We start from the raw sequence: 72,089 nt of genomic DNA, 5'->3' as shown, positions 1-72,089 counted from the left end.
CTCTCCTTATTCACTTTAAGTGTTCCAGCAAATCAATACACAGTTTGTATTACATTTTGCAGACTATAATATTTTATAGATTTTTCAGTAAAATTGTGAGTATACTTAACAAGCATTGTGACGGTTAGATTCAGAAAATAGCATGTGGCATTTCAGTATTAACACTCAGGATACAAAACATATTCCCTGCTCTGAAAATGGCTCTGACTCCAATTTTTCTTCTACTGCATTTGGTGTTGAAATGTATTTTTTTGTCTACATGAGTTTTAGATATTTTTCTGGATCGATTCAGGAGCTTTGAGGAAATAAACTCTTTATTTCAAATCTCATTTCTTCATTAATGTTGCATTTACTGTACACAAAAATGGCATCTCTGAATGGAAAAAGTACTGTTCACTTCATGGAGGTTTACAAACCATTTTTCTGAGTTTGAGGCAGTCTTGTCCAAAGTTGTCAAGCATATGGTTTTGCCTTGGGCATGTTCTCTTTTTCCATAAGAAATGTTTTTCCAGGGAAAATTTTCAGGACTTTTTTTGTCTTTTTTTAGAATTTTAAGATGCACTTCAATGTATTCAAGATGCAGTCAGCTCTGGATATTTCTGAAGTACATGGGCTTCTTAGAAACATCAGATGTAGTATGATCAGGGCTAATTCATACCTGTGAACTATGTCAGCACGTTAGAAAATTTCTGGATATGTAGATGTAGGAGCCTACCATCTGCAGGTAATTCAGTGCTCTTCGGAACCTCCGGCTTTATAACTTCTGAGCTTCTTCGTGCATGCTCCTAAGAAGTAACATATCTGTCCAGGAAATCCTCTGCTCAAGCGCTCCTACTCTTCCCCAGATAAGGGTCAACATTTAGGTTTTGACATTCCTAACACCTACCAGCAACTTCCAAACCCAAAGGCCAAGAGTGCATAACCACAAAGATTAGCAACTCTCTCCTCACATTTGGTTTCTAAATTATTTACTATAACCAGTTTGCTTACTATTTCTGAGTTTTGCCATCAAAATGCAAGTGGCCAATATACACACTGACAGTTTACAAAGTTTTCACACTGCTGTCAGTCAGGCCCAAACTGCAGCCCTTCCACTGGCCACTGAGGAGCCAGGCTGGTACCCCACGAGTGTACGGGAACCACCTGGGTTCCTCCCACCCCTGCTGAGAGCGCACTGAAGGCCACATTCCCATCTTAATGTTAGACATAACAAAATCTGATCAAATGCGTGTTACCGGCCCTCAGGATGTCATTTTAGTTCGTTTCCACCCACGCTACCCTTCTCTATACTCCCACGGTTTCATTATATTGCTTCACCTGAAATTCCCTGACTAGATACCCTGCTCCCCACCCACGCATACAAATGCTGCGCCTCAACATGCCATTTGGTTTGCACACTCTTGTGAAGGAACTTGAAGGGAAAGTATTCCCCCCCAAAAAAAATCTTCCTTTTCCATAGTTTAACCTCACCGCAAAATAAATCCTTATACCTTAACAGCTATCATGGGAAGCTGAAGAGTAGTAACAGCAAATGGCAGAAACTGGTAAGTCACTGTTAATAGTGCTTAATAAATTTCTTCTCTGTAATGAATATATCCATTCTTTGTGTCCAATCCTTCATTCAGCATCAACAGCAAAATCTCCTAAGCCTTTAGAGATGAACCAGACCTTCTAGCCTGTAATATTACATGGAGTCTGCTGTGATAGGCCGTTCTAGAGCACCCTCTAAGAGCCAAAGCTTCTTAGACCACTTTGCCTCTTTCTCCAGAATTTTTGATTGCCTCAACAGTCATGCTGAAGTAGGAAAAAGGAAATATTACTGGCATTTTAGTTATTATCTTTTTTGTTATAGGAAGTTTTTCTATGCTTCCCTACTTTACTTACTGGTTACTTCCTCTTTAGTCAATATGACTAATTTATAAACTGATAACAACCTAGTTCTTGTTAGAAACTCCCAGGAGGTGCTGTTGCAGCAGATGCTGGAGTTTAACTGCTGAGTCATTGTGTCATCTGATCATACCAAAAACGACTTCTAAATTTACAGGTTTATATCAAAATTAAATCAAAATCACTAGATGGTAGTAAAATTCTTTGTTCTGGATCTGTATTTATAGATAACTACTGTAAAGCACTCAGGATTAAGAAAATTTACTGCAGACCTTTACAGTGGAGTGGCATGTTCAGTAGGACGGAGTGTCTGAGCTTCCTATCACAGTCACAGAGTCACAGAATGGTTTGGGTTGGAAAGGACCTTAAAAATCATCTAGTCCAACCCCCCCTGCCATGGGCAGGGACATCTTCCACTAGATCAGGTTGCTCAAAGCCCCGTCCAACCTGACCTTGAAGGGGAACATAACTTATTTCCTCTGTTCTTGACCATTATCAAAACCACAGAGGATTCGTGCCAGGTCCCTGGTGACTCACCCAGCTGGAGGGGGGTGACAGGGTGGGGTCAGAGAGCAGGAGCTGCTCAGGGGTCTGCAGGCAGCCCTTGGCCAGGAGCCGAGGCAGAAAGCCCCGGGTGGGGGCAATAGCCCCTCTGCAGAAGGATGCCAGGATCAAGAAGGGGCCAGTGAACATCCATGAGCCCCAGAGCTCCGGTTCCTGCTCCAGGAAGGTCAAACCCCGTCTGCTGCCTGGCCCCAGCCAGTTCTTTGAGCTGCTCTCCTCCTTGCACCGGAGAGGACTGACCTATCCACCACTCAGTGGGACTGCATGTCCCTGTCACCCTGGAAGAGTTCTTATGCTAGAAAATAGTGTTTCTTAAACATAAGAAGAAAGAAAACTCTAGACATACAGCCTCAACTGATAGTCCTCAATGTAGACAACCAACATAGGTGATGTAACATTTTTTGACACTGATTTCATTAGCAGTCTATGGAGAGAGAGATTCATTTATTTTTAAAAGCTAAATCAAATGCATGATAATGACAGCAAACAGGAAGATGGAAATAAAAGAAAAAGAATATGATTACCAAGACAAGGAGACAACCAAGGTATTGATGGCCTCTGTCCCTCCCAAAATATCTGTAGGAACACAGAAATTCAATACAGATATTGCAGGCTGGGTACCGCCACAGGTTGTGTCCTCAGGAAGGAGACAGGCAGAGGGGAACTCGGGGAGGGGGGCACTCCCCCAGCACTTCCTAGTGATTCTCTAGCTAGGGAATAAAGAGAGGCAGGAATATAACCCACGATAGCTGGGCATTGCCAGCAGTACTTACCAGTCCACACTGATTATATGCTTGCCTTAGGCAAACTAGTTGTCCCACTTTTTCCCTCAAAGATGAAAACCTAATTTCAGCAATGAAATTCTAAGTTTGATGCCCTGTATAGGTTCACTTGACTAATATTTGCCCCATATGTACCTCTTCTTAAAAAAGATGGGTATGTACTCTCCATTGATTGCCTGCTATCTGAATGCACAAATTATCCAAGTCTAGGAGAAGAAGGAACCAAGCTATAAGGGAAGAATTAGTCATTTTGTACTCAGGCAATTCTATCTTTGGTCATGTATTAACAAGGAAATGTTTAATGACAAATGACAAATTATGTCACAAATAAAAAGTTTTTTCTTTGTGGTAAATAACTGCATGTCTTGCTAGAACAGGAACAATAATTATTTCTTTAAAGTCAAAAGGAGATATCGTTGGAGTGAGAGCTATACAGTGACATACATGTTGTCCTATTCTAGCTTGCAATTTTATTCATGAGGCTTATCACATGACATACATACTTTTAAACTCCCTGAAAATAAATCCTGATTCCTGCAATTCATACAAGTGTATACAAACCACACCCCCCACTGCACCTTCCTTTAAATGAGTAGCCAGGTAAAGACAGGGAAGAGCATTAGATAGAAGAATATATTTCTACAGCTAGCGTGAGGTCCATGATCCTTTCACCTCTCTGGGTGTATTTAATACGGGCCTTTACTCAGTGAGAGTTTGGCAGCTTTGCCCCAGAGACAGCAACCTCCACTGCCCCCTAACACCACTGTCCTCAACAGGCACAACCTGCTGCAATGAAGAAGACAGTAAAAATGATGAGTGAAAAGGCTTAGGGTTCTGGCTTCAGTGGGGGGAAGGGAGTAAGGTGTTAGGTACCGAAACATATTTCGGAAGAAATCGCTGCTGCAGTGTGCATTGGTCCAAGCACCATCAGTAGCCATCCCTAACCCGCAGTCAGCCACTAGAGGGAACACATACATGCTAGAATTATTAACACAGGAAAACCAGATGTTTGCATTTTCTTAATTGTTTATATTCCTTTCAGAATTCTTTTATCAAAATTGTCACCTACATAATAGTTCTGAAATCTGCTCTACTGACCATTTCAAGTCAGAGAAAGTACAGCATTAAGGTTTAAATGAGTGAAAGTGAAATTTTTTGAAGTGAAAAATTGTTACCTGCAATTCAACTTTTTGCAATCCAATCTGCCCCATTTTCTTTCAGCTTTGCAGAAAAGCCCAACAATATCACTGAGCTGTTTGTGAGTAAATCTGAGTGAGAACTTTTCAAGGAAAACAGCTTAACAGAAAATGCTGACTCACTAAAGAATCCTTTTTTGGAGAAATGAAAACAATATTTAAATTCAGTAAGTTCCCAATTTCAACTTCCATGGAATTTCTGGGCAGAGCTAAAGTGTGAATTGCAATACCGGAGAAGCAGTTCTGCCCTCCTTTCCGGCTTTCTTGCATCCCACATGAGAGACACAACCACGAAGCTCTTGGATAACACTGACTTGGTCTATTTTTCAGAAGCTGTTTTAGTTTGCATAAACAAATGAGAAAACTTATTGAAGCAGGATTTCTTTCCTTTCCTTATGAGGTGAATGCACTAACTAGAGGCATATTTACTATTCTGGAACCTCTTTCTCTAGGAAATTTGTAAAGTTTCTAGTTTATTCTAAGAAAACACAAGACTTGTTAAGGTCAGAAACTTTTGTATATCAGAAAAACTTTGCCCCAATTCAGATCCACACTTCCTCATAGCTGTCCCAAACAATACCATGTTTTGTTTTGTTTTTTTTTCTTTGATGGCAAGCACACTTTCAGAAATACAAGAATTCAAGTTCTGCTTGTAGTTGATCTTTCTTCCCTTGTACTTAAAAAGTCCACAGTTTTAAGTCTGAGCTTGTCTGACTCACGATTTCATCTGGACCAGTTACTTATATGTTAAAAGGCATGGAAAACCATTATTATTTAATATGAGTATTTGCTTTTAAGAGAAAAAAAGTTTTACAAAGGCTTGACCCCTGGCCAGAGAGAAGGGCATTCCCTATGTATGGCACTCCAGAGTACATGGCAAGACCAGTATATCTTCAGTAGATATACAAGGAAACTCCTTCAGCCATCAACAGGCAAGCCTACCAATGTAAAGCAGCATAGCATGTAGACAGTTAAATGTCTGTCATCCAGGCTGTTAACAGGGTTTTAAAAGCAGTAATTTAAGATCTTAAAAGAATTTCCACAAGAAAATTAATAGACAACATAATAGACAAAAAATATACACAAGCTGCAATTAATAAAATATAAAAATGTGTATTTGGGGTGGGGTGTAATATCTACTGAGAAGATTGACCTTTAAAGCACCAAATGAGACAGTTAAATAAGGCAAAAATATGGCAGGGGTTTTTTATTAAAATGCAATTAAAAATTAAAATAAAAAAATATAGACTAGGGACAGGATAGGCTCTCACAAGATCATCTATACATTAAGGAAAAGAATTTTAAAAACTATTCATAATAGTGTTGCATTACTTTCAGGAGAAAAATACTTCACAAACCCATAAGGTGGCAGCAAACCCCTTTTTAGTTGAGAACGGTAACTTTCTGTCCTCTGTTTTGCACAAAGTTGATGTTTTTGATGTGTTTCAACACCGCCCCCCCATCGTCCAATTAACACAAAAAAAATCAGTACACCGGTAGCATATGTATTCCTCTAATTTAAAAAGTATTATTTCTCACCAGGAACATCAGATGCTTTCAAAAGTAAAACCAAATGCCATTTAGATTCTCAGGAAAAAAACCCAAACCTCCCACAATGAAAGGACAGAACGTGCCGCGCTGTGAACTGACTGGTAACTTTTTTTCATGACAAATCAGCTGACCTCAGTGCTCTGGCTATTGAATGAGCATAACTAACAACATGGCTGATGCAACGGTTCACTGTGATAAAATCCCCTTCTCTAAGTTTTCATGTTACTGAGCCCCATGCCGTTTTAATACTCAGTATCTCCGGAAAGCATGTATTTGCAAGCAGCGTGGAAAATATGTTACTTTTCACAGTCATGTTTACAGCTAAGGAATCTCTCCATCTGTGCACTAGAGAGGTTCACTGTCAGAAATGAACAAGCTGTATTGTATATGAAATATTCTTATTGCTTCTACAACTCTACGGCTGTAACATAGTATCTGCGGTGCTGACAAGTCTGTAAGACCCTCCTCTACAGCCCTGTCCTGCTTTTCAAATCTGCTTGATGCTGGAAACAAGTTACCATATGTTTGGGTTTCCCCAGATATATTTAATCTTTTCGCACTGAAAATGTGTCCAGGCAGAGTGAGTGGTACTGTACATCTGTCGGGGATTGCAAGGCACAGAGTTATGGCTAGACTCCTGACCACGCAGAAATCCCAGACATGGATACTCTGCACATGCTTGCCTAACCTTGGTACACATACAGTTAGCCTGGTACTTCTGCAACGCGTTTGATGCACTGAATCTATATTGCACAAATAGTCCCACAATTTCATCATACTTCCTGTACAAATGCTAGCCTATAGCACCCCCTGTACATAGGCCACACTAACAAACTCACACACAAAAAAATCACAATTAAGTGTACATAGCAACCATTTTAATTTTCGTCATAATATACACAAGCCTAACCACATTACTGGAGTCTATATTTAACAGCGAGAGCTTGTTTCTTCAGTTTTCAAATAAAGATGATTTTTATGCCTGCTACCCTGGCAATCTTAGGCTGGAGTTTTGCAAATCAAACTATGTTAAAAGCTGTTCAGCTTGTAAAACATAGCAAGAATTAAGACTTGCATTTCTGAGCTGTCAGAGCCTTCCTTGGCTTCATCATCAAACTAATGAATGAGCAACTTGTGGAGATCAAGTAACATAACAGAAAGACACAGCAGCCTGTGGAACTAGACCTGAAGTAGATCACACTGCCTCACAGTTTGCAGGATTTACAGCTACCACTTTAACAACTGTCACCTTTCCCTTGCCTCTGAAGGAGCGAGGAGGATTGACTTTGCTGTTTCCTGACTCTCACAGGTGTTTCCTATTCCTAGGCCTCTCCTAACTTAGTTCTTGTACCGTTCAGCAGACATTGGTTTCCCTGTTTCTGCTTCCATAAACAATCACCGAATGTTGCATTTTGTCAGCTGAGACAAAAGAGGTCAGTGCACACTACGCTGATATAGAAATACCCAGTGTCAGGATATTCCTCTGACCTTCAAAAATGACATCCTTTTTTATCTGTGTTTCATGCATTACTGAGAGCCATCTGTTTTTAGGCTTTCCTGATTCCATAAGATCATATATTACTTTGCCATAATTAATGCACCAATATTAATGACTATACATTACTTTAAATCAAAAGAAGGAAAAGGGAAAAGAATCAAACAAGTCCCACATCTGCTCATTCAATTAATGTGATACCAGCTGTGAGATAAACTTGTCAGAAAATTGAGCTGTTTTAGTCAAGAAGATTTATCAATGGAGCTTTTACATGGAAGAACCGTGAGCTTTAGTTAGCACTATACTTTCGTCTTTGGACTTTGTTCAAAAGCTAAACTAACTTTGACTCTTGGGACAAAGCAAAATAAGTAATAAAATGTCTTCTCTATGTAACAAAGAATAACTCTTCAGGCGGCTGGAAGACTTTCCTGCTTTAACACATATTTTGGGAATGGTTTAATGAAACCATAAAAAATACAGTGGTCTAATTCTGAAATGTTTTATATATTGAATACACAAATATTTATACATGGAATAAAATCATGGCATGGGAAAGACATCTTTATTCAGCACTTACTTAAAGATATATGAATCAATGACAGGAATAAATTCTCTGATGTCATACAGTTACTCGGTTCCTTCGGAGCTAGAAACAGCTCTTAGGATTGCCATCTTGGGCAGTGGAAAACATGGGCTATTCATACCGCTACTTCTTATATCAGTGGTTCCCTCATACCTCTCCTTTTTCTCCATGTGAGCTGTAACAATCTCAAGTTCATTTACATAAGCTGAACCCTTAGGAAAATGGAGCTTTTTAAGCAAGACACATCTTGGAGTTTTTATTTGTATGTAATTTCAACTGAAATGGTTAGTATGCTTTTCGAATAGAGAACAGCACTGCCAGAGCTGGATTTCTTACCACTGTAAGAAGTTATCACCCTTTTGTTCCATTTTGCTTTCTGAGATGCCTGCTGAGTTGTGCCAATTAAATTGTTTTCAGAGCCACATAATAAATGAGGCTGCTGTGATCCATCCACACCAATGTGGGCACAGAAATCTGCACATGGGCACAGCTAAGAAGGAAGGGGACTGCTTTGGTGGAGTCAGTGGTGATTTAGATGTATCACAAACTACAGCCTGAGGATGCTGTTTTGACAGCTTCGGCCTATCTAAATCAAAGGTGTCACAGTTCTCTCCGGTCACTTGTTTCCTCCCATCCTTTGATGCCAACACTGGCAGAGTGAACTAATTCGAACAGGTAAACTGGCAGAATACTACCCTTGTCTAGGTTTCCTGCAGGCTTAGGAAGATGAGAAAGTTCACTGCAGGATCAGACCAGCAGAAGAGAGGTGGTAAAACCCTGAAACTAGGAGCCAGAAGGTGTTGGGCAGCTTCCTGCCAACACCAAGTTTGATCAGCTCAAACTAATGTGGAAAGGGAAGTGCAAAGGGGCAGTGTTTCACTGGAAACAAGTCTGTGGCTTTCAAAAGGAAGAAGACAGCTGGGGGTGAGAGCAACCATAAGTTGTTACCTTACAAAACTTAGACTGATGAGCTGGGAAGCTTTGGAGACCAACAGTTAATTGTAAGTGACTAACTGATGCCTATGATGTTATTCGTTTGGTTTTCTGCTTCACATAGAAGTAATTAAATCTTAATTTTGCTCCATTACTTTGTCAAAGTCAAATGCAACTTCAATCCCTTAGTATTATAAAAGGGCAAAAGACAGTAGTATTGCCATCATTAACTGATTCAAGCATTGATTAAAATTTAGCAGGGAGAAGGGGTTAAGCAGGATGGATTGGAGGAAGAAGAGGGAAAGAAACCAAAGTCATCCACGTAAGATGAAACCCTCTGGCTAAACTCCTTTGCATTATGCCCACAGCTAGATAAATCAAAATACTACTGACTCAGCACACAGATTATCTTTGGGTCCCATGAGTAATTTGGTTGAACTATTTGGTTGGGTTTCTACAACCCAAAGGAGCTTTCAGAGTTACTTTCTTCTGAATTTCTACAAATAGTCTTGCTTTCGATGAAAAACTCTAAGAGAAAGTTGTATGCCTAATAATATGAGATAGCCAAACTAAGCAACTTTTCTTGGAACCTTATTTAATGGTTACTCTCAGTTAAGATGTTAATTCATACAGTCCTCCTGCCACCTTTGCTTGGCTCTAACAGATGTCCAGAGGCCCTTCCAAGCTCAGCTGTTCTGTGACTCTGTGGTTCTGTGATTCTGGATTCTGTGAAAATGAGTTAAAATACTCTGGCCTCAAGGCTGCAAATACTCACCACAGCTAGGGGTGATCTTACAAGAAAGACTGTGATTAACTAAACATCAAAGATAAAAAGAAATTGCTGTCTCTAAAGAATCACATCACCCTAAGACTGGTGCCTAAGTAAGCCAGATGAATCACCCACTAGTAGTACTTATTTCTTTCCATAGACTATAAAGGGAGCTCGGAGTGACTAGCTGTGACTCATACATTTAACTCCTACACATCTAAAATTGAATAATGAAAAGCTCTTGCTTAATAATGAGAGACACCTGTATCTGTCTTCAGAGGGAATACAAGAAGTTGTAGGCTACCCTATGATCTGCATTTATACCTGAGCAATAATGATTGGACAGATTTCTACTGAGCAATGATCTGTGGTAAAAGTAGGTAGTTATCAGCAGCACGGCTGTTACACCACATATACCTCTCATTGGTAGCTCTTTTCTCCCCAGTAGCTGGATTTGTTCTTTTATTTACTTATTCTGGTTCAGGGGTTGTTCTACTTGTTATTTTTCTTCAGCTTGCTACTTCTTGTAGCTTCTAGGAACATCCACAGATAACAGCGTCTGGGTGACTGAGGCTTTTTTAGGCTGGTTCATGATTAAAAATCGCCTGCCTCTTTAGTCATTAGCTTCTTACTGATTAGGGAGCAATCTGCTGTTCATCCACGGTGGGGACACCCATTTAGCTGCTAAATAGGAATGCAGCAGACAGAATTTGGTAATTAGTAGGGCAGCTTGTTTAAAGAAGGCTTAAAAAAAAACCCCGTTCCAGGTGACGTGGGACTGTGCAGCAATGGTGGTGATGAGCTGTATGGCGCAGTCTCTGTCACCAGCTGGAGAAAGCACCCTGGCACATAAGAGACCTCAACCCTGATGGCAGTCTGGAGGGGATGTGTTGTGGTCAGGTGACAGGCTGCAGGGAGTCTCTGGGCTGGGGTTAATGGTGGCCTCATCTGTGGGAGGTATGCCCTGTTGAGGCTGCCAGGTAAAGGGGTTGCGGAGTGAGGTGACTGACTGCACACCATCATGGAGGAGGAAGAGGAGATCGCAGGGTCTTCCCAGACACCTTACAGAGGCAAGAGCCTGAGCCACACAATGAAGTGAGTAAGCATGGCATGAGGCTATGCTTGAACCCATGGTGGATGGAGACTCCCACAGTGGGGGAAACTGGAAGCTTATGACTTCTGGCACCAACAGAATAGGTCCTCCTCTGCCTTTAGATCTGAGCTTACAGTGCCCTAAGAGCCAACGAAGGGGCCCAAGCTCCACTGGGGAGATTCTGGAGCCCGAAATTAGCACCAAGACAACATGGTGGCTGATAATGGTTGGAGATCCCCTTATGTAGGGGATGAAGCTGCTGTCATGGGAGGTTCGCTGTTTGCTGTGGACCTGATCCAGGACATTGTGGAGAAACTGCCGGAGGTCATGATGCCCTCAGACTATTATTTCTCATTGTTCATCCACACAGGCACCAAGGGAGACCTGCAGCAGATCCAGGGGGTCTACAGAGGTCAAGAGGCAAAGGTGAAGGACATGGGAATCCAAGGGGAATTTTCCCCAATCCTACAGGTGAATGGGAAGGGCCTGGTAGGATTGAACATCCTCTGAGTTACCAGCTGGCTGCATGGCTCGTGTCACAAGCAGTACTTTGGCTTTTATGACCATGCTGTAAATTCCTTTTTCCCTGATAGGAGATCAAGTCAGAGGGAGATGCAGGTCACAGCCAATATTTATTAGAGCACCTTTTATTAATTAAACTGTTGTTATTAATCACAGGTAACTATTCACACAGTACGTTTCCTTCACACAGTTCACTTAAACACACATACAGTTACCAGTTGGAGCAACAGTTAAAAGGCCAACCCCAGCTACTTACTCAGAAGCAGAGTGTCATATTGATGCATCAGTGGTTTGTACGTAGATGTTGAGAATAGTCCCTCCAACGGCCCTTTCTTTCACCAGCTGTATATGCAATCCTGTAGTATTCATCTGCATACAGCAGCCACCACTGCTTCTTGATGTGGTCTGAGCTACACAACCCATTGCTGATGCTAGCGGAAGCTAGTGGCCACGTATAGATTCAGCAAACTCTTCATGTCCTGAGTTTAGCAGTTCTTGTGGATTCAAAAGGGCCTTTAGTCTGTGGAGAGCCTGGAAGACCTTCTTCACATGCTACTTCTCAGCATGTACTTTTTCTCTCTTCAAACTGTTTTCTGGTTATTATTCCTCCATCCACACCCATAGACACCTATAGAGCCTATCCACACAAATTCACACAGAAAGGGCTCTTATGACAACCACAGGTCCCTGTTTCAGGAACAAGGATTGCTGGCAAAAGACGGTATCCATTTGGAGAAGGTGACCCACTTGGCAATGCACCTCAGTAAAGTCATGAAAGATAGTGTAGTTAAGTGAGTGAACAGAGGTTAGTAATTGTTAGCACAAGAGGCAAGGTGGTGGGAACAAGAGAGCCCTCAGGAAGGATTAGACACCAAGAGTTCCTATCCGTACACAGCTGCACACAGCTTGGGAGGAATAAGAGCTCTGCATGCAGATACAGAACTATGACATCACTGGAGCAGTTGCTAAGTGCTGGGACAACTCGAATGATGGGACCTCACTGATGGGTGGGCACAAGCTCTGCAGAAAAGACAGGCAGAGGAGAAGAGGAGGGGATGTTGCCTTTTATGTGAAGGAGCAGTCTGTGTGTGGAGCTCTTCTCTGGAATTGGCAACAGCCTGGATGAGGACTTGTGAGTCAGGGTCAGAGGAGAGACCACTGATGGTGGCACTGTAGCGGGATTTTGTTACAGACCACCCGATCAGGGTCAGGAAGTGGATGAACCTTGTGTGCCAGCATCACTGTGAGGCTGCTTTGCACCATAACTGAAAGACTGTAGAAATCAGGAGAAGTCCTGATGACTGGAGAACGGCTAATGTTGCATTCATCATAAGACCTTGTTGATCCGAGGAACAGCAATCTGGTCAGCCACAATTTAGTCCCTGGGACAATCACAGAACATGTCCTCTTGCAATCTATTTATGGGCACAAGAAGGCAAAGAAGGTGACTGGGAATAGCCAGCGTGAATATACCAAGAGTATACCATCATTAACAAATCCAATGCCAAATGCCTCCTATGATGAAATGACTACATCTGTGGATGTGGGGAGGACAGTGGATGTCATCTACCTTGACTGTGGCGAGGCCTTGAGAAGATCTCCCACAGCATTTTTGTATCCATGTTACACTCTAGGTAGATGAACTACTAGATGGGTATACTGGTTTTGGCTGGGATAGAGTTAAATTTCTTCATAGTAGCTTGTATGGTGCTATGTTTTGGATTTGTACTGAAAATAATGCTGATAACACACTGATGTTTTAGTTATTGCTGAGCAATTCTTGCACTGTGTCAGGGCCTTTTCTGCTTCTCACACTGCTCCACCAGCGAGTAGGCTGGGGGTGCACAAGAAGCTTGGAGGGGGCATAGCCAACATAGCTGATCCCAGCCAGCCAAAGGGATATTCCATACCATATGACGTTGTGCTCAGCAAAAAAACTGGGAGGTGGCGGTTGGAGGGGGCTGCTGTTGCTCGAGGTCTGGCTGGGCATCGATTGGTTGGTGGTGAGCAATTGTTTTCTTTTGCATTGTTTGTTTTTCTTGGGTTTCGTTTTCCTTTCTCTTTGTTTTTTTCTTCTTACAATTTTTTTTTAATTCTTTTTAATTATTAAACTGTCTTTATCTCAACCTATGGGTTTTTCTCACTTTTACCCTTTCGCCTGTCCCCTCCATCCCACCAGGTGGGAGCAAGTGAGCGGCTGTGTGGTGCTTAGTTGCTGCCCAGGGTTCAGCCATGACAATGGGTAAAAAAATTTGAAGAACCCTGTGGTTCTTCAGGCTAACTGTGTACTGGGCTGTAAAAAAAAAAAAAGACGGCAGACACTATGTCAAGGGTAGTGATTAATCCCTTCAACTTGGCACTCATTAAACCACTTCCAGTGGGGTCCCACACTGTGTGGAGCCCCACATACAGTTTGGGGCCCCTCAGTACTTTCAAGACATTGATCAACTGGAGAGTTCAGCAAAGAGCCAGCAAGATAGTCAGAGGCTGGTGCATTTGCCTTGTGAGGAGAGGCTGAGGGAGCTGAGCTTGTTCAGTTTGTTCAGAAAAGGCAGCTTCAGGGGACCTTAGGGACCACCAAGAGGACAGAGCCAGGCTCTTTACTAAAGTGCAGTGGGAAAATGAAAGACAGTGCCCATAAATTGACCTGACCTCATACAAGGAAAATATTTTTCACTATCAGTATAATTAAGCACTGGAGCAGGTTGCCCAGAGAGGTTGCATAGACTATCCTTGGAGGTTTTCAAGACGCAAGAGGACAAAGCTCTGAGCAATACAGTCTGAGTGTTGATCTTGCTCTGACTAGGAGACTGTAGTAGATGAGCGCCCTTCCAATCTGAATGATTCTGTGAAATAGTTTTTCTCCCCTCCATCATTTGTATGCAGTGACAAATCATGGGTAACTCTGTGAATGAGAGTGGACATAACTGAGAATGGCAAGGCACCCACTTCCATCCATGCAGCAGCTACTCTAGAAATCCCATCTGGCTCTCCAAATTCAATTCTTACTTTTCTTTATAGGTGGGAACCTTAAAAATACTTACAAAAAATAATATTTTGAGAACAGTATCACCTTCCCTTCACTGACCCCTGAAGTATGCCAAGATTACAATCTGTGGTATTCTAAGATCTCACTGTAGTTTGATGATCTGCTTCTCACCAGATTCACCTTCCCTTCAAAAGAGAAAAGAAAATCACGAATTATTTTTCCCACAAAAAACCCTGATACCAAAATTATGATGGCAGCCATGGTAGAATTTCATCCATAGTTATACTAGAACTTCAAAGTAGAAGGTATGCTTATGCTATACTATACTAAAATGGGGTTTACAATTTAAATAATAATTATCTCTGAAAGCTAATTCAAAATCACTGGCATTTTATAATGATCATCCAAAGATGTGAAAGTCTGTAAAGCAACTAGAGCATTCTCAGACTTCACAACAAGGCTACTTTTAATGTAATTATAGCAATTAAGACCCTTCTATTAATAACTTTCTTTTCAGATTAACAAGCCACTTATGTAGTACAATATAAAGAGGCTTCTAATTACAGCGACAACATTGTGATTTTTGAAAACTGTTTAATAATGCGTGATAAGTGACTGCCAACTTGCATTAAGATGTTTTAGGAATCCTGCATAGACCTGATGTTTGATAATCCCGTTTTGAAGACATGATTTGAATTGCAAATTGAAATCAAAGGAAAATGCAGCATTCTTCTGCCAGAAAGAGTAGAATCTTTATTTGCAGTGCTGAGTAGACCTTTAAAAGCACAGCAGCACTTGATAAAACAAGTCTGTAATTTGTTGTTATTTGATGTAGCTGGCCATCTGATGCAAAGCACACTGATAACAGAAATACTTCTCTTAATAATCTGAGTGGATCAAAATCTTAAGTGAATTATCTGGTTTAAACAAGGCATCCTCTCAAAAGGAAGGATAAGCTAGTCCAGAATAAATAAACAGATACATGTTATTTGACTTAACCAACATCAGGAAATTGTAAAATGTTGGAACTTAGTCTCTATTTGATTGCTCCAGAGTAATGTATCTATTTTAGGTATTTATTAAGTTACTCCCTTACTGCATACGAAGCTCTTGGATTCTTGAATTTTTATTTTTTTAAAAATGTCATATGGGTTTAAGGAAGTTATTATTCATATTTTATACATAAACATCAGATTTTCAAAAGAGAAATCAGTGAGATTTAAAGAATGTTAGCTGAGATTTTTCTGAACTTTTTATCTCCAATACATTGTTTGGAGTCATGTAACTGTTTCATTTTACTGAGCCTAGGGTGAATGATTGCTGAGCTACATGGTATTGACAGGTTTCAAACTGAGCTACCAAATTGTGACAAGTTTTTGTGAACACAATTTTTCAGAAGTTTATAATATGGTAAAGTTAGAATCAAATTCACCTATTCTTTACAAAACATGAAAAGAGAAAACCTAGACTTACTTTCTGCAAAAATTCAAGTATTCATTGCACAGATTAGAAATATTAGACTTACAGTTGGATGCACTTTTGGAGGGAATAATTGACTTAACAAAAAGGCAGATTTACTTCATCTGATGGTATTTGTGAAGCTGGGCTGAACTTGACCAATAGGTTTCACTGGAAAAAAAAAAGGGGGGGACATTTACAGGGGACATTTACAAAACCAGGAAAGAAGGGTATATTTTCTTCCCAAACCTTATCTTCTAGTGCATAACAAAGTTGCCAAGGATTATAGAAATTGCCCAGTTCATATATTCTAAGTGTGACTACACTCACAACTATCCCATATTAAATGGAATGGATAATTATCCAGAAGCAGGGGTTGCTCCTTCACAGCAGGGATTCTGCACAAAAAGGGATATATCCAAAAAAGAACATTTTTTGTCAAAGCTGTTCTGCTCAGTACAAAATATTTTAAGTACGTACTTGGTGAGACAGAATGTTTCCTTACCTTACAGGATTTGTGTGGGAGATTCAGCATAAAAAGACAAAGTATTAGACAAGGATCTCCCAGACTTCTACAGTTGAAGGCCCTAACCACAAGACTGTCCAAGAGGAGATCAGTACATCCACTTAGCTTGTTTGCTGGATGTAGCCATTAACTTCCATTCAAAATGCCTCCAAAATGAGCCTCTAGCTGTCAGTAAAATTTCCAGTGAAACAGGCAAAAAAATTTTTAACTCTGACAAAAGAAGGCAAAATATTCTCCACAATTCATGTTCTAGGAAACACCTTAATTATCTGGCATTAACAATAAAACAACTTCTTTCCCTCTTCTATTGTTCCGCCTCCACAAGCAAATAAAACAAAAAAGAAACAATAAACAATTTTTTTAAAAAGAAAGATGCTGGGTAGGATGTGAGGCAGGGAAGCTTTCATCTAAAATCATTGATGTTTGACAAAGTTATAACAAACTGAAAATAGACCCTGTACTGGGAAGTGTTGGATAGCCTTGGCTATTGGTACTGTATTTTGTCATTAATGGAAAAATGAGCAAAGAAAGAAATGAAAGAAAACAGCATTTAGAGGTAGGCATGTACATGGGCACACTGACTGCTGACGTTCTTTTCTTGTGTACCTTTTTGTAGATATTCCCTTAGTAACAGATAAATACAAGATGCTATCAAGCTATATTAAAATACTTTTTTTGAGAAAGGAAGGCAAAACATGGATGAGAAAAGTAAACTAAGACTTCAGTCACTCCATATAAGGGAGTGGGAAGAAGATAGAAACCAAATAACAGAGCAGCAAAGGGTAAGAGAATGCATACATAGAAAAAAACAAGGAAAATATATGAAAAGCTCTAATCTGATGAACCATATTGTTCATACTGTTTCTTTTTATTAATGTCTTGTGAATCCTTTAGTCTTTACCAGTAAAGGAGTACAGCTGATGCATATATAAAACAGCTGTCAGAAATTCTGCTGTAATTTTTCATGCCTAACACATACAGAGAAAAGAAGAAATACACCATATGGGCAATGAAGAAGTGAAAACACAAAATGAGATATAATTTCAACAGCTTCTGTTTTCTTCAGCATTCATGCATCATACTCTATCCAACAGCTTTGAGACAGCAATACAGCCATTGTTCATTAGAACTAGATGCTTGATCAATGAATGATTTGGTTTTCAGTCCTTAGCTTATATACTGTAATTATTTTACTACTGCCCATTGAACAAGCCAGAATCTAGACAGCACTGTACTTCAAGGCGTGCAAACATACTGAGAATCTTTGGGACTCACAGATTTGTTTCTTGCTCTGTGGTATGTGCAACAGCCAGTTTCCCGGTGATACAGTATAGAAGACATGAATTCTAGAGTGTCTCCTGAACAACCAGCCACCCATGCTTGCCTCTGCCTGTCCCATCTTCAAGGTCCAATCCCTAATCCCTTCTGGACATCATTTTGTAGTAAAAATGTCTCACGGCTGTATTTAATAGTCCTACCATTTCTGCTTCTCCCTTTATCTGGCCCCCTCATTGTAGAGTTCCATGAGAACTTCTCTGCTCCCAGCTACACCATCCTGTCCCTCTTTTTCTGCCCTCTCTGGTGTTTGATTTCCTCCACGAGTTCAGCTCACTAAGCTGACGGGAAACTAATTCATCAAAAGATGACTACATTTCTTCTGGTCTACTGAGTTGAACTGGCTACTCAAGGAATCAGAGAAGCACCAGAGGTGGCACAAGGAAGGTCATGAGACTGCGCAAAGGGCAGCAGGGAGGGAAGGAGGAAGAAACAGAACTGCTGCTTTACTCAGAAATGCCTGTTAGATATGATCAGTTGTCTTCTCTAATTGCTCCTCAGCTACATAGGTACCTTTACTGAATTATTTTTTTAAGCACATGAAAATCTTTTTATTTCTCCCCAAAACACACTTGTTAATTGTATGCAAGCCAATAAACCATTTGAAGTCACTGGCACTATGTGGCTGTGTAAAGTTAAACAAATAGGCAAACTACTTGTAGGACGAGGCCTAACAAAGACCAAATGCAGTGTGTATGTAAGCATCAACCTGTGGCTGAACTCATGCCTTTGTAGGCCCTTTGTCACAGAGAAAGAAATCAAGTTTCCTGAAAGCTTTTGAAAATTAGTTTTGATTTGCTGAAAATGAAGTTTGCTCTGATTCTTGATCTGTTCTTGAGACAATGTCACCTTTTTTATAGCGAATACCACTCCTGCAGATCAGTCCTCTTGAGCCATGCTTTTCATCTGTTTCAGAACTAGAAAATCTCCACACCAGAGGCCTCCAAGTCAAACATCAGAATACAATGGCCAAAGTGAATTGCATGTGACAGACTCCACAGCTGCCACAGATATAAATGACACCTTTTCAATTTAAATGAAGGCACAAATGTAGGGAAATGCTCTCCATGGATGACTATGAATCTCAACTAGCATTTCCATCTGCTGGATTAGGGCCTAAACTTGTATTTAAATAGAGGCAGCAAGTGCTAGACTCATAGCAAAGTCATATTATTATATGAGACCACTTAAGTCTGAAGAAGGATTAAAGTGCAATAGAAAATCTTCCCGGACTGAAAAAAGAAGTAGCAAGTCCAAGCAGGGAGTTTACTTACTGTAGTTTAGATAATTGTCCTAATTTTAATTTTTCTTACTGTATACCATACAGAACACCAGGAACTATAAATCATTCCCACCGAGTCTAGTCCTTTGACAAGCTGTAAGTTACTGGGTAAGACCTCAGATGGGTACCTTTTTGGTTGGGCTAAGAGTGGGTTTGATCAGTGACAGAAAAAGCAAGAGCATCTGATCTATCGAAGTGGCAGCTTGGAGTCGTATGACCCTAATGACAGCCTCCATCCACTTGAGAGAAAAATTTCTGCTTGCAGAGCCAAGCCAGAAGATTTTTCGATGGCTATAAAAGGAGTCTGGTATGAAGGAAAGCTGATGATCACTGCCTGTTTCCTAAGACTTAACAGGCCTGTTTTTCTCAGATATGGGTGGCAAGTATCGTAAGATTCTGTAATTATGAACAGACACATAATGAATTCAATTACCTATTAATGTTCCTTGGCATTTGTAGTCATAAAAGCATGATCTCATATACTGTAACTACTTTCCTTCAATAGTGTTAGACATCATCTCTGCAAGCCTAGGCTGAAGTTATTAAATATACATTATAGCCAAAGATTCACTATGTTTCTATCCAGCTGGTACTCATGTTATCCCTTTTTAGACATTATATACAATCTTTATGTAAATTATTACTAATGGAAAATATGAGAACTGCAGAACATTTGCTGGAGCTCTCTTGCATGGGAAAGAAGCCAAACAAGTGCTCATAACATTATATTATTAGGAGAGCTGTATAGGAAATTATTTCCCATCCCACAATTTTTTGAGAGATCAGAAATTGACTTTCATTGAATTGGAATGAAACCAAGAACCTTGAAAGTGAGAAACCTGACAGAAACACCCTTTGTCCTTTACTGAATGCCCTTTCACTACCCCCGTAGTGAAAGCATTCACCATGGTTACATTTTTCTACTCTGAGCCAGGCAGAGCAGGATCAGATATTGGTCTTCTGTAACTCATGTAAATACCTTAATCCTAGGTGAGATGGAAATCTTTTTCCTGTGTTCTCTCACTGTGATCAGAAATTCCACTTCTAGTGTTTGAATTCCTGCTGAAAGTTTTGATTTCAAAGAACTGGCCTGTTCTCATGGTAAAATAAAAACTGTTTGGCATAAAATTTCCAAATAATTCTAGTTTCAAAATTTTGCTACTGGACATTGAGAGACTTCTGACATAATTTTTAACAACAAAAAAGGGTTAAACTCATTGACTTAGATAAAGTCAATGCAGCTAACAGATAAACATCAAATTTTTTGGATCTCTCTTCAGATGGAAATTACAAGTGTCTAGATAGCTGTTCCAAATCAAAGTAAAATATTAGAATCCAGCAGAAAGTATAATAAGGAAAAACTGCCACAACAGAATTCCTAAAAATAAATCATATTTGCCTTTTGCTATTTTTTCACATCTTTAGGTGAGACAGCACCTCTCAGTACTGTCAAAAATCAAATCACAGAATCACAGAATTGTTGAGGTTGGCAGGGACCTCTGGAGGTCATCTGGTTCAACTCCCCTACTGAAGCAGGGCCACCTACAGCACGTTGCACAGGACCATGTCCAGATGGCTTTTGAATATCTCCAAGGAGGGAGCCTCCACAAACTCCCCGGACAACTTGTGCCAATGCTCAGTCACCCTCACAGTAAAAAAGTGTTCTCTGATGTTCTGATGGAGTCTCCTGTGTTTCAGTTTGTGCCCATTGCCTCTGGCCCTGTCACTGGGCACCACTGAAAAGAGCCCGACTCTGTCCTCTTTGTGCCCTCCCTTCAGATATTTACAAACATTGATGAGATCCCCCTGAGCCTTCTCCAGCCTAAACAGTCCCAGCTCTCTCAGCCTTTCCTCATATAAGAGATGCTCCAGTTCCTTAATCATACATGCTGGCCTTCACTAGGCTCCCTCCAGTATACCTGTCTCTCTTGTACCAGGGAGCCCAGAACTGGACACAACACTGGGTATGGCCTTACCAGTGCTGGGTAGAGGGGAAGAATCACCTCCCTCGACCTGCTGGCAACACTCCTCCTAATGCAGCCCAGGATACCATTCGCCTTCTTTGCTGCAAGGGCACATCGCTGGTTTATGGCCAACTTGGTGTCCACCAAGACACCCAGGTCCTTTTCTGCAAAGCTGCTTTCCAGCTGGTCAGCCCGTAGTATGTACTGGTGCATGGGGTTGTTTCTCCCCAGGTGCAGAACTTTGTAATTCCCCTTGTTGAACTTCATGAGGTTCCTGTCAGCCCACTTCTCCAGCCTGTTAAGATCCCTCTGGATGGCAGCATGACCCTCTGGTGTATCAGTCACACCTACCAGTTTTGTGTCATCAGCAAGCTTGCTGTGGATATGCTCTGCCTCATCATCCATAAATGAAGATGCTGCTCTCATCTACCAAGCCAGTCATCTCATCATAAACGGTTATCAGGTTGGTCAAACATGACTTCCCCTTGGTGAATCCATGCTGACTATATTTTTGTCCTTTATGTGCCTGGAAATGGTTTCCAGGATTAGCTGCTCCATCACCTTCACAGAGATCAAGGTGAGGCTGACTGGCCTGTAGTTCTCTTGGTCTTCCTCCTTGCTTTTTCTGAAGATAGGAGTGACATTTGCTTTCCTCCAGTCTTCAGACACTTCTCCCAGTCACCATGATAGATCAAAAATTATCAGTTGGCCTCACAGCTTCCTTGGCAGTCATGGGTACCTCCCATCAGGGCCCATAGGCTTGCGTACGTCCAGTTTGCTTGTGTATGGCCTGACCTGATCCTCTTCCACCAAAGGCACATCTTCCTTGCTCCAGTCTTTTTCCCCCGGTCTCTGGGATTTCTGAAGGCCAGTCTCATTAATAAAGACTGAGGTGAAGACGGCTTTCAGTACCTCAGCCTTTTCCATGTCCTGTATCACCAGGGCCCCTGCCCCATTCAGCAGGAGGCCCACATTTCCCCTACTCTTCCTTTCGCTACTTGTGTACTTAAGAACCCCTTCTTGTTGCTTTTGACATCACTTGCCAGGTTCAACTCCAGGTGGGCTTTGGCTTTCATAAACACGCCTTTGCATGCTCGGACAGTGCCTCCGTATTCCTCCCAGGTTACCTGACCCTGCTTCCACCTTCTGTACACACCCTTATCTTTGAGTTTTGCCAGGAGCTTCTTGTTCATCCATGAATGAAATATTTATGGAAACTTACTATACAATAAGCTTTTCAAAGAACAAGAAGTGTATCTCTGGCTTTACTTAGTATTTTTCTGATACCATATTTATAATTTTTTTATGATATAATTTATGATACATTTTGAGTAAGTGTTCGGTTTTTTTGGACTAAGTAAATTTACCTCAATTAGAGATTTAATAATGCAGGAACCGTCTTCAGGTTGGCATGTTTGTAACTACTGATTTTGTGACTGGGACTAAAAAACAGAGATGAATTAAAGAATTAGCTCCATTCTCCACTACATAATTTCTGAGTTCTATCCAGTAAATGACATAAAAGACTAAAAGTTACACACTATAATGTTTGGTTTCTATGCTAGGGCATCTAAAGCACATAGAGTTCATGGAGCAGTTCCATAATCCAGAACAGACTCCAAGCCATGAAGCACACTGAGCAAGAAAGGAACCACAGTCAGCAAGCAGCTGTCTCCCAACTTATCCGAATCACCCATACTTGATAGAAAATATCTCTGCCTGTTGGGAAACAGAGCCTCCTCCTATCTCAGTTCTTTCAAAGAACAAAGAGCAGCTCATTCTTTCCTTTTAGAAGAGGTTTTTCTTTTATTGTTTTCTCCCCTCCCCTTCTCTTTCTGCCTCTAATACTGTCCACAAGGTAGAAGATACAGGTTCAAGTTCCTTTTCTGATTGAAGGAAGCTTTGATTTTCCCAGCAAGTGCCATAATCATGAAGCTACAGCACATTTTTCCACCGTTTTGCTTTGCCACTGTTTCAAGAACTGAACACTCACAGGGACAGACAGGGAGAACAAGAAAGAACATGACTGTAGCCTGTGTTAAGGGTTCTTTGGATAACAAGTCCTCCTCACTTGTAAAACTGTAGGTTTATCCTATATCTGGTTAATGTAGGTCTTGGGACTGCATACCCAGTAACTTAGATAGACATGCTACTCTCTCACTATTTCAATAGACCTCTTTTTCTCTTCTGTACAGTGGCACTACTTTAAAAGCATAGTTAAAACATCTTGTTTAACTATGTAGCCAAAGTCTGGTGGCTAGGCCACAGTCCTAACAGATGGAAGCTGTAGCTTGGATCCCCATGAGGCTGAGGAAAGCTTACAACTCCATATTCCAACTTGGGGGCAAGTTCACTATCTACTAGGGTGTTACAGAAAAAGTGGGGCAGAGCCCCTTCTCAGTATATTCTTTTAAAAAAGCAATAGCCATTACCGAATTTTGTAAGGATCTTAAATCTGTCTCTATTTCATGCATGGTCTGAAACTTCCTAGCACGTTCAGCCTCTCTGAAGAGCTAAACACAATGAAGTTTAGTCTCTAGATCTTGAATGGACCAAGCATGAGACAGGTATCAAATTATTTTATCAATACTAACATTCAGACAATCTCACATCTAAGTAGGTAAAAAGTAAAACAACTAACGTACAATGGAGAACTAAGTATATGCTTAGCTGGGAAGCAGATAATCAGTAATGCATTAAGATTTGCAACTTTTGATTTAGGCACCCAAGTTCCCTTCTTTTTTTTTTTTTTAATTGGACCTACCCCAAGACATTCCATGTAACATTGCCTTGTTTTATTCAAATGGAAACAAAAAGGAAAATGTTATTCCTTTCTCAAACTGAAATGTTTTTTGAAAACTAAATTAGTGTGTTAAGCCACTTTGAGGCAAGACAGACTCCTCTATTTATATTACACTTAAGATTATACTTACAGAAAAAAAATCTTAAAAGCACACAGTGTCATCAGTTATAACATATGAAGCACTGAGTAAACAGCGCAACCAGAAGAATTTAACTGGAAGCTAGTCTGAAGTATTTGCTTCAAAGTTTAAACGAAAGAACTGTTTATTAAATAACAGCTTTACTAGAAACAAATTTTCAGCATTGCTAAGTCATTATGATACTATCCTTTCTCTCATTCAGGGATGGACTTATAAATCACCTATGTAATCTACATATCTAAAGTTTGGAGATATATAATTACTCCAAATGCATTCATCGTTATGGTATCTGAGCGCAAAGAAAATTGTAAAACCAGGAAGACAATCTGACAGATTGTCCACTCTCCGCTGTCTATGTTCCCAGAAGTGTGTATGGTAGAAGCATTAGCTTCTTCCCATCTTCTGCCTGTTGTCTCCATGAAGGTTATTGCAGGAAAGTTAATGCTGGGATGCGCCTTGCTGTTTCTTCAAAAAATAGTAATATTTAAAACAGGCATTTGATATTTCCTAGACAGTTATGAGAAAGCCCAGCTCTGTGCCCTGGCACATTTCAATGCTGTGTGCCTGGCAATTTCAGAATCCTTAAGGGGAAGAGCTATGCAGGATCACATTCACAGAATAGGAAGTTGTTTCTGCCAGACTAATTGAAGTCATAGAAAACACAGAAAAGAGTTAGAATCTTGAAATGCATTCTTTATTGATCCAGGTCTCAGAGGAAGCGCGTTCCAACAGCAATCTGCTGGTTTGCAAAAGAGAACTCTTATATTACTGTCTGTGTTTTCCATTACATATATGAATTTGTAGGCTTCATATACAAATTCAAAGGTAGGAAGGCTGTTAAAGTTTACAGTATTTTGGCACTAAATTACACAATTGAAAGATGCACAAATCACAACCAGAGCATCTCCAACTCAAGAGGTTCAAGAAATATAAGCAGAAGAAATTATTATTAACCCAGCAGTGTCATAGCTTAGTAAGAGAAAAAAAAAAAGAAGGAAAATGTCACGATCAAAACTATGATTATGCTATTAATCTCAGGGAGATAAGAATAAGCAAAATACACTTAAATCATACAAGATTTTGTTTTACTTTTTTTAGCTTCCTAAAATGAAGATACACTTCTACATCCTTTCCCATATGAAAAGCATATAATAAGGACTTTCATTTCTCTGCTTAGGACAGTCAAAGGTACCTAGCAAGTCTTTGTAATTGCTGGCATTTTTCACTATTACATTATATCACTCGACAGCGCATTCACTGAACAGGAAAAATCTCCTGCTTAGTCCTTTGATCTTAGTCTGAGGAAGTTATGAGCATGGATAGTATGCAAACTATATTGGTCCAAGGCATACCAGCATTTCAGGCCCTCTAACTTCCCCTTGTCTTTCACCCCCAAAACCAGCAGGAAGGAACCACTAAACCAAACAAAACAGGATGAGAAAAAGAAATTAAAAACAAAATGTCAAAACCAACCAAACAAAATTCATGCAACAGCCCTTATTATTCACCTCTCTTTGGAACAGACACACACTGAGCACAGCAGCATTACCTGATGGTCTACGTTCTCTCATTTTTTCTAATGTTACGGCTTGAGACCGTCGTCTCTTAGTTTTGTATTGAACTTCTTGGTCAAGGTCTGCTGCATAGATTCATTGGTAGGAGCAGTTGGCCCATGCCATACACCATGATGCTTGTTCCAGCTGAAAAGTCAAACAGAATTTTGCTTTTACCTGTTAACAGACAACAAACAGATCTAGTCTTATTTTCGCTTTGTTGCAAACATCTTTCAGCAAGTGATGGCAGACAAAAAAATTAAACACTGAAAGAGAAGTATATTTGGTCTCTGGGGAACAAACAAAATGACCTAAGACTTACTTGAGAAAAGTTGGTCTGTGTGGAGAGAAAAGATTAGGTCCTGCAGATGAATGACAAAATAATCTACCAAATTATTCACTACCACTGCCTAGGGTAGCCTGAATGTTTGTTACTTTTTCCAAAGATCAAAAGAAATAGGAAAGAAGAAAATATTTATGGAAGCATTCAGTCTTGCAAATGCTTAATTATTCTGTCATTTTATATTACATATACATTATATATATATAAAACATTTTATATTATCAGTGACATCCCAGGACTGATCACGTGCATATGAGTTTGAAGACTGGGATCAAACTTTTTTTCACAATATTCATCCAGTGCCAACAGGAGAAAAAATTTTTGTTCGGTTCAATGAACAGACAAAAAATCACTACTGTGAAACATGCAGTAACACATGATGAGATCAGGTTCTGGAGTGTCAAAACCTCTTGAGTGGATTCACGTGGAAGCAAATCCACCTGGGCAAAACTAGTAATTTCCTCCCGATGTAGTGGGGGTGAGAGGGAGCAGAATTAGGCCACAGAACTTGCATCGAAGAGCAGTTCTACACCATCTTGGGGGCCTGGGCTGGGCAGAAGGTCCACGGTGGGGTCCTGCCCCAACCACCACACCACCCGCCCCTGCTGCCATGCCTGAGGAAATGGCCTCAAGTTGCGCCAGGGAAGGTTCAGACTGGATGTGAGGAAAAATTTCTTTACTGAAAGAGTGGTGAAACATTGGAACAGGCTGCCCAGGGAAGGGGTTGAGTCACCATCCCTGGAAGTATTATAAAAGACATGTAGATGCGGCACTTAGGGACATGGTTTAGTGGGCATGGTGGTGTTGGGTCGACGGTTGGACTCGATGATCTTAGGGGTCTTTTCCAACCTTAATGATTCTATGATTCTGCCTGGGCCACCGCAGAGCCTGTCACCACCTGCACAGCAGCCCCTCTCCCCACCACCCCCTGCGCAAACGGGCACAACCAACCCTCCTCCGTTGCCTCAACGACAGCTCAGCCCCCGCAGGGTGAAATTTTAACCGTTTTTACGAAGATGTGCCCAGCCTCTCCCCAGCACAGCCCCAGCACCAGGGAACCTCCTGGGCCGCCGGCAGGAAGGTGGACGCTGGGACCCGGCCCTTGCGGGCATTGCACCGTCTAGAAGTCGCTGAGGGAAGAGTCTCGGCAAGGCAAGGACCCGCCCGCTCTTGCCTCCCCCTCCTGCTCGCGTCAATAAATCTAATAAGAGTCCGAGATTTTTTTTTCCTTTTCCTCCTTCGGGAGGCACCGCGTTTCCAGGCGTCTGTACTCGAAGGTAAACCGCTGCGCCAGCAAATGCCTTCCCCATGAGCGTATCATCCCGCCAGGGATGACTCAAAAGCCCTGCCCGCAGGCGGGCCGCCCCGCCCGGCCCAGCTCCTCCGCCGCCGGCACCGGGCCGGCCAGGGCAGGCGGGGCCGGGCAGGGCGGCGCGGCGGCGGCGGGTGATTGGCTGGCGGGCCGGCGGGCGGCCGGGCGGGGATTGGCTGCCGCCCTGCCTTTGTTCGGCTGCAGCCACTGCCGCAGGGCAGCGGAAGTTTGAGCGCGGCGGCGGCGGGTGCTACCTCGCCTCAGCGCAGCGCAGCGCAGCTCGGCGTCGCCGACCAGGAGCCGCCTCACGCCCCGCCCCGGAGCACGGTACGGCGCGGCGGCAGCATGGACCTGGAGAGTAAAGTGAAAAAGGTAAAGTGAGGGCTGCCCGCCGAGTTACCTGCCCGGCCGGCCGGCCTCCCCCTCCCAGGGGGTGGCGGCCGCGGACCCGCCTCGCCGCTGCCGCCCGCGGCGGGGGCTCCGCTGGGGTCGCGACCCGAGCGCTGGGGTCGGGCGCGGAACGGTGCGCCCCTCCGGGCGCCCTGCTCCTCCCGCTCGGGCGCCATCGCCCCATCTCAAAGGGGGTGGGGGGGGTGGGGAAGGTGAGAGGCAGGGAGAGCTGCCTGCGAAGTGACCTCTGTCGCCTCGCCCTCAAGCGGAACAAAAAACTTCTCCTCCGCTCCCGGCGTTAATAAAGGCGCTGCGTTTTGTTCCCCAGGTAGCCAAGTGGGTACCCCTGTCCTATGTGCAAGCATTGCTGTCTTTTAAGTAAAAACATGCGTCCCCCAGAAAAGCTGTGATCTAATAGTTGTGTTCAGGTATGTGCCCTGTGTACGTAGGTGTGTGCGAAACCTAAATTACGTGCAACCGGAATGCTGTTCACGGGTACGCTGAAGCTTAATTTCCGACCTTTGATGTGACTAGCCCATTAGTTGTGTTGTCAGCGTTTGTATGGATTACCCTCCTGAGACAGAAACTTAGGGTTGGTTTGGTTTTTTTTTTTAAAGGCATATTGGCTAGTTAGTTTGGAGTCAAACTGGCAAGCAGGGAAGGATAAGTAACAGAAAGTGATAAGTAGTCCAATTGTATTAGATCTCTTTCCAAAACTTGCTGTTTAAAACTTAATATGTAAAACTGATTTCATGTGGGGGACACCTCTGAATCTTTGCTTCGAGTGCTTTTGCAAATTAAATGCAGCACTTAAGCAATGACTTCTTTTAATAAGAACTTCTCTATAGTATCTGTTAGGAGACTGTCTGATAAAGGTAGAAGGAGCTTTGTGTATGAGCGTGGGTTAAATCTGTACGTAACCCTCATTGATATAACAGAACTAGTCTTTTGAAATGCATGTTACACGGCCATACATGGCTTGTATTCCTGAATTCTTATATTTAAGAGTAGTAACTTGTTTTAAAGTATGCATATGCACTTTTGTATACCTGTATGCCTTACCAACTTGCAGGCTAGAAACTGACCCAGATATGGAAGTAATTGTGTGGCCTGGAACGCTACCTGTTAAGTCAAGGCTGAATCCTATCGAAGCAGGTTAGCTTCAATAGCCTTGAGTTACAGCTTTCTCCGAGTGATGTCACCGTGTGATGATGTCACCTGGGTGAGGGTCCTGGTTTGGAGAAACTACATATCTCATCCCCCAGTCAACATTAGGCTATCAGTGTATAGATGGGTGTAGGTAAGTACTGTCACTGTCTTCAGAAGCTAGTTGTGTGCACAGGGTTGTCCCCTTTGCATGACTGCTTCTATGTAATGAAAACAAGCTTCTTGAGTAGATTTGCTTATATTTTCTAAGCGCACTTTAAAACTTAATATGGTGGCATCACAGAGCTTGTTCACTGAAAGTTTTTTGAACTCTAGGAGGAGAGATGCATATTTGTGGAAGATAGAGCATTCCTATTCAGAATTTCTCCATCTAAAGTGAAAATAAATATTTGCTGTGAAATACTGATAAAATTCTGCTGCTAGTGGAGTCTTGGTTTGAATGAACTTGTAGTTGCTGAACATCTGCTTTTAATTGCACTGTAATTATTGGGTAGTTGTGTGTGTTACAAATTTATTTGACTATTTTTGTCATATTGTTCTTTGGTCATCTCTTACTCTTCTCCTTCATCAACTTCAAAGATTCTTGAAGACTTTGCTGAACCTGCTCAGACAGATGTGGAAGCTGGTGCCACAAAAGAAACCAGCAAAGCTCTGTTTGTAGAAAGTAATTTGTATTTTATATTCTGTTCAGCTTTAGTATTACTACTGCTAAGAGATGCTTATGATGTGAAGAGCTTCACGTTTTCTCTGTTTCTGCTATACGTATGTTCAGAAAACTACTTCTGTTCTTCCTCTGTCTCCCCTCCCTCGTTCACATCTCCTCATCACCTTCTTTCTCTTTATAACTTGGGGTGAAGCTCATTTCCCAAGAGAACAGACAAGGATCTGTGACAAGTCAATGCAGAGAGAACTGGGAAGCTTTGCTATGTACCAGTGTGTTTGGTACTAAATCCTTTTCTTCTTTTTTTGACTACCAATATTTATTTAATCAAAACTTTTCAGGTTTTGTACACTGGAGTGAATGAATAACAGTTCACGTCAACTCTGCAAAAGCTGAATGTCTTTCAATCTCTCCATCCTTTAATTCCTATTCTCAACCTGTTTGTTTCCTTATCTTTTACTTCTCTCTCTTTTTGCCAACTTCCCTCTGTCTTGAAAGGTGGAAGAACATTCTGCGAAGTTTTCAGTCAAGTTTATCAAAACCAGTAAACCACTTGGCCTTTAAGAGAAACTTGTCTTGAGGTGGAGATGGTCCTGTCAGATTTTTAGTCCATCAGCAGTAATGGGTTACTTAACCACACATCGTGGTTCTCACCCCTGTCTTTGTGTCCTGCACCCTGGGCCGAAATAACTTGAGTCTTTTCACAAAATCTGCTTGCTACCTTATGTTAACTTTTTATTTTGTAGTGACTTGTACCTATTTACTGCCTGGCAAATGAAGGTAAATGTTAGGGACTAATGAGTGGCTGACCTGCCTGTTGGGTAGGAAGATCCAAGAAGACTGAGCAGAAGAAAGCAGGAATTGCCACGTTGTCCCCAAATAAGTTGCTGTTCCCTTGCTCTTCTGAACTCAGAGTCTGAGTTTAGAAGTTGGCTGTTCTGTAGCCCTGGCGTTCAGCAGAGCAGAGGGAAATGAATGCCCAGTGGAGCAGGGTGTGGTGTGGGGGCTCAGGCACCCAGCTGATACTGTAAAAGAACAATTTCTTCCCCCACCCACAACTGCTAATGTATAACTGCACAGGGTAATATAATGGGGCTGTTTTCTGCTTCTAGAAAACTCAACAGATGAAGCTTCCAAAGTGACATTTCTAAGATTTCTCCAAGTGTCAGCAGTTCATGGATCTGTTCTTCAGTTGTGAGCTTCTGCGTTGTCTCTTTGGAAAGCTGCTGTTGGCTTTCAAGGGGCTGGTACTGTACTGGAGAAAAACATGCAACTGTATGTGAATAGTGCATTTGTATCTATGTGTCTGGGTTTGTATGAAGAGAAAAGACACTTCTGAACTGGCTCAGGAAAGTCTGTTTTCAGTGTTGATATCTTATTTTCCCACCTCAAATTTAACAGTTCTAGCACAGTTCATGTGACAGGAATTGCTCCCCCTCCAGTACAAGCCCACTAGGGCTGAAACAGCCTACCTGTCCTTCAGCAGGAAGAACTACTGCCCCACCTGCCACGATTTCAAACCCATCCTTGTAGCAGTAAATAGCTTATGTATTTGCTGTCTTGTAAGAGAAAACCAGTCTGCAAGAAACACAAACTTCACATTGAATTTTCAACACTGAGAATATATGCAGAACATGTACATATATGTGGAATTATGTGTAACTTTTTTGTAGTCAGGTCACCATGCTTCTTAAAGACATAAAATAACTCTGGCATATATCTGGCAGTGAATAGTGTGGGAAAATACAGTTGCAAGACAGTCTTTTTAGCTACAATGTAAATCCTAAGTCCAATTCCTTACTGTCTGTTATACTCTCCCTTTAAAGGGGATGGGGAGTTTAAGGGTGACTGTACAGTTTTCTCCTTTTTCTTAGGAGGAGTTGGATTTGCTGTTGCATTTGAGGATCATGAAGATAGCTTTGTATATAAAAAGAGATTGCACAACAGAGCTGAAGCCTAAAAACTAGCTCCAGCTTGAAAAGTACTTGTGCAATGAACAGACCACTATTTCTCCCAAATACAATATATGCTGTGTTCTCAAAGCTTGCTTTGAGGGTATAGGAAAAATGAAGATTTAGTGCTTTTTGTTGAAGACCCCGTTATAACAAAGTTCTGCTAGTCTGGATTCCTGCCCTGTCTGTCACCTCCCTGAACTTGGTAAAATGAATCAGTAGGTCGTGGTCCTGCTTTGCAGTCCTGCTGGCCGCATGGTCTCATGCTTCACTAGAGAAAATAAGAATCTGGCAGCGAGTCTGCTCTGTACAAGCTTTCACAGTATAATACTTGCTTTATAAAAGGAACTTTGTGATTGCAATGGCGAAAGGGCAGAGGAGTTTTTTGGGGGAAGAGGTGCAACTTCTCGAATGTGGAACGTCTGTGTGGTTTTTCTATGGGCGGGAGACTCAGTTTGTTCTGTTACAGTGGAAAACCAAACATAGAGTGCTCTAGACATCGTTAAGTCAACAACTGTAATGCTCTTTGATAAATGAATGGTGAATAAAGTACGTATAGGAGCAAAGTCAACTCTTTCGTGTTTTGCAAAGCTTGATTTAGTAATATCTGCTGGGCTACACTTCCTGTTGATGTCACTGTTTGTTTTGGTGTTACTGCTATGGAAACCCACGATAGTAGAGTTTTTTTGCTGTTTCTTATGTATATCAAGATCAAGGAAATGCAAACTTATTCATGGGTGCGTTTTGCTTGCAAGGAGAGGTATGAAAACAAGTGTGGAGATGTGAGGAATTACTTCAGTTTTGTTAACGAGGAAACTGAGTAACTGCTTCCTGCATATGTTGTGGTGGGATTTTTCCCCTCAAAATATTGATGTGAATTGTTTTCTGGAACACCTGTCTGAAGGCACACCCCTAGTTACTTTTTGTCCACCGTTCCTGGATATCAGCTTGGCAAAGTCAGCAAGGCTAAATTAAACTTTTTTGTTTTGTGGGGTTTTTTTTTCTGGTGAAAGTACTCCCCAGGTGTTTGACCATAAAATATTATGGAATGCCTGAATAGCAAGCCAAGAAACTCCTTGGATGCAGGGCTGCATGACTTCTAAGATCAGGTGAAACTTTCTTTGATATGGATCATTATAAGCCAAGTATTAAATAGTGAGATGGAAAACGAACTAACTTAAAAGTATTCTGTCATTAAAGGCACAAAGATCTGTGTTCCTGGAAAAAAAGAAATGTTTTTCCTTTCCTCTGAGTAAAATAATAATGGTGAGTAGCAATTGTGAACGAAATTTTTTTGGTAAAAGTTGCTTGAAAACACATTTCTTCTACCTCAAGGAAGTATGTGGAACACTTGCAAATTAATGGCTTCTTCCTGGCAAATACAGAGTTCACAGATGTAATGGGGTGGATGTAAATATATATATTGTGCTGTAGTTAATTACATTTTTACAATTATTCTAAATAGATATGCATGTTTGGGGGGGTGTATATATAATATATACATACACACATTATATATTTGTTTTATATAGAGTGTATATGTAAAAAAGACCCTAATGTATACTTTCCACTAACATGAAAAGTTGGTGAGGTTCTTAGTTACTGGAGATCTGCAGGAAGAGTAGGGCTGTGAAGATGAGAGCTTGTCACACCTGTTCTCTAGGGTCTTAGACTTTGTCAAAGGAATGGGGTCAATTGTCAAGGGAGTAAGGAGGCTTCTGTCAAGGGAGTAAGGAGGCTTCTGTCATGACAATTCCAGATTACATCAGATGTAGCTGTACTCTGGTACGGCTGTACATGTGTTTCTGGTCTCTTTGGTTTTTAAAGTCTGCCTAACCCGCCCTTTGTACCTTGTTTTCAGTCTGAGGTTGTCTAGCTGCAGCTTCTAAAAGCACTGGCTGAAAACAAGCATGCACTTTCCTGCATGACTAAAGATCCTAATAAGTGAATGTGTAGATTTCTATGTCTGCTTCTGAAAACCTAACATTAGAAGATGCAACTGGGCAAGAACGCTGATGTCGAAACAAAATATGCAAGTATTGTGAAAATGCCTCTGCAGCATTGGGTGATGAATAGTGCTGTATTGGAGGTTTATAGACAGTGTTATACTGCGTGTGAACTGCATTCAAACTTAGCTAGCGTAATACTGGACTTTGTGAATAAACACCACTTGTTTTCTCTCTAGCTGAGATATCTTTAATAGCTGTTAGTCTTTTGACAGTAGACTGTGTAGCAGTGTCTTAAATATTTATATTGTGAGCTGTTTGATATTTAGTTGAAGACATCACAATAAAATAAATTCTTAGTACTTCTGTACTATCATAGGCTGCTGCAGCTCCTTGATTTATTCTTCTGCGGGTCTTGCCCAGATCATCTTTCAAATATTTTTCTTGGATGCAACCATTTTTTGGCACCCTTCTTTCTGTGCAAATGGACTTCCTTACCCAAGCGTCTACATCTTAATCCCAGTCAATTTTTCCCTAAACCTAAATGCATATTTTAAGAAAAGCTAGGACAGACTTGCCATCAATTTTAATAGACATGTTAAATAACAGAGTGGTCCATCGGATACTGCTCTTCACTACAGATGAAACTCTTTTTCTTTTCTTATACGGTGTCTGTAGAAGTCTTATAAGAGCATTGTCCAGATATAATCATGTCTTTTGTGTTTTTTTCATTCTGGAATCATAAGAAATAACATACCTCTTCTGTTTTTAAAGTTTAAATGCTGTAACCTATTTTAATTTCCAGTTTGTTGTGTTTCCCTAATAGAGAAGACTTCTGCTGGTACAGAAAGTAGTGATACAAGATCAGGTCTCAGCAACAAAGCATGCACAGCACATGAGATTTCTGATGTGTCGTTCTCACTTTTTTTTTTTTGGAGGGGGGTTTGCATACTTGGCTTTACCTTGACTTCTTTGGAAGTTCCTAAGGTACATTAGCATATGCTAGAAATCCGTTCTGTTGTGCTATACAGGTGTTTTTCTCAAGCCTACATTGGAAATGGGAAAAAATATCACTTGATGTGGCCCCTGAAATGTCCAAATGGATCAACTGTTAAGTAATCGTCAAACCAGAAGATCCCTGGGATTTTATGCTAAATCCAAGAATAGCTTTAGCGTGGATCTTTTCACTTCTGCCCTTGGAGCACTCAAGGGCACAGGAGAAAGATCTGCAAAAAGGACAGTGAAGAGGATTTAAGTCTATTCTGGGGCTTGCTGTTAATCATCGCAGCCCACTAATGACAACTTTCTCACTGTATAGCCACAAGCTTTCAAATTCTGGAAAGGTCTCAAACAGCGGAAGGACTTCTGGTCTTCTGCAGAGACTAAGTACTGGTATTGTATCTTACTGTCTGTGGCAAGGTGAAAGATTAATACAGCTCACCTGTCTGGTGGTACAGGAGTCCCCTCAGGGGGAGGAAGGAAAAGGAGCCAAGACCCAAGTTAGCTCTGGTATCTTGGTGGGACAGGAGGTAAAAGAAATCTTGTGGGAATGAAACCTAGAAATGCCAAGTGGAGCTTCTGCATTTTGTTACAGGTTCCTCTTTTACCTTCTTACTGCTGCACCCCAGGGGCTCCTTTGTAAAAGGACAGGAAGGTCAGAGCAGCTAGCTTTATTCGAGGGCTGTATTTGTGCTGGATGCGATGACTATTAAATGGTACCTATTAAAGTAATTAAAGATTTCCAGTGGAACTCTGTCAGGATACTCTTTGTATCACTTGTGCCCAGCTGCTTATTGGGAGGGAATAGAAAAGACAGAATCGGACTCTAGTCACTGTACAGTGACAATATGAGAGACAGTGGGCAGAAGCTGCAAGGTGAGAAATTCTGATTAAACATACAGATTTTCTTTCCTCTGTGCGGTCCAATGTTGTAATAGGCTGTTGAATCTGCATCTGGACGAGGCCCTGGGCAAATCTGATTTTGTTGCACCTGCTCTTTGTGGGCAATTGGGTGACCTCCAGAGAACCCTTTCAACTTAAAATAATCTATGCTCATTAAAAGCAAATATAGGCAAGCTTGAAAAACTACTGTTCTGTCTTATGTTTTAATTCATCTAAGATTACTTAGGGCTTATCTTTGTTTTTCCTGTAACTGTCAACAATAATATTGAGTTCTGTGACATTACACTTTTTGTAACTATTAAAAAGCTAATCCTCCATTCATCACAACATTATTTTTTTTACCAGCACTGTAAGCTGTGGCACAGTTTGTTCCACATAGGAACAAACTTGTTAACAAACTTATCCATATTTTACCACGTAAGAGAAACAGTACGTGACAATATAACTGCATTTCTATTGGCCTGCAGACTAATCTACATCCATAATCTATTTGTGTCCATGATGAATTTTTTTCATAGCATCCCATGTGAGGAGATGCTTTGTTGTCTGATGGCCTGTGAAATCTGCTTTTACAGATTCTGTATTTACAGGAATACGAATTCTGAAATTAGTATTCTAAAATTGCAACGAAGTAGGACTTCAACATTTGCTGGTGGGTTTAAATTAATAGGAGGGAGAAACAGGATTTGTTGGACTTTCACTCTCGGTCATGTTTAATAAACTTAACAATAAACCCTCCTGATAAGCCAGGCTTTAAACTATTTCATAGCAGCTGCTGTGTTTCTCTTGCCCATCTGAACAAGCTCTCAGACGCTTGAATTGAACCATTTTGGTTTTTAAGATGACAGTAAGCTTCTATACATGGCTCTTTAACGTAAAGATAGCCAACTTTTGACACTGGATTGCAGTCTGAACTGAAATGGGGCAGTCTTTCACTAATTCTCACTTAGCTGTAACCATTTAAAGTTCTTTGCCCTTGAGGACTATTTAACCTTGAAAGCAGCATGCAATGGATGATCTCAATGATATTTATATCATCTTCCATACTCAGACTATTTAAATCTGTATTGGGTATGTTAGTAATACCAGATGGTTTTAGATAGCTTTTGCTGTAAAATGAAAATTAATGGCAGTAGACAGGCAGGAACCTTCTTCTGGCAGTATTTCAGCTGACCTATCAGTGCCACTTCTCCCATGACTCCATTTATGGGGAAAATGGATTCCCTCCTGTTCTCAGGCATGCATTCCCGCTCCAGTGCTTGCTCAGCCTGCTCTGTATCTCTGGGTGCTCCAGCAGGGAGCTGGCCGTGTCCTTCAGAAGGCATGGGGATTAAACATAGGCGACAGCAGCGAAGAAGCACACTGCAGCTTTAGGCTCTCTGAATTTCCCAAATACAGCAGAATTGGCAGCTGAAGAGGAAACGGTCACTTCTGAGGCTGAGGCTTCCTTACCACTGAAACAGGTCCTGCTACAGGACTGTGGAGGAATATTTGATATGCGCTGACTGTTAGCACACAGCACTCTTGAGTTTGACTATCTATTGTTATTTTGTATCTTTATTTTTGGCAAGCGGCCACATATTTTCTCTGTCGGAACAAAGGCAGAGGCTCTGTGTGCATCTGGAATTGCATCTAATTTGGCTTTCAATGTGCCCCTTAGTTTTGAGCTAAACCTTTTCCATAAGGTGACCAGACATGGCATATAGAAAGGTCATCCCCTTCTTTCTCTCTTGCAGCAAATGAAGAAATACATTTCAAAACAGGTCTATCTCGTTTGCTAGTTCAGTTTATTTGTCTCAAGCTGCATAAGCATTTACTTAACGATGTGCTCTTTATTACTGGGGAGGGAATGTGGAATCCTCTATTTCTGAAGAAATGTGCACTGAGACTGCTGGCTGTGAAGATGCAAGTAGGCTGGCTGGTTGTTGTCCCCTTACTCTGGAGAGGGAGTATGTTTTGGGTGGAACATTTAGACAGCACGTATTTCTTCTCCTTAGTCTGCTTCTGGAGAGGTATTTTTAGCTTAAAAAACCCTTAAATGTTAGGAGGCTTGGAAATGATACATTAAAAAATTGCAAAAATCATTTTCACTTTCATACTTGCATTTCAGATTGTTTTGGGGATTCTTGAAATGTTAAGGCTATTTCTCTGTGTACTGCACAATAACACTCTACACACAAGTGATCCTAGGTTTCTAAGCCTTCTAATTACAACACTAATAACTATCATTATTCCCCTTTCTCCCCCTTCCCCTCTTTTTAAAGGAGGAGGGAACCCAAGCATAAAGAAGTAATGCCAGTTTGTAGCTGAAGTAGCAGCTAGAGAGAATGGGTTAATGTTGGCTTTGCTTTTTTTTGGGGGGGCAGGGTTGGGTGTTTGGGTTTTTTGGTTTTTTAGGGCAGTGCAAGCACATTTTAAGTTTAACACCTTTTTAGAGAGGATTATTTTAAAAACCAACCAAAAAAACCCAAACAATCCACCCCAAACAAGCCAACCTGTCCTGAAGAAAAAGTGATTGTTTTGTGTTGCTTTAGCTTCCTCTTTCTCTTTAGAGAACATCTGGTCAACATTTTGTTCTCTTTGTGTGTGACTTGACAAGAGTGCTCAGTTGTCTTCTGATGTATGGTGTGCGTGCATGAGGTACAGCGTCCGTATGGCAGGGCTCTGGATTCCAGATGAGACGACCCCTGTAAATGCCCATCTTCAGTGGAGATGAACTTTTATTAACCCGTTAGCTTTATATATCCAACATAGACAAAAATGTAGTTGATGAAAGAGAACTTAATCTTTAAAGTTATGTTTATTTTAGATGTCTGCTGGTCTGGCTTCAGGTTAGTGCCTATAGCATGTGAACTTCTTGAGCCCTTAGGCTGATAAAGCTGTCACCATGATCACAGCAGGCTTGTATTTCTTCTTCCAGATAAAAAAGGAAGAAATAATTGTGTCCCTCTGTCCATCCCTGCGGTTGCAAGCAGTAGCTTAATAGCTGCCAAAGTATCTCTTCTCCCTAAATAGCCAGTAATCTGCAGGAAAGCTTTTTGTAATTTCCTCAGGGATGTCTAATGACTGTGGAGGCAGTGATCCTTCAAATTATAAAGTAACTGAAAACATGGTCTTCCCTGCATCTTATCATGTGTTCTGTGTTGATCAAGTGGCTTGAATAATCTGTTCCTTCACTTTGGACAGAAACAAGTTGAAAGTTGAGCTGTTTATATCCTTGTACGTACAACAATAGCAGTATGACTTCTCAGAGTAAATCACAAACTTCTGAACAATAAAACTGTATCACCATATCTAATTAACCCTGGCATTGTATTATTGTTGTCAGAACAAAGATTAGTACCAGAACTTGTCAGCTCTAGCTCACTTTCCATTCATGGTAAAAGCCAAACCGGAGGTGAGTTGTCTCCTTTGCGATGACCATCGCTCCCACTGCATCTACCCATAGCTAACTGGGAGTGCTCCTCACACTGCTGGAGCAGTGGGTGGGAGCATGGGGATGGGTTCCTCCCTGCATGTTAGGCATGAGCCTGCACACCCAACCATGGCCACAGTTCCATGGTCCTTCATCCGTCTGATTTAAGAGCAACATTCCCCAAAGGTTTAAAGAGCTGGAGTGAGGCATTTTAAATTTGCTGTGTTATATGAATGCATAAGTTACGGCACTTGGCGTCTATTTTTCACCTCAAACTTCCAGTGGCTGTTACTCAGTTAAATTTGCTGATGTGTTGATATATTGTGTGAATACCTGGCCTTTACTCTGCGCTGGTTTTTGTATTCTCTCATATTTCTTCTGCATTATGAATTGGTCGTCTGTCCTTTTAATCTTTTCACTGTGAAACCCTTTGCATATCATTTATAGTCATTGCTTTCACTAGCTGTGCTGTTGCTCTTTCTCCTTGGAAAGTAAGCTGGTATTAGTCCAGCTGAAACGTAATTGTAAAGGGTATGTTCTGCTCTCAATCGCTATCAGAGTAGTCTCAAATATACTCAGGAATATTAGACTAATCACTTAGATGTTTTCTTTTATTCTTATCAGATGCCCAGGTTAGTGCATATAAATGTGGGATCTGTTTATTTCTTTATCTCCTGTATTTTGCCAAGTCATATACTGCAAATCACTTTGTCCTGAGCTGGATTAAATGTCCTTTGACTTGAGGTCTTATGGCCTCACTATGGTTTCACAGCCACAGACCTAAGGAAGAGCTGCAAAGAATCTGCTTCTTCCCTTGTGTGAAGCTTGCAGAGCAAGCTGGGCTAGGGAGTCAAGTCACCAGAAAAATACTCAGTTTTGGGTAAGGCTAATTTTCTGCCTGCTAGCTCAACCCTATGAACAGGCTTGTTCGAACACTGTCACTTATGTAGGTACAACAGAAAGGTGAGTGGACCCCAGAATGCTGTACTATAAAGGCAGCAGTAAGATCATTCATGCAGCATATTTCTTGAAGCTGACTGTAGTCATCTTGTTCTGTACACAGATGGGCTTGGGCCACGAGCAAGGATTTGGTGCCCCCTGCTTAAAATGCAAGGATAAGTGTGAAGGATTTGAGCTTCATTTCTGGAGGTAAGTGACACCAGATGACTCTTAAGCTGTGACTCAGCACTGCAGATCTTGGCATGTGTGTGCAGATGTGTAAGTAACTGCTTTTGTTCTCTCAGTTAAACTATTCAGATGCTTTAAAGAAGCTGTGTCTAGGTTCAGGGCCAGGGCTTCTCAGCTGCACTATAACAGAGTGCTTAAGTATGTAATCATTTAGAACATATGTTTCATCTGCACTGAAGTCAATGGTAGTACTTCTACTGAAGCATTTGCTTTAGCTTAATAAACAGTTGAAGTAGGTTTGTAAAAACATCTCTATCCCTACAGTAAGAGAGATGATGGGGAAGAAGTGTGCTTTATCTCAGTAATAAAAGTGCTTTCTCGGCTCCTGACCAAATACATAAGCTTTGATCTGAGTTTTTACCTAAAAACTATCTTATCTATGTTGAAAAGATGTTGAAACTTTGTATATATCTACAAATGACTTAGAGGGAGAAGAGATGTCATAATTCAAGTAAGTTAGATAGTACTTGGCCTTGGATGATGCACTGCTCCTAAACCAGTAAGAGCTGATGATAGTTGCAGTAAATAGGCTATGCTGTAGTCTGTGCCATTACTTCCACAGAAATTTTGTATTCCATTAAGACTTTTCTTGTCTTACTGAAGCCTTAAAGTAAGTATATGTCTAGCTAGCTTAGTTCACTGATTATACTGGGTGTACTTTAAGATATAGCTTAGTGATTCTGACTTAAAAAAAAAAAAATCCCTCTTAAAGGGAACAGCCTGCAAAGGATGTAAAAAATAAATGTTAGTAGCACTAGCGCATGCTGGCAGTGACAACGATTACATTTCACCAATGCTATTTAGCTACAGTCATAACTGTATCTGCAGTAGGGTTTTATTTTGTGGGGGTTTTTTTAAGGCAGTCTTTACATCCCAGCCAGAGTGGCATCAGGTGCAGATAAGGCCTAGGAGATTTTACATTTTTACCTAAGTATTTGATGCAGCTGAGACTCAATTTAGAAAATAACCAGAGAAACAGACCACAGCAAAAACTTGCTGTAAGTTGATGAGGATATAGCTTCTCAGTTATGTATCTCTAATGTATAACTATAGAAACAACTTGCAAATAATGACATGGAGCAAGAAGTGGTAATACACTAATAAATAAACATGATCATCTAAAGATAGAAGAAATTATTAATTTATGGTAAAACTCTTTTTCAATATGCAATCAGTCACTGAGGGGACTTTTGTAGAGGTAGTAGAAAAACAGAACACAGTTAATGTGTGTAGGTAATTCAATAAAACAGAATAAAATTTTTTGCAGGAGTAAATAGTGTTGTTTATCCATGGTTAGATGAGAAATTGTCACTTTCTACTTGAGAGAAAGGTCTCTGTTTAGAGCCAGCGTGGGGAAGAAAAAATTAGTAGGTCAATTAACTTTTTCTCAACTCTTCCTTTTTGTCCTCTTTTTCTTAGTTCCTATTATAAAGAGACCTTGTAATTCCTATTATTTGTCAGACAAATATGGCACATACCTCTGAAGTAGTTGAAAAGTTAGCCGTTGAGGCAATTCAAGAATGTGTTAGAAAATAGCTGTTTCCCCGGTGGAGCTGTACTGGGAACAGGAAGGGTGTGAATCTGAAGTCTGAAATCAGTCTTGTGTAAACAGTTTTCAAAGGAAAAAATATATTAATATGCTTTGCATGATACAGAGATTTTGGGATTCTACCACTTGAACAGAAAGGGATGGATCCCTAATACCTGTTCGCTTAGTCATGCTAGCCTCAAAATCTGACACTATTTTAAGTAAAGCAAACTTTACTTAAGGTAAAGGAGAATTGGACAGAATGTAGTCTTTATAACATGAATGATCAGGAGCAGTTCAAGTTTAATCACAAATTTCACTATTGTGTTTCTGTAAAAGACAGGTGTTGAAGTAGGGATTGTAGTTAGAGAAACTGTTACAAGTTGGGAAGAATAACTGTGGTGGGTTGACTCCAGCCAGCAGCCAAGCACCCACACAGCTGCTCACTCCCTGTCCCCTCACAGTGGGGTGGGGGAGAAAAAAGGAAGAATAAAAGTGAGAAAACTCATGGGTCAAAATAAAGTCAGTTTAACAGGTGAAGGAAAGAGGAGGAAAGAAAGAGGAGGAAAAAAACCCAAGTGATGCAAAGGCAGTCACTGACCACCTTGCATCAGCAGACTGATACCCAGCCAGTCTCCAAGCAATGGCCACTTTGGAAGTCAGAAACCCTGCCTTCTTCATCCTCTACCCCCATCTTATTGCTAAGCATGATATTACATGTTATGGAGTATCCCTGTGGCCAGTTTGAGTCAGCTGTGCCCCCTCCCAGCTTCTTGGCCACCCCCAACTTACTTGCTGAGGTGCAAATAGAGTCCAAAAAAGAGAAAGCTCTGGCACTGTGCAAGCACTGCTTAGCAATAGCAAGTGTTATCAACACTGTTTTAGCCACAAATCCAAGACACAGCACCATACGGGTACTATGAAGAAAGGTACCCGGATGTCAGCCAGACCCAGTACAGTAAGTGAGGCAGTAGTTATGTTGCAGCATGGGCAGGCTGCAATCCTTGCTGCGATCTGTGTAAGGGTGACACTGCCCTCTCCTGACTGGAGCTGAGGAGCTTCAGCAGATCACGTAATTCTTGTTCCCTGGTCTCATACGTGAAAACTCTACTGTACCTCAAAGAGCTAGGTGTAATTTCTCTGTGTTTCTACACAAAAGAGCCTCAGTTCTGCCTTTGGGGAGTCAGATTGGAAAGTGCACAAAAAAATCCAAGCATACCTATCTGGTAGCAGGGGTTTACACGGGGCTGCTACACCATTCTTGTCTGTACTGGGAGCATTTGGAAGATACCTCTTCTGGGGTGGCAAGTGCTCTTTAAGCACTTTGTGCTATAATTCTTGGCACAGTGCGTGGGATGGTTATATAGGTGCAGAACTGTTAATTTGGGCTAGTATAGAAATAGTGGTAAACAAAGCCCTTGGTATAATCTGTCCCTAAATTTTGAAGTTCTGAAAGCCTCAGTGTTGTGAGCTGAACACAAAATGAATACAATGAGAGCCATGGTCTATAACAGTAGCTGAACAGTGAACAACTACCTGCTTTATCTTAGTGTGTTAATAGCTTCTGCTTTTAAAATTGTCCTCAGAATCATGCTTCCATCCAAGCGTAGCAGCAGCAGGCAGAGTCTTCTCAGTTCAGGTGTTAGACTTCTTTCAGACTGCAAAACTGCCTCTGCAAAATCAGCAGGGCAGGCTGGCTGTAAGAGCAAACATTATCCGAGTTGCAGTCTCTTAGGGAATGTGTTTCCCACTAGAGGGAGGTGTGGGACAGGCGTCAGAAGTTGCTAAAAGCGGGAGGGAGGGAAGGCTCTGATTTATCTTGGTCATGTATATACTTCCGGTACTGGTATTGTCTCTGGTGCGGCTTGCCAAGATATTAAAAGGCTTTTGGAGACAAGAATCTTAAGCCTGGGAATGACCATTTTCAGCATCTGGCTGCTTTGTGCAGATACAATCCCTGGAATGCAGAGAGCTTTAAGTTGGCTTTAACATTTTCTGGTACTAAGGCTGTCAGGCAAGTACTGAGGCACAGTTCAAAGCACTTGCAATTACTATAGCTGCATTAAGAGCAAGAAAACATAACAGAAGGAATCATGGGAAGAGGTTTGTTTTTCCTGTATGGAGGACACAAGGCTCAGGACTTGCCAGATATTTATTGAGGGCTCCTCTGTGCTTGCAGCTGCCTCCCCCTGTCACTAGGAGCCACTGCAAAGCCGGTGTAGGAAGGGTCATGATCTGAATTATTCTTCCTCTCCATACAACAAAACATAGAAAAGTAGGAGGATTGATGACATTTGGTTTTGGAGAAGGAACTGTAAGTCTTTGATCCTTGCTGTCAGTAGAAATCCAGGACATGGGAATTCGCCAGCATGGGAAAGAGGATGGAATCTGCTTACCTTCCTTCTTCTTTCTACCTACCCAAGACCAGGAAGCAAGACACAATCTACTAAATTGGGCTTTTACAGTGACATGCAACTTTTAATTCCACTAATTTTGAAGTTTCCTCCCTATCATCCATGTTTTAAATGGAAAAAGCTTCCCAAACTGCTGAGGTTTGGCTGGAGAAACATTCCTCTCCTTTTGTTGAAGTCCCGAGAGCTGTGAACACATAAGCAGGAGTCTCTAATAGCTCCTTCAGTAGGGGTCTTGCTGAATGTCCTCAAGTGAAGGGAAAATCTCTTTGACAATGCAGATGGAGAGAACGAGAAATTCTCACTGCCTGTCTTCTAGATAGAGCCAAAAGAGAGAAATCTAAGCCTATACATATGCAAACACATATATACACACATGTATATAACAGCATCTGGTTTTCCTAGTGCACATGAGGTCTTTGCTTTAACATCAAAAATAAAAATTAAGCATTGGTTATCAGACCCACTTGTGAAGTGTAAGTTTGAGCTAATGGGACAGGGTCACTTCAGTAAGATAGCTGTATCGGAGCCAAAGAAATGACCAGCTGATCTATTCTGGATAGAAGTAATTGGCCATATCCCTTCTGCAGAAGGGATAGTGACTAATGGGCAGGACTCTGATGTGCTACTTAGTGGAAGAAGGTATGACTAATTTGTAAACAGTGCTCTGCAGGAAGTGTTATGTGTGTAAATGTCAATTGGATATCTTCTAGGACTGGAAATTATTCCAGAAAAGGGATTATAAATCAGAAGAGGAAACCGCTTTTTTGGCTGTTAGCAATGTACAGACATCTTCCTGTGGCTGAGATCCAGGGGAGCACTGAGGAGCAGGGGAAATGGCAACAGCCTCGGGGATTTTCCTGTGACTTACTGAGATATGTTGGTGTCAGTTGTGACTCAGCATTCTCCACCTTCTTTCTGGATTGTTTTCTCCTGCATTTGGAGACTCAGTTATCCACAAGCTCTAATGCCAGGGCCACCGCAACTGTAATTCTGTAACATAGGCACTGTAACAGCTTCTTGCAAACTGCATGTAGGCAGAGTCATTCACATAATCTTGAAAGAGCAAGGAGATAACACTAGGCTGAAATGTACACAGTCAAATTCTTAATTTAAGTAAGTCTGGAGTGGGGGGAGGTTAGTGAGTATCTCATTCACATCAGTGTAAGTATAAAGCAAGTAGTTTTATGTCAGTTTTCACAGTGGGACTCAGGAAGGACCTGAGGACAAGTTGTATGCTTTCACTTCTTCGCAAGTATCTGTTCATCTGTTTATCGGGACAACAGAATCTCTCACCAATACTGAAATTGGTGAAACGTGTTAAGCCTTCAAGGTGGAACTGAGGATAAAAACAATTGAATCTGGGTTCTTTCCTAGTTGGAAATAGAAACAGGATCTCAAAGCTGTTCTGCATTCTGAGAGAAGTCTCTACTAGAAAATAGATATGCAATTTCATGATGTAGCGTGAACAAAAATAAGGTGCCCTTGTGGCTCTTCCAGCATGTGTGAAAGTCTCAGGGGAAGAATTCCACAACAGCTTGTTGGGGATGGTCTGGTCTCTGCAGGCTGTCGACGCTGCTTCACTGTACTTGGATGCTGTACAGCGTGGGGAGAGCTGCACAAACTATCACGCTGCTATTGTGACCACACAGGTAGTACGACAATATGAATTGTTCTTACTGAGTTCTGTTTTGCAAGCAGGGCAGTTCTGGACAATAAGACTATACTTTATTTGCATGAGTCTATGCAGGTTACCCGAGAATGTCTCTGTTCACCAATGTTATTAGATCACATCCTGTCAAGGGGCAAGACTAAATCTGGGGCTTACTGCTGCTAAGTTGAAAAGCGAAGGAAAATATCTGATAAACTATTGTTCAAATGGACTAACTGCTTGAATTCCAGTTACATGTGTGCTGTGAGGCATATGGCCGGACTTTAATCATTGATGTAATAATGAACTAAACATGCAAAAAGTAAGGTCTGATACTGTCACCTAGTATTAGATCTCAAAAAAGACATGATTGAGAGTTGGTAACAAGGTGTACATATGATTATGCCTTAAAAGATGAACAAACAATATAAATTGCTTTATTAGTATATTAAACAGTCTCTAAGTATCAGCTACGTAAAGGACTCATGTAGACGTGCTGAAGATCTGTTGTGGTTTAACCTCAGTTGGCAACTGAGCACCACAGAGCTGCTCGCTCACTCCCCGCCTCCCCCTCCCCCCCCCCCCCCCCCCCGGTGGGATGGGGGAGAGAATTGGGAGAGTAGAAGTGAGAAAACTCATGGGTTGAGATAAAAACAGTTTAATAATTAAAAAAAAATAAAATAAAATAAAAAAAGCAAGTGATGCACAATGCAATTGCTCACCACCCGCTGACTGATGCCCAGCCAGTCCCCGAGCAGCAGCCCCCCCCTGCCAGCTTTCCCCAGTTTATGTACTGAGCATGACGTCACATGGTATGGAATGTCCCTTTGGCCAGTTTGGGTCAGCTGTCCTGGCTGTGCCCCCTCCCAGCTTCTTGTGCACCTCCAGCCTCCTCAGTCAGTAGAGCATGGGAAGCTGAAAAGTCCTTGACTAGTGTAAGCACCACTTAGCAACAACTGAAACATCTGTGTGTTATCAACATTATTCTCATACTAAATCCAAAACACAGCACTGTACCAGCTACTAGGAAGGAAATTAACTCTATCCCTGCCAAAACCAGGACAAGATCTTACACAATTTTATGTTGTGAGTGCTTGAGATACACAATACAGCACTTAGGTTTAATGGGCAATGCTAGTTCATGCTTGAATGTTTTGGTAAGCTGGGAGATTGCAAAGTGCGTAGTGTTTACTAGGTATCCAGATAAGTATCAACTTTGATATTCTGTGCATCTTTTCTGTTGTTATTGATATCTTTAGGGTTTTTGTGTTGCAAAGTGGGGTCTGTTCTGCTTAACACTCTTATTTTGCTAGTTGCTTTTAGAATGGAGTGATTTATTTCTGTTACAGTTAGCTGTTTTTATTTGGAGTGGGCTTCATAATTTAGGTTACCATAACTTATGGTTGCTGTATAATCACATGACCAGGGCAGCATTCATCACACACTGAAATGATAGTACTCCGCATCATAAATGGGTGTACATGTGTAGCGCATATCTTTGGGGCTGGCTGTGCATCACTTCACATGACCAACTATATGCAGGTCCTCCTTCTTCCTTCCTTTCCCATCACCTAATGGGCCTGCTGTAGTCATGGCATGTTCTTGTTATGTACCTGTTAGATGTCTTAAGATAAGGTATGTATCTTGCCTTCAAGACTTTAACATTGTTCTGCATCTTGCTTTCTAGAGTTCGATGGGTTTTGGTAAGCAGGGCTGAGAAGCTTTTTATAGGTAGTAGTTTTATGCTATTTGCTATGTGAAGAGTAAATAATGGGGTAAAATATTACTCATTCCTCTTCAAACTCGAGATCCAGAAGGTTCATCTGTTTTCTTAGGCTATAATAAGAACCTTTAGTTAACATCCAACTTCACTAATTTCCATATACTGTGGCTGACTGCTTTGAACTGAAGCTCTGGGGAAGCCATTAATAGATAGTAAACTAGTTTGTCTAATCCCAGGTTCTGTTTATTATATGTAAATTGTGTAATTATGCTTAAGGTAATAAATTGCTATTAATATCCCTTAATCAAAGGTGTTCGAATGTGTTGTATATGAAAGAATACCATTTATATCTAAGTAAAGCCTTCTACCTTTTAAGGATGTTATCTGTGAAAATTCTCTGTACAGCATGTGCCAGTGTACCTCTGACTTGGTTCAGGGCCATTTAAAAGGCTTTATCCATATAAGCCTTTCACTTTTCTTTCATCTTCTCTTTTAAATGCCAAACTTTGCAATTGCACAGAGTTCTGTTCATACAGCCATATATACTGTGTATTTTTTCCTTTCTAGGAAATAGTTGTTTCCACTTGATAGCAACCCTGTAATAACCAAATATCATGCATACAGTGAAATGCATATGAAGAAAATAGTATAGTGTGTGTAATTTTGAGTGTATAAAGAGAACCTGAAAAACTAAGAGCCCAAATAAATGACTGCTGGGGGGGATCATGTTGATGCCTTTAAGTTAACTCATGGGTGACTACCCATAATAAATCTGGTAGGTGTGTGATTAGTACTGAGATGTAACTGAAGGAATGATACAGCATCATATTCAAAATGCATTAGTGTAGTTGGCTGATATCTATCTGATGATAAACTCTGTGAACAAAGAACATAAATAATACAATAGGAGAAATAAATAATATCCTCGAGATGTTTGACATATTGCAGAATAACTTTTATATACTCCCTAATCAAAGCACTGAAAACAAGTTTTTTGGGTTCCCAGTGATGATGTTACTATGCATGCAGCTGGTGTGAGGTGTAGTTTTCAGCTGAGACTGTAACTTTGTTGCTGTTTCCATAAATTTCAGAAAAATATGCCGCAACTGCAAATGTGGCCAGGAAGAGCATGATGTCCTCACAAGCAATGAGGAAGATCGGAAAGTGGGCAAACTCTTTGAAGATACAAAATACACAACCCTTATTGCAAAGCTGAAGAATGATGGCATTCCCATGTATAAACGCAACGTAATGATACTGACTAATCCAGTGCCTGCCAAGAAGAACATATCCATCAATACTGTGACTTATGAGTGGGCTCCTCCTGTTCAGAATCAGACACTTGTAAGTCCAACCCACTTTTTCTTCATGTTCAAGGCAGGAGTTGATGGGAGATGGAGAAGTAGAGCTTACCGGAAGGATAAATTTACCTCTTGTAGTCATTCTGTGTGTACCTCTTCTTTTCATCTTCTTCAAAACTGAAAATGTGGTGCCTGTTTAATGAGTCTTCCCTGTGTCATCTTGCAGATATGGATGCTTATCTATGGAACTTCTTGAGAACTGGAGAGATGAGGTGGTTTTTAATAGCTAGGATTAAGTGTTACCTGCTAAGTCCCTGGAGTCCAATTTCTCTAACCTGCCTTTTTAGTACACTTGAAAAACTTGCATGGAGTGTGGGTGTAAAAGGAAAAAAAAAAAAAAACACACCAACCCCACAACAACTTATGTCATTGTTTAAAGTCAAGGGGAACGCTCAGTCTTGCATATAGCTTTTACTGTATATGGTAAGAACAGGGTCAGTGTTGACATCTAAAAGAGCAACTCTCTTCCAGTATGTTTTCAGCTGAAGTAGATGAGATGGTAGATAGCCTTCTGCGGATTTTGCTTCACTTTTCAAACCTTGATTGCTAATTTACTGTACTGCAGTGTTGTGTGATCTGTGCCGGAATCATGTTATCTCTGACCTAGCCCTCAAAATATCCTTTTTCAGTGAATTAATCAAACCTTGTGCATCTAAACCAACTGTTACTTAGCATTCAGTTACCACTTTGATTTTTAGGCTTGTTCTTGCAGTATTAAAACTAGAGCTTTTTTCTTTATTTAGCTAGAATTATTTCTGCAATGGGCTGTGTGCCCCAGGCAAACTATTTCAGCTTCTACTTTTTAAAGCTATACTGATGATCAGTAGTTTTAGATAGCTTTGAAGAGACAAGGTGCTGTGTAAATGTTAATTATTATTTACTCTGAGAAGTAATAATGCTATACTGTAAAAGGCTTAAAAGGAAGCCTGTCTCTTACTCTGGGAAGAAGCCAATTAATGCATCTGCTATATTTTATCTCCGTCTACTGTGTTTTGGGAGCTTAATGTTTATGGAAAGAACCCTGTTTTTGACAAATTTGACTGTCGCGAACAACAGTAGAGATGATTTTAGTTGCGTGTTTGCTTAAAAGGATGGGTCTATAGTTGAAGCAGCATCTGATATCTAATTCCTCCTGGTTCAGGCTAGGCAGTATATGCAGATGCTACCCAAGGAGAAGCAGCCTGTTGCTGGCTCGGAAGGCGCGCAGTACAGGAAGAAGCAGTTGGCTAAGCAGCTGCCTGCTCATGATCAGGATCCTTCAAAATGCCACGAGCTCTCCCCCAATGAAGTTAAGCAGATGGAACAATTTGTGAAGAAGTACAAAAATGAGGCGCTTGGCGTAGGAGATGTCAAGCTCCCTGGTGAGGTGGAAACGAGAGCTAATGAGAAGAATAACGTGAACAATGGTGACAGAGGCACCTCAGCTGCCGTAGGAGCGATGGAGGACAAGTCCCCAGATCGGAAGGCATCTCAGTATGTAAGTATAAGAAAGAAAAGATAAAACAAGGTGTATTACTATCCAGGTGCTCTCTTTGGTCGTTTTAACCCAATTAACTTGTTTGTGAACTTGGAATGGTGAAAACCTGGGGAGGGAAAGAAAGAAGGGGAACTGGAAAACATGGTGAATGTCTGCACAGAACCCTGGTTTTTGACTGTATTTAGTGCATTGCAGCAAACAACTTCCTAAGTGACCTTTTCATCCTCATTGCAAAAACATGTTAGCTTGGAGCTATAGTATAGCAGGGTGGCTTTTGCAGGAAAATAATCAAGAAACTTATGTAGACTTACAGACTAATTGCTACACTTTTCTCCTCTTGAAGAGTTTAGTTTAATTTTAGAAGCTTGTTTTCTCCTCTTTCTTGGAAGAGCACCAAAATTACCCACTTGACAAATTGTGTTTAAAATTAAATGAAACTAAGAAATAATAAAGTAACACCTCTCCCTCCCATGTCCAACAAGCAAAGCTGTATAACGGCTGTTTTGACTAGCTGCCTTTCCATTCAGATCTATTTTTTCTTTGATCTATTTTCTTTGGCATCTGATTTCTGCCTTGCAATAGCTCAACAAAAAATAAGGTATGTAAAATTACCCAGTTTTCATTGATATTTCTAAAACTATTGCCTTAATAAAGTATTTCTGACATAACTTGCTAACTTTTGCTGTGCATGTCTCAGCTACCGATTATGAATACGAAATAGGGGTAGGATTACTGAAGTAACATTAAACACTTCAGAGTGGCAAAAGCTCCTGTAACTTGATTTCCAGAAATGTTGCTATTATATGTGTGAATCTCAAATTATTTGTCTGCAGGTTACTTATAGAAAATGAATATACAAGTTCTAGATGGAGATAGAAGTTTGTTTGCTAACATGGTTGTAGAATATGGCTTTCAGTGTTGTTGGGGGGTGTTGTGTGCTGCTTTTGGTGTGTTTTTGTTGTTTTTTAAACTGACACAGTATATTACTTCTGATGTAAGTCATATGGAATATAAAGTTAACACTTAAGTTTTAGCTTTGAATGTGCCCACTTACCTTAAACAGTCATATGCTGTGCCATTTGGTTACCTGTAGCTACTTTCTGAAATGAATTAAGTTATTTTTGCCACTATCTTGTCGTGGAGATTCTAAGATACTAAAAAGTTATTTTATTGTGGCTTGATTAGGTTGCTGTCGTTTTGTGTAACCCAGCCTCTCCTGCTGGGTTACTTTAGCTTCATCACAGCAATTCTTCACTTACCTCCTCGAGAAAGACCTACAAAAATACACACCTTGCATTGTACCCTGCTGGCCAGCTGGCTTGGACTGTGTGAAGTCAAGGGCAGGAGGCACTCTGTCCTCTTGAGTATTTGTATCAAAAGGTGCTTCATTTTTACATTACACATATTTATCACTTCCAAAGTTTTTCTTTACTCGAGCACCTGAGTATACTTCCTACTGTTTAGGCCAGGCATCTCATCACTGTGCACAGTGATTTAGAAAGAGGCTTAGAAGTGTTTAATAGTGTAAGTGAACATTTGAGTTGCTTATCTATTGTTAGGTATTGAGTTTACCCGGGGCTATATAATCAGGATTTAGATATATTCTTTTATTATGTTTAGATATATTCTTTTTAAGTATTTTTTGTCTGATTTCTGCAAGACTTAGCTGAGACTTAGTCTCAGCTATATGCTGTAGCATTATCTCAACTTCTTTTTTCTTTAACAGTTCAAAATAAAACAATACAGAGAAGATCTCTTAAATACCTTGCAGAAGAATTGCCATCCCTGTCTACACTTTTTTCTATCCATTAGTGCTGCATCTTTGTTCTCCATGTTTTCTTGTACGTTGTCTTTCAAACTGAGTCTGAAAGCATGTATTCCTGAGGCTGTGGTAAATAAAATGAATTTTTCAAGAGATTCTGTTATAGGAATGGATTGCAATTCTTTTAAACATGACTTTTTAAAAAAAAAACAACAAAACAAAAACCAGGTCTCCACTATTAATGTAAATATACCAATAATAATTGCCTCTGTTTAAAAAAAAAAAATCCATTTTACTGTGATTAAAAGCTGAATAACAGAAAAATTGATATTAAGCATATTTTCATCTTGTAAAGAAGCAAATCTTTATGTGCCTTTTAACCACCTAGGCTGGGGATGTTGTAAATGGTAGGTAAACTGTCTTGCCCTGATTTGGGTCCATACAACTACTAAACCTTCCAATTGACTCCTCTTGGAGTATGAGATCTAAAGTAGAAAGAAGAGTCAAAAAGCTTTATATATGTATATATTTACACTTCCCCTTTCATTAGTTCCCCTTTCATTCTGTTCCAAGCTGTTCTTCCTCCCTTTCTGATGTCTATGTATATTTTGAAATTGCTTGTCTGAAACTAGTGTGGGGATCTGATCAATATGCCTTACAGCTGAGACATTTAAAAAAAAAAAAAAAAACAAACCAGATACGTATACACACAATTGAAAACCGAGTCCATTTGTGGCTGGGCTTGTAGTGATGTGAATCATAGAGAAAACCTTCCCAGGGTGTTCAGGCCAGTCCACAGACCAACTGGAGCGCAGGAAATGCCCAACTGGTGATTAAACTGTAGAATTAAAAATTTTGTTTTAGTAACATAAACCACCTGCATTTTTTGACTTGATGACAAAATCCTCTCTGTAAGCAGGTATAGGGCAGGAGACTGACTATGAACGTTTTGGAACTATTTGTAGTGTAGCTGTGTTCATAAACTTTGTAGTCCCTTTTCCATAATCACTCTCCCTGTCCCTTTTCCATAATCACTCTCCCCATCCTAAGATCATTAATCACAGACTATTGGACAACAGCCATGAGTGACAAGCATCCCTAGAACAGTTTTAAACAGACTGAGTTTGAAATATTCACAATTTTTTTTTCTCACTAATGATGCAGATATGGCTTGATCTTCTCACGACCTATAAGTACAGCCATTTTCTTGTCATGTGTTCTAGTCCATAGTCTACTCGGTCAGCTTTGGAGGCTTATTATTCTCTCCTTATTCTTGAGTATGCAAGGCTCATAGAACATAACATGAATTTTAATTGTGGTGTTTGTTTTTTTAAAAACTGGACTGTAGTTGCGAGAATGTGAATATGGCAAAATACAACAATCCATTTAAGTAGCACTGGTGCTATGTCAGTAGAATGTACAACATTTTGAATTGCTTAGTTAAACCTGTACTGTGGCATCATGTCACACCACTGTTTGATCATGGGAGTAAACTAATGCTTTAATTTCAGTCTGGGAAGGTGTGATTTATTAAATATGTCAGTAATATGTAATTGCTATAAATGTACCTCTTTGAAGACCTATTAACTTGGTAATAACTTCTTTCCAGTCCTGCTATCGCTGCAAACTGAACATGAAAGAAGGTGACCCAGCTGTCTATGCAGAACGTGCTGGATATGACAAATTGTGGCACCCAGCTTGTTTTGTCTGTTGCACCTGCAGTGAACTTCTGGTAGACATGATCTATTTCTGGAAGAATGGTAACCTGTACTGTGGAAGACATTATTGTGATAGTGAAAAACCCCGCTGTGCTGGATGTGATGAGGTAGGAAATACCCTACTCCTTTGTTTTAGTATACAAGTTCGCTCCCCTGAGAAGTGAATATGATTTCTAGTAAAATATTTCAGTGCAGGGAGATGACATGCCTTCATCAGTTTTAGCTGATCATAGTTGCAAGGAACTGAAACTGATATGGACACTCTACATTCAGGAAGATCTATAGTTTGCTTTGGATTTGGTGGGAACTTTGTGCAGTCTACAGGGACACAGGATGTAATACATGAGTGCAAATTCTTCTATGAAGTCCCAATTATGCAGCTGTTTCCTCACGAAGGGCACTAGGGGGAGCGCCTTACTAAATTACACCTTGTGCAGCATACAGAGAACAGCCTGCCTGGTGTCCTTGGCATCTGTTGGTTCTTAATAAAGGAAATGGAGGCTTTTGGAAAACGGTGAAACAAGTGAATGCATTTGTTTTTGTTGATGAAATCATTTGAAACAGTAGAATCGCTAGGAGTTCCTTGAAATTACAAAACATCCTGAGGCTAGCTCTATTAAAAAGAAATACTACTCAAATGCATATATTAATATTTGTTTGTATCTTCCTCATAGCTAATATTCAGCAATGAATATACTCAAGCGGAAGGTCAAAACTGGCATCTGAAACACTTCTGCTGTTTTGACTGTGATTGTGTTTTGGCTGGGGAAATCTATGTAATGGTGAATGACAAGCCAGTCTGCAAACCCTGCTACGTGAAGAACCATGCTGCGGTAAGATCCTTCCACACATGTGGTGCTGTGAAGGAAGGGAATGTACATCTGTGGAGCTTGAAACTCTTACTTTCTCCCAGTGTGGGAGCATCTGAAGAGTATAAATCAAATGCAAGTTTAGGCTCAAGTCAACCATCTTTTTCCCTTTTGAAAAAAACCTTAAAAGCAGACAAGTATTTTGACAATTCATAAACTTGAACAAAAGCCACTGGTGGGGGGGAGGCTGTTCTGAAGATACCTTTGCCAGTGGTGAAGCAGGATTTTGTAACAGGAGGAGTAAAGTAGGTGAAGATGAGTAATGCTGCTAAACGTTTAGTTCGTGTCAATCTCAGTTCATTGTGACCAGTGGGATTCAACTTCAGCTGGTCTGCTAAAAGCCCGTAGTGGCAACTGCAATCTAGGTACTTTGTTTCTTTGTATTTCCAACTACATGAGTTATAAAGGAGAGTGACTGATGGGATAAAGCTAGAAGTTTGGGTAAGGATGGTAGTTCTCAATTCCTAGTTATGCTAGGAACTCTAATCTGAGATGATGGTCCATTCGTATCTACCAATTAACGAGCTATTAGTTGGGAGTTCAGTCTAATGTGCATCTAGACTGTTTATATAGTTAATGGAGGGAAAAACTATTCTCTCTAGCTGGCAGTTAATAATCTTCTGAGGTAGGTGTGAGGAATTATCTTTTGGAGAGGCTTTTCTTCTCTTAAAACATTAACTTCATTGAGATCTAAATGATAATTTCTGACAACCAGATTTTAAGATTAATTACCTCCAAGACTTTCTAGTAACCTTTAATTCTTTGGCGTTGCTTTACAGCTGCCAACACAGGAAGATTTGTAACTAATCTCTTCAAATGTCTGGGTTTCATATATTAAGTTCTGTGCTGTTTGGCACAAGTTTTTATCATTATTTGGGCATTGGGAAATCCTAACCATCATAACTGTCTAAGTTTAGTCCCAACAGCAACTAACTTCTTTTGTGCGTTTTATTTTGTTTTGTGTCCTCAGCTGCATTTTGGTTGGAAACTCTGCTTTAAAAATAGTCATAGAATCATTAAGGTTGGAAGAGACCTCTAAGATCGAGTCCAACCGTCAACCCAACACCACCACCCCCACTAAACCATGTCCCTAAGTGCCACATCTACTTGTCTTTTAAATACCTCCAGGGATGGGGACTCCACCACTTCCCTGGGCAGCCTCTTCCAATGTTTAACCACTCTTTCAGTAAAGAAATTTTTCCTCACGTCCAATCTAAACCTCCCCTGGAGCAACTTGAGGCCATTTCCTCTCGTCCTATCGCTAGTTACTTGGGAGAAGAGACCGACACCCACCTCGCTACAACCTCCTGTCAGGTAGTTGTAGAGAGTGATGAGGTCTCCCCTCAGCCTCCTTTTCTCCAGGCTGAACAGTCCCGGTTCCCTCAGCCGCTCCTCATAAGACTTGTTCTCCAGACCCCTCACCAGCTTCGTTGCTCTTCTCTGGACACGCTCCAGCACCTCAACGTCCTTCTTGTAGTGAGGGGCCCAAAACTGAACACAGTATTCGAGGTGCGGCCTCACCAGTGCCGAGTACAGGGGCACGATCACTTCCCTACTCCTGCTGGCCACACTGTTTCTGATACAGGCCAGGATGCCATTGGCCTTCTTGGCCGCCTGGACACACTGCCGGCTCATGTTCAGCCGGCTGTCAACCAGCACCCCCAGGTCCTTTTCCGACAGGCAACTTTCCAGAAATAAAGAAAAATCAAAAGCTGGAGACTTATTTCAACGGCTTTTTTTTTAACACCCGTTTCTCTTTTCCAACAACATTTAAGAATTCTAGCTTTTATTGGACTTGTAGAGGGGATATGTATACTTCATTTAAGTGTCGTTTTGTTTCTAAACAGACCTGCCAAGGCTGTCATAATGCTATAGATCCAGAAGTTCAGCGTGTGACATACAACAACTTCAACTGGCATGCTACGCAGGAATGCTTCTTGTGTTCCTGTTGCAGCAAGTGTCTAATTGGCCAGAAGTTCATGCCGGTGGAAGGAATGGTCTTTTGCTCAGTGGAATGTAAGAAAAAGATGATGTCTTAAGAGAAGACATGCACAGAACCAAGCATTGCTGCGTTCCAAAGGCTCTTGCATTTCTACTGTAAAAATATATAGTATCGGGGCATTTAAAGTTATTGAAAGTATTAAATAGCATTTTCCCAAAGATTTTTTTTTCTGAATGACTAAAACTTGCTATGTAACCTTCATTTCTTAGCCATAATAATACTTTCTTTTTTGGAATATTGTTCCTGAGTCTTATGTCAAATGATTTCTTATCCCAGAAATGTAAGAAAAAATGTTATGAACTATATACACTTTAAGGGAGCTCTTCACTGTGAAGGATCTTTTTGCTGTATCTTGTCTAGTGGAAGAAGAAAATGTGAAAATGCTCCAATTTTTCTTGTTTTGTGTGATAAATGTAACTCTTCCACTTTTGGTTTCACTAATTTATCATTTTTATAGTTTCCCTGCTTTCATCAAGCACTTTAGACAAAATGATCAGCTTTACCAACACATACAGTTTTCACTAGACCTCAAGTATGCAGGGAGAATGAAGCTTAAAAAAAAAAGTTGCCTGTAATCGTTTGCTTGTTGTTCATGCATGAGTTCTTGAGGGATGGTGCCTGCTCTCACATCTAGTTTGTAAAGTAACTCTGCACCAGTAGAAAACTGTGTTGGCTCATGTTTCTCTCTCAAACTGTTCATGCCTGCAAAAGTTTTCATTTTACAAATGTTGAAGTTACTTTACAGGCTTATTTGGGGGGGAGGGAGGGGAGGAGAAAATATAAGAGGATGTCTTGCCCAGATTTAAAAAAAAATATTTAAAAATCCACCAATGTTAGTGGGTGTCACTCTTATCCTTTCAGAACTGGCTTCTGGGTTTTTTCATGAATGTTATTCTCATAAATTTTGCCTTCTATCAGAAGGACATGGCACCCAATACCGTATGCATTTCCAGGAATGTAATTCTGCAAAAGGATCATATTAGGCTTTTGATTTGTAAGTTCTTAACCAAAGCACAAAGAAGTCTTTCCCAGAAGACTTCCAGTACTTGAGTGAAAAAAAAATCACAGCTGTGTATTAGCTTTGCTCACTAGATAAACCAAATGTGTGGTTCTTTCTTTTTCTTAAGAATTACAGATCTACAGTGAAACTTGTTAGCTGTCTTCATGCCAAACAGTGAATGGAGAGTCTTTGGCCTAAAAAAAAAAAATAAAATTAAAAAAATAATCTATGCAAGTCTTATGTTCAGCTCTTTTTTAAGTTTTATGGTGGCTGTATTGTAACACTTACAAATAAAAATTAGTGTTGTTCACTTGAGTTGTCTACTAAATCTGTTCTTATTGAATCCCCTTTAGGGGGGAGGCAAAGAGGAGGGGAAATGTTTCCATACTTTCCTTTAGCTTTGACATTATTTCCAAAAAAAAAAAACCTTAAGGCCTGTATTACTGTAAAGTGCTTACTGTCTTGTTTAATATTGTTGATGTGCTTATAGGTGTAAAACAATAGGTCTTGTTCCAACAAATACACAACTTCAAAACCTAGTGTGAATTTACTTTTTGTTCACATAACCTATGGCCTTAATTATGTTTTAAGGCATAGCATGGGAAGTTTTGAATTCACACAGGTGAGCTAATGTCCTGAGAAAATAAAGTGCATTGTGATACTTTGAGTACTGCAAAAATAAGACACTGGTGTGAGATACATACTTTGTGTGTTGTCTAAATTGAGGTGTAAACTTTAGGTCTGTGTTCTGGAAGCCTGTACAGCTTTTCCCAGGGAGCCTCAGGATGTACAAAAAAGTGTATGTCTTTCAGTTCATAGCAATGGGGCTGTATTCTTGCCAGATTTGTAGTTTTAAAAAAAGGAAAACCGGGATGCCTCAGTAGGAGAAGGTATTTCCATTTTTTCCATTTAAGTGCTCCTTAATCTGTAGCAGGACGTGCTGTGAGAATGCCATTTGTGGGGTGGGATAAGGCCTTATTTAATGTTTATCTATAAGGATGGCTTAATAGTGTCTGGGTTTTACTTGTCTTGAGTGCATCTGTCCTCACCCACTTACTAATATCTATTCTAGAAGATGCAGCTGATCTCTATAAAGAATGCTTTGTGAAAAGCTGTTGTGCAACTTTCCCTGCCCCTCTCTTGCCACCCCATGTGACAGCTCTATTTTTCCTTAATGTGATTGCTTGCACTGATGGTAGTCTTACTTCTCACTTTAAATCTTGTTCTGTGCAGTTTTGTTTGTTAAACTTTTTAAATGAAGGTTACATAATAATAAAGATGAGCAGGCACTACCTCAGGACTTATTCCACCAAGACAGAATTGCTAAGGAAATTCATGTCAAACCAAACATCTCAATAACCCATCATCTTCTGGGACTAGCTTTTTTCCATGCCTCTTCTGAAGCATGTTGGCTTGCTGCCTTTAGCTAGCGCTCTTCTTGAGAAGCTTAATCTTCCCTTGCCTACTTGTTTCCTTCTGGCTCTCTTCCCTGGAACCTGATGCATCTAGGTGTTTCTGTTACGGGGTAGCCAAAGTTTAATCTCTGTCCATGCAGTAATTGGAAAGGGTCATGTCATAGGAAGGTCAAGCGTAATGTGCAGATGATACAGAAGGGAGACAAAGATACCGCTGTGCGACTACGCAATAGATCAGGAGATGATTAGGAGTGCTAAACAGCTCTTGTAATGAGCTAGGAAGGAATTTATATTCCTGAAGATAATGCTTTTAGTGTTAGCTGAAAGATATGTCGACATGCTGGAGCTTGAATACAAGCATTAAGGACACTTCATTCTGTCACTATCATAATAAAAATATTGGCAGTTAAGTGTGGGGTTTTTTTTTTTTTGTTCTCTTATTTTGTTGGCTGTTTTATCATGGAGGTCCCTTTGGATCTATTTATCTTAGTAAGCTAAGAATAGAAGCTGGAAGTACATACTTTACAGATGAAATTTTGAACTCAAAGTATGAAAGTTGGAGTTCTACCCTTAAGCCTTATAAGCACTTGTTATACCAACATATTCTTCTTTTCAGAAATAGTTAATTGGCTGCAAGAAACAGCTGGAAGAGGCACTTAGGCAGTGGCATGATAAATAGAGCTAAGTGACATACTTGATTTTAACTCTTCACATGTTGAGCACCAAATGAAGACAAAAGATTCACAGCAGAAGACACATTTGGCCTTGTCACTATCAGCATGTGTGAGAAGGAAAAGCCCAAATTTACCTTCAGGATGTAATTTGCTCCCTGTCTTAGCTTTCTGTTCTGTGTTGTACGTTATGTGGCTACTGTGACAATGTAGGTTGTTAGACTCCAGGTTTGAGTTTTTAGAGTTGTTTTTAGCAATTAGCTGTGGAGAACAAGTAGAACTGTACAGTAGAACAACAACTTTTAAAATAGAGATTAAACAAAAGTGGGGTGTAGCTTAAGCCATCGCAGCAGAGGGCACCAGAGAGACCATCCTGTCACTGACCTAACTGGGACATCTGGGAACTTGATTTTTCTTTTTAGTATGGCAGTAGCAGTCAGCCTTTTCAAAGAACCCCTAAAATCACCAGGTTTCTGTCTGTTTGCATTTCAAACACACCCTGAAATTTTGAAATTTGCCTAGTTCCCAAAAATGGCAGACAAGGTGAAATGCCATTGAGATTATTGTTAAGTCCTGCTTCACTTAACCCATTTGTAACCTTCATTGGAGTGTCTAGGTATTGCCTGTTGGTTGACCACAGAGCCCAGGAGCCTTCACCAGCACCACAGGCATCGCGACACAGCATCTTCGGTGCCCCAAGAGCAAAGGAGGTCCATGGCACTCTGAGCATATATAACTCCCGCTGCTTTTCAGGACATATGGATTTGTATGCACATGAAGCGCTCTTAGCACACTTATGTTTAATCTCTTTTTAACCCATTTATATAGTAAAATTTACTTGTGTATGTCACTCCAAATATTAGTGCGTTAATTGGAATCTTTACAGTGTCAACGAAGAAAAAGTGGTGATGCCATCGTAGCTCTTTTGGTACAAAGAACAAGATCTTCCTTATTGTTTATGGCTCACTGCTACAAAAATACATTTTATGTGAACTCCAGGCAAACCATTTCCTTTTTCTGGGATGAGGCAAAGTCAAGGCCGAGTCAGCGCTATACTGGCTGGTATTCTAGAGGGCACCTTAGCATACAGATGCAGTTAGCTTTGGATTTCATGAGACTGCTACTACCATTATATAGTCAGAATCCAATATTGCCTTTTGTTTAAGGAAGTGTTATCTGGAGCATCTGTAAAGTCCAGGGTGGCAAAGGCTTTGTCAAAACCACACCACCTATAACTTTAAAAGAACAAAGCCAAATAAATGCATCTTTGAATTAGGAACAGATATTTATACATGGTAGGAATAACCTGTAACTTTTATTGAGATAGGATTGCATCTCAAACTTATTATGGTTATACATATGCTAGAAAGAAAAGGAAAACATGCTTTGAGCAGCTTTTTATAGGTATGTTTATATTTCCTCTGGAAATCTAATGTTTCTGTCTCTCAAAATTACATGCTCATGAGCAAAACCAATACAGCAACTTCCCCTTTTCCTGCAGAATCATAGGTGTTTGAGTGTTACAGAACATGGTTGATGGTGTGAAGCAAAATTATCTGGCTTTGTTGGAGTAATGGTCATTAGCGCAAAACTGTGTACATTCAGGACTAACTTGAGGTGCTTGGAAGCTCTAGACCATCCATTCCCAGAAGAACTGGTGAGGTAGGGGTGGGAGGGTGTTAACGCTTGGTTCAACAACCTCTGCCAAGTTTAGCATGGTTTTGGGATGCTAGAGCTAGCAGTGAGTGGCAAAGAGGAGGTTGGCAGTCTAGGAAAGGGTCAACAATTCAACTAGCAGCAGGGTCTCCAAAAGAATAGGGGCACAATGTCTGTCCTGTAAGAACAGGATGAAGGGAGCTAGTATGAGGATGCAGCAGTTCAAGGGCAGGGACTTGTTCCAAAAATTTGAGCGTTTCTGTATGATGTCCTCAGGTCCCGGGTGTGCTCTCCCACCACAGCAGAGCCCTGTGGCATCTCAGTGGAAAGCCATCATAAAAATCATCTCCACAAGAGCAGTCCACTGGGGCTAATGTGGTGGTCTCCTTTTCCAGCCCAAGCAAAGCACTATCAGAGAAGATTCCAGTCTGATTCACATCAATATGTATGAATGCTTGTGTGTGTGGAAAAAGATGTGACAGGCCAATAGAAAAATCTTCTGCTAGGCCTCCACACTTCTTTGTGCGTCAGGACTGTAGGGTGCCCTGTTTTATCCTAGAACTGACAGGAACCCAGTCCAGCTGCTGGTGTAAGGCTCACTGCCCACGTACCCGCCATACTCCACTGAGCACAAACATCATTTTCATTATAGTTTTCTGTGTGAAACACGGAAAGGGTGTGTTCACCTTCTGTTCTATCTCTGGATGAGTGAAGCATTTGCTTCCAGAAGTAGGAAGTCTGGATGCGAGGTTGTCCTCAAGCATTTAAGCTCCAAATTCTGCCTCACACCTTTTGGGAGAACGTCCCAACCACCGAGCTGTGGTGTGTCACCTCTGGGCAGGCACTCCACATTCTGGCTGTTGGAGGTAGGCCACAGCAATTAAGAATGTCATAGTCAACCTAAACCGCACATGAGGCAGCCAATACCTGTTAGCTGAAATTCTCTTACGCTATTAAAATTGTATCAGTGTGTCATTAGCAGTCAGCAGTGAGTAGGATCACACAAAGCTAGGTTCAGTGATTTTCAGTCTTGCAAATAGCTGCTTGCTAACAGTATAAAGCTGGAGACTCTCCACGCTTACAAAGGCTGTAACTAATCATCCACTTTCACGTATCGCATCTATTACCCTACTGCTTCTCAGTGCTGAGGCCAAAACCACCTGTAGCCCAGGACCTTCTGAGTCCATCTTTACTCACTCCTTCAGTAAATAAGTAAATTGAGTTTATTAATTAAGTATAAGGCTTGAGTGGTACTTAATAAAATTAATTGTACTGCCAAAGAGGTCCCAGAAGTAGGTGTTAAATGGAAAACAAATCATCTAAAGATCATCAACAATCCAGGAGAAATGCAGAGAAAAAAATTTAGTCCAAGTACTGAAAATAACACGTTCATTTTTTTCAACACCTTTATAAACAAAACGATGGATAAAGGAACTTCATGGAACAAAAGTCCAAAACCATCTGAGACAGGACTAGGCTCAGATTGTAGATTGCCACCCTGCGTTCACTGCTTAAATCACCAAAAATGAGCCAGATGATACTTTTTACCTTGCACTCTGGAGAGCACCTAGGCAGTGCCTGCTTTGCTGTGCCACCACCAGAGCAGCAATGCTGAGTTTTGTGGGTGCTATGAGCAATCACAACAATATGTAACAGATCAGAGTTTCCCCCATTGCCTCCCCCCTAAACAAGTGAAAAATGACCCAAATAAGAGGATGTTTCTGCTACAGATTAAGCCCATCATTGTTCAGATTTGGCTTCAAGCCTAGCATTGTTGTAGAAAACTTTTGCACCCAGTTTATGAGAAACTAGTCAAGCTTCATATATCTGTTAGCTTTTCATTTGTTAAAAAAAAGTAGCATCACAATAAAAGATCAAGAGTATTTATTGGTTGCCCTGGATGAGTCGTTTACATGAATCAAGACTTGATTTTTATGTTTGCAGCAATTGAAATATTCACAGCAGCCACATGATGTTCTTCCGTTACCCAGCAGATGCCGTCTGTGCTACGCTGAGCACACCTGCTGCACCCACAAGGCAAGACCCTGGGAAATACTCAGCAGAAAAAAAGAAGCGTTGAACTGAAAGAGAAGAGATGTTCTGAAGGTTTTAAGAAAGGAATAAGCTGAGGAGGGGGCTGTAAGTCCAGAAGGCTGTGCGGGACTGGAAAACAGCTCGATCATGATTTCGGATAGGAGGAAGGCACGGGGGAGGTATTTTAGGATGAACGTGAGTAGAGTGGGAAAAGGGGCGGGGGGGAAGTGAAATAAACCAGAGGAGAGAACGCTGAATCATGGAGGCACTCTGGAATAATTTTGACTTCCTATGAAAAGGTAGAAAACTTAAGGTGGCAAAAGGCAATTGCTCTAAACAAGGAAAGTTGATGATGCTGTTTAATTGCTATGGATAGAAAATGGACCATGAGCTTAGGGAGCAACCTGCAATAATCAAGGTTGTGAGATAAAGAGAAGAGGACATCAAGAGGACAGGTGGTGAGGAAAGGTTGTTCTTCAGCAGTAATCCGTGCTTCTAATGCTGCATGCTTATGATATATCTAAAATCTAATCCATTACACCTGTACATTGATTAATAGATATGCCCCATTTAAATTAAAAAAACAAAACATTTTTTGTGTAATAATGGGCTGATGTTCTATGCTGAAATCTGCTGTCTAAGGTTAACTTTATGACACTTCCTAGGAAGCAGATCTGATTCTGAGGAATCAGATCAGGAGTGAAACACAGGGATCACGATAGAAGGCATTTGGAAAAGTCTGAGTCCACCCCTATGTTCCCAAACAAGCAGGACACCAATGTCTATTTAAGTTTTCCAAAAGCTAAAGGCATCCAAGCCAAATGTTCGTGCACTGGCAACACTTTACTCCAACAAAATAATGGCAAAACAATTACTTTTCTTTTAACTGTGAATTCAGGGTTTGAGGGCTCATAACGTCACAGAAAGATTTAAATTGAAGAGCCCTCTGGGGGTCATCTAGTCCAATCCCCTGCTCAAAACAGGGCAAACTTCACGGGCATATCAGGTTGCTCAGAGCCTTGTCCAGCCGAGTTATAGTCACCGACCTGCCTATTCCAACAATGGGTGCAATTTAGTTGTTTGCATCTCATGGCCTGCCCTGGTTTTCACTATCGCACATCACAAAACGGTACCCACCAGGTGCTATTTCTCCCTCTAGCCGAGATCATTGCTCTGTTGTGTCTTCCCTGATTAAGCCCAAAGCCCCCAGTAAAGAGGTGCAGCTGAATCCTGGGACTGAGAACAAGCATTCCTGAGTATTTGAACCAAAGCAGCTTAGCTCCCAGTGGTTTTGTGATTAATTGACAATCTAACTGTATTATATTAAGCTGCAGCAGGAGTTTACCCCTAACGGACTTCAGAGAATCTAATTAGGAAACCATACTTATAAATGTATTTATGACTTCTATCCTTGTCTGCATTTTACGAGGCAGCAGAGACTCCATACAGGCGAGAAGTCCAGACTGAGGTTTTTCTGCTGTTTAATGCATAAACTCTGACTGAAGCATTTCCCATGGTTAGGGAATTCATTAGATCTCATTTGCCCACGTGAATTTTCTCTCGTCTTTTAGAGGCTGAGCCTCAGCAGAGGCTCAGCATTAACAGCCAAAACTTGTTTCGCAAGTTTCCCAAAACTTGTAGGAACTTAACACATGTTAGATCTCCGTCCCTCTGCCAAGTCTGGCTGAGGTTACAGGAGAAGACACTCCTCTGTCTCTCTGTCTCTGTCTCTCTCACACACCCCCCATGGAAAATGCATCCACACATGACTCAGTCTGAAGAGCACTTTAGTGTGGTCTGCACCCATCTCTATCTGACACTACTAAGCTTCAGAACAGGCTGAAAAATCCGTGTTCAGCATTTTCAGCATTTCCTACTGGTGTGTTTTGGTGGGCTGACTCTCTGTTCAGCATGCTGGTTATTTTGGCACTAACCTTTTCCGCATTTCAAATTCTGGACCTAAAAATGACACGTTCTGACAGCTAAGTTTTAGGTACCTACACCTTTATGTGGTCTCCAGGTGCAAAGAAAAGAGTTAGATTGTGTAGGAATTTGACTCAATGGAAGCTATTGGGGCTTAACTTGTCTCAGTTGGACACAGATCTTCATCAAAGAAAACGTGGAAAAAAACAACAACATAGCTTTAAAGTTCCAGTTGAAACAAGCTGGGAGGTATTTTTAATGAATAACTTTGAAAGTGTATTCAGAACAGAAATCAGGAATAATCAGTAAGAATAAAATCAGTAAACAGTTCATCAGTTCTCAGAAAACATTTTAATGACCTTCCAGAATAGGAAGCCAGAACATTGTGGGCAGAATACAAACAACATCTCTTTCATTCCAGGAATTCAATGCACGTTTTTCAATTTGAAAACTCTCCATATGATATGCATTCAGAAGCTTTTCAGACTGCCTTTGTGGACTTGCATCTATTCCATCGCTTCTTTCTTTTTTTTCTTTTTTTTTTTAATACGTTGGGGGGAATTATCTCTAAAACTGAATACTCCTCTACAAATTTCTTATTTACAGCAAACAAATGGACTCTTGGCCCCTTTTAATTTAGTCATAATGCGTTGAGCGTATTAATATAAGCTGTTTGGAATCCTTTTTATGTAATACTTTCTTCCTGTCTAAAGGCATAAGGAGTCGGCATGGTTTAGTAGACTGCAGACTGTGACTGCAAAGCAGAAACATCTGACACCTAGTTCCAGTCCTCTGCTGAATGCAATGGGACATTGTCTAAATTCCTTGGGAGTTCTGTTCCTCAGCTAACATCCTATGTAAGATGGGTGTAATAGCAACATCACAGTGATATTTTGAGGCTTGGTTCATTCTAACTGGTGAAGTTTATTGAAACTGTAAACTGTATAACTGCAGCCATTACCACGCAAAAGGTCTTAATAGTCTTTTCTGAGATACTTTTTATTTTCTTCATTTTGGCGTTCCTGTACAAAACTGCCAAAGGGAATCTGAGGTTTATATTTATGAAGCCTGTAATCATTCCATGAAGTTCAAGAAATCTGGCAGTGATCTGGACAACTTAGGAGGTAATAAAAGGTTATCAGCAGGAATGCAGAGCTGCCTTGTATGGTAGTGGAGAGTAGAACCAGTACATATTTTGATAATACAGTGCAGCTCTTGTCTTTGGGGTGGCCCTTGATTGTATAGCTCTGCTTGCATCTGAAATGCATGGCAGTGTAAACATTCTTCTAATAACACAGAGGTTCTCTTTAACATTTGTAAATAGTTCAGCAATTTTGAGAAACGGGGTGGAGCCTGGAGATGGCCAAAGAAAGAAGCATTATTCTCATGCTTGTTGAACTCACTGTCCCAAGCCCAGTTCTGCTCTTAATGTAAACCACTGCCAGTTGCCTTCAGGCGCAGTTGTACAACGTGCATCTAACCAGACTTGGAAGGCACACACTGTTCCAGAGCAGGATGGGGCTGTGCTGCATCCAAACCTGACCCAAATTTGATACCCTAAACTGAGGATTTGTTTCTACTTAGCAAGAAAAGGTGCAGTATTGGCTGTATTGTGAGTGGTTTGGAGGAAATACTATTTTTTTACTGGAAACTACTTATGGTGGAAGGTGTAGAGGGAAAAACAAAATTGTAGGATCAAATTCAGTAACATTTTTGCCAGCTTTGATTAAAAAAGAAAAGCAGTTTTATAGTATACAGTATACAGTGTGAAGTCCACACAGGATAGGAAATTCTGAATTTCAAGCATGCTTGTGTTAGTTAATCAGTTCATTAATTAATTTGTTTCACTAGAATTACAGTAATGCATTTCTGGGGAAAGATAATAATGCCACACTTACTTTCAGTGGTAGTTACAAAATTAATGCTGTTCATGCAGGACCAGAACTCCTGAGGTATCACTTTGGGGCTGGCTTTTCTTCCTTTCACTGCTAACCACTTACAGAAAGCCATTACCTTTTCTAATTCTGTGGTCTCATTTTTTAAATGAGGATGGCAGCACTAATGTTTCTGAATCTTCTGGAGTCAATTAATAACTTTAAAATAATTTGAAGGTGGAAGGTGGTAAATGTTCTACTCCAGGCGATTGCCTGCATTCTCAACATTCCAGTTTCACCAAACTCAGTACGGAGGTTTTCTTGGCCAGCATTACCTGGCCATTACACATGGGCCTTGAGGCTCTCGTTGTATCCTGCCTCTCAGCTCCCATGCTCTGAACCTTGGCTCAAGGTGCAGCTTCTTGTATTTCAGAAATACCCTGATGCTGTTACTGCAGGTAACTTTCACCACTTAGTTCAGCCAATTGAACTTGTACACTGAGTTAACTCCAGCCATTTATTTACTTACCATAAGACAATATTTTAAATAAATAAAAAATAAAACAAAATAATAAATTTTTTAAAAAAACAACATCCTTTAATCCAAAATAATCCAAAATGGTCTCATTAAGATTGCCTGATTCTAAGTATTGTTTGCTATGGCAGCACTATTACTGCTAATCATTCAGAGGACATCTATGGGGTGGGAGATCTTGTTAGTGCAGGAAAAAGGTTGTATCTGCAAGTTCTTAATCTTTCAGATTGATAAGAACAGGTTCCCACTGACAGAAGTCTGTGGCAACGGAATAGGATGTGGAATTTAAGACTCCCATCTGGAAGGAGTCTGCCAGCATTCATCATACGTGGTGGTACACAGGTCTCAGTCCCATTAGTGGAGGTAATAGGAAGAGGGAGCTCTGCGGGAAGGGTCCCTAGAGACTCCTGTAACAGGACAGGAATTAGAAGCCTCTGAGGAATGTCAAAGCCCTACCCCATTAGCTACCCCATATCCTTCACTTTATATTCATAGGGATAGGGCTGTCATCCATAAATGAAGCAACAGTAGGTCTGAGTAATCTAATCTAGCAAATTATTTTCACAGGATTCTTCACTTCACATAAAGTGGACAAGAAATATGAAGGTATAATTTTCATTTAAGCACAGCTCTTTTACACCAAGCCAATGCCATCACCTCTGCTACTGCTAATACTGACCCCTACAAGAACAACTGTCAGAAGAGGAGACACAGAAATGAGACTTGGCCAGCTGCACACATCTACCAGTCTGCAGCCAGTTTAACTGCCTGACAATTCCCAGGTTTAGGAGGGACTTCTTTCTTTTGGACTTAAATCAGAAAATGTCATGGGGGAAGAATCTGCTTTACTAAGGACAAAAGGTCAAAGAGCCCATTGTCCAGAACGTCTGCATGCAGCTGACAGTTTCTCTTGTGTTGAAACAAAGCTTGCTAGATGCTCTTACTATCAGGACTGTGCAGCAGCTTACTTAGAGCATGACATTGAGGCCGTATGCACGGTATGCCTGGAAAAGTAGCATGAGACCATTTGGAGATAAGTGATGATGCAAAGTCTGGCGAATAAGAGTAGAAAACAGCTTTGTTTTCTAATGTTGCTTTTGGGTCCCCAAAATGAACTGTCTTTTAGCCTGCCTGACTGCACTAGGTGTTGACTTCGAAGGAGCTATTAGAAGATGGCCAAAACAGAGCAAGGAAAAAACTGTTGAACAGTGTGGATGATGAGGAGACAAGTGCTTTACTTTTGTCTCTGGCCTTTTTTATTTAGCAGCCTAGACATGACCTGACATTAGATTGACCTTATAGCCCCTCAGCAATGTCAGCACAATCACATACAGGTGATGGGCTAGTGAAGAGGAAATCTCTGAACTTTTCTGCAAGTTTCTGAGGTCATACTTTATATCATCTGTTCTGATATGTAGGCATGGAAGCAAACATCTAAAGATCTGTGTTTCACTCTGATTCAAAGGCTCAGATTTATGGGATGCTGGAGTCTGACGGCTCCAGCGTCAGAAGGGATGTGAAAATCCAAACCACTGAATTCCAGTTTTAAGACTGGACTGTAACCCTCCTACCACAGCAAGAACTTTTTTCTTGCTTGTCGACCATCTTGTGCACCTCTGCAAGGCCAGAGCTGTATGCGGGGCTCGTTAAGAACAGTATATCACAAACAGGTCCTCTTTGACATGTTTTTTATTACATTTTTGCTACTAATGCCATACCTGAGATGGTGGAATGGTCCTGCAGATAACTGCAGCAAGTCTCCTTTGCTCCCACTCTTTTAGTCAGAATGGTAGAGGTGGCTGTTTGTTAGACATCTGTTTGATTTCAGAGCTCAGCTCTCAATACCAGAGTGGTCTGTAAAACTAGCAAGTCTGAGAGTTATCAGAAATACTGACACCCACGTTTTACCTTAATAAGCGTGTCAGGATAAGGTCTCTTCTTTAAACTAGTAAACCATGCTTCACATCAACAAATAGATCAAGGTGGTAATTTCCCTTCCCCTTTGTGTAAGGAAGTGATACAAGTGTAGAAATTGGTCCATCCCACATGAAATTTCTTTTTTGCTGGTGGACTTCTCTAGTACACTGACCAGTCAACATCTGCCAACTTAAGCAGGTATTTCACTTCCTGCCATGGGTGGGAGAGTAAAGATTTAGGCCCCTATCTTACAGAAGACTTTTCTCAGAATGAAGCTATTTGCAGTGGAGCCTCACAGAAAACGTGAGTCATCTTGGATGAGCAGCACTGCCAAACACCTATTGTGGCAACTGGAGTCAGAGAAGCAAATGCAAAGTCCTGTTTTATATAAGCTGTAAATATGTCAGTATGTAATAGTCTTCAAAATCTGAAATGTTTTCTTTCCTTTGTTTTGATTAGATTTGTAATGAGTCAAACAGTATAACAAAAGTCAGAGCAGAGCTTCTTAAGCCAATCCTCTCCTTGGCCCAAAACAACAGTAATGTAGGCGAGAGAAGTATTTTACTCTTTCAGGTCATTTTGGAAACTAAACTGGGTGGCTAAGTGAGTCAAAATCAAATCTATTTTTCTGGAAATCTGTCACAAATCCAGCATGTTTCTTTTGGCAGGATAATAACGTGCTATACTCACCATGTTCAAAGCCAAGGCATAACATTGTTAAGTCGCTTCTATTTTATCTTTGTGATATGTTCACAGCTAGAGTTTAGCCTCTCATGCTCAAGCTGCAACACAGTTTATGCAGGCCACTTATCCAGATTGCTGTGAAAAAGTACTGTAAAATATGGCAAATAACGTGAAAAACAGTTTTGCGTTGTTTGGACACAAGACTTCAGTGAAAGCAGGGTTTGGTTGCCAATTTACAGGGGAGTTAAATGGGCTCAAAAAGGTGCTCTGTGTTCTTGCAATATCTTATTTTTCCATGTGTACTTTATACCTTGCCAGGAAACAACCAGGCATTAATGTTGCAATTAAATAGCAAAATGGGTTACACTGGAGATTGCTAACTCTGATGTTCCCACCGGCCCTCTGAGTGTCTCTTTCCATGGACTGTAAAGGAAATCTGGATTCCTAAACTTGTATGTCCTGAATTGTGCCTACGGTAGATGCCTAAAGTAAGCGTAGTAGATCATTAAGTAAATTTAATAATTGTATTTGAAATCTATTCCCACTTCAGTGTCTGTGCTCTAAACATTTCTGCCTTTTTAAGAAGATCCCCAATGAAAATAACTTTCAGATGTTCGGTGTTCAGGCATATGTGAGATGTGCAAGCTCTCTTTCTACACCTTCATTTCCCTCTGGTAAAGACAGCAGCGCGGACCAGTGATAAACAAATCCTTTCAAGTCTAGCCTTCACATTTTGAAGCTGTAACTGCACATTAGAGCAATGATATCGGTAGGAATTTCAAGTGCTAAACACCATTAAAGATACAGTGTTTGATCCTGCAAACTGATGAGCACTCTGGACCTGCTCCAGCAAAACACTTAGAAAGATTTATGGCACTTGTCTTACATTTAAGTATAAGATTGCTATTGAATGCTTTGCTGTATTGGGTGGAGATAGATAATGGCAAGATAAGGTTCATGTCACCTAATTTTAGCCATTTAAAAGTAAGGTGTCAAACTGAAGCTAATTGTCAAAGCTCAGCCTGTTACTACCGAGAGGAGGTAAGCATCTCCAGAGGGTGATTCTATTTTAGACATTTATTTCTGAATGGACTGAATTGTACCCACATGTTCCTGTCCTCACTCTCTCTTGATGGGAGCTCTTTAGCTTAGACTAGACACCTGACTTCCAGAGAGTCAAAGTAATTCAGGTCAATTATCTATTAATTTCTGCAGAATTTGTACTGATTTCACATTTAATCCACATGTTTTACAGATTACATTTAAAACATTAAACCTTATCAGCTCAAAATGTTGATATAATTTAAATACAAAGTTAAGGCCTGCATCTCTCTGTTATCACATGTAAGCAGAAAGAGAAAATACATCCTATCAGCCTCTTAAACTCTTTTTTTTTAATATTACACAAGAGGTGAAATCACTTGGCCACCAAATCGTCAGAGAGGAATAATTTCTTTTCTTCCTATCTATTACTGAATCTTCAGATTGCTGTCACACCCACAGTGATAAAAAAGAAGGTAAATTTATACCTAGTTCTCTGATGGAAAGAATTCAGGCAGGGAGAGGTAGCTGCATGTTAGGAGTGGAGCTCTCATCTGGACATGGAGTCTCAGCTAAAAATGAATTAATAACTTGTTGAGACAGAAAAGCACAGCACTTCAGTTCCTACATATTAAAGTGTTTTCACAACCAGTTGGTCATAACTGAAGCTAAAGATTCTTGAAAAGGCAGCCACCCAGCATTGTGGAAAACTCTGTATTTGACGTTTGCCAAAAACCTCTTTGTGTGGTCCTGAGATCCTCTGAATGCTAATAAAAACCCTAAAAAAGTGATAGTATCTGATGTCTTTTTCTCTGGAAGTATACTTGGTACTGGAAGGAAGGCACAGAAAGCTTAATCATAAGAAACTAGGATGAGTAAAATGTGGATAGAAGACGTAAAATTTCACCTGGTACATGGCTACATTTTTAATTTACACGTATTATCAATAAAATAAAACTGTTATCACAACCTTGACACAATATATTTTTTCATGTGGTGAAGTACTGGATAAGGCATTTTAATGATATGTTCCCACAAGCACAAGTTAGCACATCTTAATTGCCTGTCAGTCAAATCGCAGTGACTGGTTGTGCGCATGGTCCTAGCCCATTGCAAACACGCAGTCAAACAAGCAGC

At 40.7% G+C, this 72,089-nt stretch overlaps 1 protein-coding gene across 1 annotated transcript; it reads left to right on the top strand.

Moving 5' to 3' along the window:
* Window positions 1-27,313: 27,313 nt before the first annotated feature.
* TES (testin LIM domain protein) lies at window positions 27,314-56,945 on the top strand. Its single transcript, XM_076330508.1, has 7 exons — window positions 27,314-27,451; window positions 39,576-39,661; window positions 48,105-48,357; window positions 49,516-49,851; window positions 53,223-53,438; window positions 54,006-54,164; window positions 56,048-56,945. Exons 1-7 carry the CDS (start codon window positions 27,425-27,427, stop codon window positions 56,237-56,239), a joined length of 1,269 nt encoding a protein of 422 aa, XP_076186623.1. The 5' UTR covers window positions 27,314-27,424; the 3' UTR covers window positions 56,240-56,945.
* Window positions 56,946-72,089: the final 15,144 nt, after the last annotated feature.

This window comes from Aptenodytes patagonicus, chromosome 1, assembly GCF_965638725.1.
Source record: "Aptenodytes patagonicus chromosome 1, bAptPat1.pri.cur, whole genome shotgun sequence".
Classification (NCBI taxonomy): Eukaryota; Metazoa; Chordata; class Aves; order Sphenisciformes; family Spheniscidae; genus Aptenodytes; species Aptenodytes patagonicus.
The sequence above is the reverse complement of the archived record's forward strand: the minus strand, read 5'-3'. Positions and strand labels throughout refer to the sequence as shown.

Excerpts from the sequence above, each read along its gene's own strand:
- TES (XM_076330508.1), top strand. The coding sequence starts at position 27,425 with ATGGACCTGGAGAGTAAAGTGAAAAAG. Across the intron at positions 27,452-39,575 it reads TGGAGAGTAAAGTGAAAAAG|ATGGGCTTGGGCCACGAGCA; the intron begins GTAAAGTGAGGG and ends TTCTGTACACAG. Across the intron at positions 53,439-54,005 it reads GCTGTGCTGGATGTGATGAG|CTAATATTCAGCAATGAATA; the intron begins GTAGGAAATACC and ends TCTTCCTCATAG.